Source organism: Camarhynchus parvulus, chromosome 4 (assembly GCF_901933205.1).
Source record: "Camarhynchus parvulus chromosome 4, STF_HiC, whole genome shotgun sequence".
Taxonomy (NCBI): Eukaryota; Metazoa; Chordata; class Aves; order Passeriformes; family Thraupidae; genus Camarhynchus; species Camarhynchus parvulus.
The window spans coordinates 42260870-42332958 of NC_044574.1; the positions used below are offsets into that span (position 1 = coordinate 42260870).

The 72089-nt window shown below is 38.5% G+C and overlaps 1 protein-coding gene across 1 annotated transcript; it reads left to right on the top strand.

Annotated features, from left to right (window-relative positions):
- The first annotated feature begins 19051 nt into the window (after positions 1-19051).
- On the top strand, positions 19052-46336 carry MAP9 (microtubule associated protein 9). The gene is given in 12 exon segments (XM_030948004.1): positions 19052-19078; positions 19080-19163; positions 31009-31114; positions 32372-32770; positions 34414-34610; positions 35500-35555; positions 36039-36204; positions 37300-37389; positions 38067-38228; positions 38677-38822; positions 39541-39673; positions 45499-46336. Coding segments are annotated over 12 exon segments (1689 nt in total). The 3' UTR covers positions 45622-46336.
- Positions 46337-72089: the final 25753 nt, after the last annotated feature.

Here is a 72089-nt window from a genome sequence, read left to right on the forward strand (position 1 = left end):
TTTTATTGTGGTCATATCTTCTGCCTCCTAATTTCTATATAAAATACTCATTATTAATTGGGGTTTGAACCTATGAACCTTTTCTTTTCTTTCCACAACAAAATGGGATAGTCCTCTAGGAATATAAAGTGTGATTCAGCCCCATCACCACACATCTTGTTCTCATGGTCCTTTTTTCTCTCCCACTGTATCAGTGCTTCTTACTGACCACCTACAGCATTCTGAACAGTAAAAACTTTCTCTGAACGCTGCTCTGACAACTGTGAAATTATTATCTATGTAAAAAAATGTTAGGATACTGTTAGGATAAAAAAAAGTTAGGATAATGTATTATCTATGTAAAATAATGGAGGATAATCCACATCATGTCATGGTATACCCCTGCAGGGATTAGGAAAGATTTCTTTAACATTCCTCTCCTTTTCTAACTTGGCTGCAAAATTGATTTCTTCTGTGTGGTGGCAGGGGTAGAATTGTAACACTGCCCATGAGGAGCAAATAAAACTGGGACAATTTCAACATATTGTTCCATCTACTTTAAACTTGAATTTTTAACACAGCCACAAGCAAGTAACTTAACCAAAGGAAACTCACCTGCATTGATTCTTGCAGATTTTTGAGGGGCTTTATTTATATATTTCAAGAGATGAGAAAACATTAATGTTCAAAAAAATCAACAAGAATTTCATAGTTGTATGAAAGTCCTAAGGGGTTTAAAACTTTAGGTAAAGCCTCACTCATGTTATGTATGATACAAAGTTGGACACAAAAATTCTATGTCTAAACCAGACTAATTCAACACTGTAAGACCTCAACAGTAAAATTTCTTAAATTTTCCATCAATACATATTCCTGGTTTTAATTGCCATTTTAGTTTTCATTTGAATTCTCTTTTTCTAAGCACTTCAAAAAGATATTAAAAAGAGCATTTCTGCAAAGCAGAAGTAAAAGAAATAAATCAGTCTAACAGGATATAGCAAGCCATAAACTTCAGAATTCCACATTCAATTTCATTTCCAGTTTATTGAAATAGAAATTAATAATTCTTAAATAAATGTAGGGCTTGTGAATTTCCCCTTGCTTAGATACTTTGAAAGTTCCTTTATGCACTTTAACTCAGAAAGGCTTTTAAAAACAACTTCATCGTTGAAAATAAAAAAGATGGCAAGAATTTGTACTTTTACCACCTTTTGCTGTATTTATTTGACTGCGTGTGTAGTAGCCTACAGATTATATCTAGTGCTTTTTATCCCCAGGGAAAGAACTACAAATTGTTAATTCACACACATTTCTTTTCAAGTTTTGCATACTTTTCTGACACATGATTATTCTGTGATAGAGAAAAATGTAAGTCCCTCCTCTATCACTTTTCTATAATTTAAATAATTATCTGAATAAAGCATTAAAATTATGACTTTCACCTCTCTCAGTTCAATCATGCTAATTTAGCTACTGGCAGAGAATTTCAAACAAAATTAGTGTCTCGTTCTGAGACATGATGTTAATAAAAGATATTAATTACTTCTTAGAAGGCATATTTTTTCTCCACACCATGAATTTGCCAGGAGAAAATCTCTGCTGTAATTTTCCCTTTTCTCCCCAGCACATAATTTCTCTCACAGCCATAAAAAACACAAAACCACCACCACCAACAACAACATAAAAACCCAAACAAAAAACCAAACCAAACTAAACAAAAGAACAAACAAAAAACTTCAAATCACCTCTTTTTTCTCCTCCTCATTGAAAACCTTTCCATCCATTTCTTCTGTATCCTCACTGGCTATCCAGCCATCTCTTCTTTTAGGACATACACTTACTCTGAAAATTCATCTTTCTAGCTTTGAAAATATACATCTCTGGTGTCTTAAAAAAGCAAATGCACAATACAGCCTATATTGTATACTATTGCCTTTCTATAAGAAAGGAAATCCTTTCTTATTCATTTCCACGTACTATACCCTGGTCACAAACCAGGCAATTTTGACTAAAATTATAACAGAAAAAGTGCATGCAACAAAAATTAATGAGCAAAAGTGCTGAATGCATGTCAAAGGTTTTGCACAGCATGAACTGTTCACCATTTAGGAAGAAAGCCTCTCCAGATGTATCTACCTGTCAGTATGTCCTGGAAACAGAATTATTGAGTCCCTAATCTCCATCCCATGGATAAAGATCGTTCTTCTCTTCTATCCTACCACTTGGAAAAAACCAAAACCTGTAAGCTTTCAAGGCATTACCAATGTTCTACTCTAGAATAATGTTTTATAATGGAGACAAAAACATCTTGTTTAGATTGATATTGAAATAATTGGCAGTGGAAGACACAAGGCTAACATTTCTTTTAACCTCTGCATTCAGTGGAACATAGACAATAGACTATTTGACTGCAGATACTGCAGCAATGCAAGAGAATTTATCATGGACTGGTTCTGTCACAATAAACCACAATAACAGAGAAAAGTAATGTACCATTTAAAATAGTTTGACTAAGAGATTCAAACTAAAAATTAAAAATAAATAAACAGTGTTTTCTGATGCTAGAGAAAGTTTTAAGAAAATCCAAATAGAACACAGAAGTACCAGATGCTAAAAACAGAAGAATCTCTCATGTTCCCTTCACTGTTCCCCAACATTAAGGAATGATCAGTGGCCCTCCTGTTTGCTTGGGCACCATTTAATCTCTGCATATCACTTATTTATACTCCTTCTAAGCAAAACAGGCACTGGGCTATATAGAAGCTTCTATTTATGCTGTCTTTACTTCTGTCAGTTTTAATCATTGTCCATTGCTGTACCTCTGTCCAAAAGCAACAAAAGCTGATGGTTTTCCTCCTTTACCTTTGCCCTTTTAAAAGTGTTTCACATAATATTCTGTACTAAGAGTATGAATTCAAAGTGCAAGTGATAAATGTGCTAGTATTCCATCAGGTTTATGTATTAATTCTAGACATAACTTGGACTTCTCTTGGAGTGAGAACTAACTGCCCTCTGGCTGTGCCAGGACACTACAATTGCTGGTGCACAATCCTTGCAATGGAGCTTGGTGCAGGTGCCAGCAGCATCACTTCTTATGGAGCATCCACAGCTTCTCTGGGCAAACTAGTCCAGTGCCTCACCACCCTCACAGCAAAGGATTTCTTCCTTAAATCTGATCTACACCTACCATCCTTCAGTTCAAACCCATTACTCCCTGGTCTGTCATTATATGTCTTGTAATCCCATGGTTTGTGTCTGTTACCGAGTTCCTTCAAAACTGATTATTGTCTTGTCTTCTGCCCTTCAGAACAATCTTAATTTCTCTGTTTCTTCTTGTTTTTTCCAGACTAGGAACATTAAGTCCTGAAACTAATGCTGGGCCTTCCTGCACCTCAAAGTAAAACAAGAGTTAAAAGGAATAGGGAGAAGTCATACCATTGTACTTTATCCTGACAGCAACAACACTGAGGCAAAATAAAGCATGAAGAGTCCTTCTCCAGTTCAAGTGATAGTTATTTGCTCTTCATGTTCATTTTAATTTAAATTCTCTATGTTAATTGTAATTTTAATTCCTTTTAACTTCCTAAGTCACTTGTAAAAAAGAAAGAATGCCCTGCATGTTTAATCACTACACAGAGATAAAGGCTCGGGCATGTGTCTGCATACGAAAAGACAAATTCAGACACTGAGAGGAAGGCAGAAGCAAACTTCACTGTTAACAGTTTGGCAGAAAGTTAAGATTAGATTTTATTAAGTTCAACTCAAATATTTATTGTAGAGGGAACATAATACAAAGATTAAACTTATATGATAAGTGAGAAATAATTTTTAAGTGGCTGAATTTTTGCCAGGATTTTTTTTATTTACAGGGCACCTCAGATGCATGTATATGAGCACTCAACATGGAAAATATGAGGGAGCTATCTAGTGAAAGAACATCAGCCATTAATTAACACAAGCATCACAAAACTGGGAGAGGCACAGAGAAGGAATTCAGCAGCCTTAGGTAACCTCTGGGGAGAAGTGGAGCCAACACCTTACACTTACTGGGGAAAACAATACTTTAAAGTAAGCAATTACTTCCAATGATGAGTGAACTATGTGTCAGATGTGTCACTGGTGAAAATACAAGCCTCTGAGATGAACACAAGATCTCATAGACCATAAAATGCAATGTTCTTTTAAAACAAATCAAATTCTCTTCTAGAGAGAACACTAAACAAAAGTGGGAGCTCCTAACTGAAAGTAACAAGTACATTTCAGAATTAGAAGATCTATTTTTAATCTTCTTTCTGACCACATTTTGCAAATATGCTAAAAGCTAGTGCAGAGGAATGGAAAAAAATTCCTAATTCTTTAGACCAACAGCAGTGATGTAATTAAAAACAACTATGAATTGCCCCAAGGAATAGGCTAGGAAATCTGCTAACTGTATCCTAATTTCTAAGCTGCTAGTGTCTCCAGCAGAACTGAGACCAAAATTTAAAAGTTTACTTTTAGATCTCTGGGCTTTCAGATCTTTTTGCCTTGAAAGCCCCTCTTTTTATCCATCTGCCAACACATGGTACTGTGTTCTGATTATTTCTTTTTGTTTTTCACTCCTATTCCTGTGTCTGGAGTCTCCATGTATTGCAAAACTCTCTGAAGTTTTTAATTTTTAATCCATGTTCAGAATATTGGTCTACATTTCCTACAGAAGGACCTTTCTTCTCTACACAGCAAATTTCAAATGGAGGCCATATGAGTATGAGTAACTTTTGGATGCTTTCTTGCTGCCACCACTCTCAGCTTTACCATGGAAGTTACACAACCAAAAAACTTAACCTTTCATCCCAGGTATTTAGAAATACCTAATTCAGGTGCTAAGGACCAAATCAGCAGAACCCTCACCCTGATCCCAGTTATAACATGTTAATATGGATTAACTCCATTATTATCTGGATTGTACAGATTTTCTCTATTAGCATATGTGAGACAGTATATTCACAAGAACATTTTCTTTTTGTATATTCATTTCCATTTCCATTCTCGGTCGGATGAAACGATAGCTCTGAAATCAGCCTGTCACTTATATAATTTGAAAAACCTACTTACTACTATAGAGTTTGAAACCATACTCCGCCTACACACACGCATTCCTAGTTGAATTAACCTTCAAGTCAATGAATATTTAATTTTTACATTATTTTCAGCATCTCATCTCCCCACAGTAAGTGTTTACTGAATAACAACAAAGTTGATATGGTACTAAATTCTTTGAGGCACAAGAGATGGAGTAAAAAGGGCTACATACCAACTAACTACTCCTGAATACAGAAAGCCCAAATCCAAAGATAAAAAGATTTTGTCAAGTGTTGAAATGTAGGCAAAAGGTAAGGACATTGAAACCCAGGAAAGATATAAAACATTCTTTCCTACCTTGACAACAGCCCTAAAAGTGGGCTATTAAGGAAATTAAAGCACTGGAGGCCACAATGATACATTATAAACAGATCAATAGCCCAAAATGCCACATGTATCTTCTTTTCAACATATTCAATAGCTAAACACTGACCTTTATCAAGAGGTACAAAGCTGTAAGAAATAATCTGATTCATTTTGTCTAATGCTATAAACCTAAGAGCAACAAAAACAAAAACTAAGCCAAGAGATACTACTTAGGTTTTAAATGAGATAAATACTTTCTTTAAAAGCAGACAAATGAAACAAAGCAAAATCAAACCCAACCCAACCCAACCGAAACCAACAAAAGAAAACACTGAACCTAGAAAATGTTGTGTTAAAATTCTTATTCCAGCAATCTCAAAGCATTTTATAGAAATGTATCAGTCAGACAAAAAATTCACTTGCACAGTGAATCCACTTCCTCACATCAAGGTTCAAATTTTGACAAGAGCATATTCTATTCCTTAGACTTAGTTCATGTTCCTATGAACTTCTATGAAGTTCAATTTATTTATTTATGTCAGGCAGAGGAGTGGTTCGATGCTGTGTCATTTCTCTGCTGACTGCCCTACTCATCTCTTCATTACATGGCTTTGGGGCTCTCCCCTCTTCCTCCATGGCCTCCAAATGGAGTTTGGCACAAAATTTTAAAAAATAAGATTTTTTCCATTATCAAATTGATATTTTCTGAATGATCTGACTGCAGCTGTAAGTTATAACCTTGAATACTAGATTAGATATAAACTGATGTTTCAACTAATTTGATGTAAAAATGTTTAAGGGAGAATAAAACTACCAATAACTATAACAGGGAGTAAGAGGATGTACCTGCATTGTTGGGATTAGTTGTGTCATGTTAATTTCCCTATTGAAAATATTCATTGTGTTTGTTTAAAATATTCATTGTGTATTCTTTAAAATATGACCTGCAGTATGCAAATAATAAGAAAAAAAGGAATATTTCTGTTTCCATCTGATACCAACAGTTGACTTACAAACTCATGAATCCCTAAGAAAAGCAAGTCTTGCAAATAACTGGTGTATTTAAAGGATTTCTAAAAGGATTTAGAAAAGAGATTTTATTTAGGCATATTTCAGCTAGGGTTTGTGTTTATTTTTATGTCTGCTTAGGGAGGAGAGTTATTTATACATTTTTTTGAATCTATTATTTATGTATTAGCTCTCTGTGACATGAATAGCATTTCAGGGAAGGGCTGATCCTGGTCTAAAGAAGATATGCAAAGCTAAATATCCATGTGTGCATAAATCTGATTGTTGGGATTTATAGGCAAAGCATCTTTCCTTACTAAATGTTTTCGGAGAGGCTGTAATTCCATGTTATTGCACAGGACAGCAAGAGAAACCCTTTGAAGTACAGAAATCAACATAGAGCAACCATGAAAAACAGCAGCAATTACACCAAAATTGGTGGTTGGATAAAGCCAGGCCATTTTTCTGTGCCTTCACATGTAATCCAAGACTGAAATTCAGATCAATTATTTCTAGGTTTACAGAAACAAAGCAGAAGGCATGTGTTTTTTAAAAAGACTACAATTTGCTTTCTATTGAATTATTTTCTTTTTTTCCAGAGACGTACACTGCCTACCCATGAGGCATTAGTATATGTTGGAGAGGCTATTCCCTGATGTTACAGCTTACATAAAAGGAAAATGTTCTCGCCTTCCATTCTCATTTTAGCTATCCAGGGCAGCCACATTTTGTATGGTACCAAGCAAGAATACTGAAAACTTGATAAAGGCAGTGGCTTCTGACTTTCAAGAGAAAATTATTCCAGTCAGGAAAACCAGCTCCCAGCACCACTCTAAAAGATTGTAGTAAGAAAGAGCAACTCAACATGACCTTAGGACACAATATGTTCCTTTCAGTGGGAAAATGAAAAGCTATCATTTTACATTGAATTCCCTAAATAACCTTGCTGATGGTATTTTTTCAGTTTTTTTTTTTTAAGTATTTCAGTTCTACATGCCAAAGGAGATGAGCGGCTGATTAAAGTTGTTTGATCATACACGAGCAGACTGAAGGCCTCCTACTGCCTGCTTAAACTGCTCCCTCACTTTCTCAAATGCATGTCTTCATTATTTTGACTTCATCTGTAGCTCTGTGTAATAAAAAACAAAGTCATTTGTCTGGTATGTATTTATATCACTCTGATACCAGTCCTCTGTTTTCATAAATGGGTTTTCAGTGTGTCATTTCCGTGTATGTTACCATACTGCACATACCCGAGTTACCCCAAAATAATTATGATGACATGCTCATCCTAATATAGAGCTGAAACTGCATTCCTAATGTGGAGCTGCTTTTCAATATTTCTGTGGAACAACCTTCTTTGAAAACAGTAATATAGCAAAGTATTTGGCTGGTACTTTATTAATACTACTTACAATGTCTGTCCACAAGAAAAATTCATGTCAGAATAATTAACAATATGTGTCGCGACTCATTAGAATCAGCACATGCAACTATTGCTACAGGCAACACAAGTGACACACACAAGTCAGCCAGTGGCAAAGACATGTCACTTCTTCTAATCACAGGAGGGAGGGACATGATATCTCTTCTGATCAAAAAGTACTTTCTCCATTTAAATTTAGTACTCATGTTGATTAAACAGTTTTCCACTTTAATCTGTTTTAATCAGATAAAAAGACTTTATACCATGTACATGAGGCAGTATCTATAACTGATGCTTAAGAGAATGCAGAATACAGGAAGAAATTATGTTTGAAAACCAGAAAGCTTTGTAATAAACTGCATAATGAAATAGTATCATACATTTATCATAAATAATAAAAGCAGCATGAACACGTGATACATTTTATTAAATGATCAAGGTGTTACTGAAGGCAGAGAAAAACTACCCCTTTCTTGAGGAGGAAAAGTAAGATAGAAATAAGAAGGTAAATGTAGCTTCCTCCTAAAATGTCATAATATTATGTGCAAGAAAGCATGATTATACCTTTTCTAAGTAGATTATGGTTTCTGTACATACACAGTTCTTGGGATTGTAGGAACAGTCAGATCACATCTAACTGGTTATTTAGTCTCACATGCCTGTACGGTTGCAGGAGAGATTTTTGCACGCATAGTTCTGTTGCACAAATATTAGCCTGTGTTTCTCGCTGTAAAGGACTGAGGTCATGTCTACAACAGAAAGTTCTTCTGGCAGAACTCTGAGCTGATTACAACTTGTACACATTGCACTGGAAGGACAGAGGCATACTTGCTGAACTGCCTTTGCCAGTGCCAAATATCCTCTATTTAAAGGTCCATTTTAGAAAAAAAAACATGAGGTATACACACTTTCTATTGACCCTAACCACTCTGCCAAGCCCAATTCCTCAGGGACATCCTGAAGCATGTTCTGAGATGTCAACAAGGAGTTCAGGTTCAAATTCTCGTTAAGTCCCTTTTTTCTAGCCCACCATGTTTTTCCCATTCTTTGACATTCACATTTCTGTTGTAGATTTCCATTATACCTTTTCATGTTTCTGTTCAGTTGCTCAGCCAGAAATAGGGCCCCAGAGACATAAATTGCATAGCAGAGCCTGCTCACATACAAAACCTCCCACAGGCTCTACTCCTAAGGTAGCCAGTGGAGCTGTGCTGGACACAGGGTGGAGCAGCTGATGATGGCAGTGCATGAAAAGGGCAAGATGTCCTAGACATTTGATGCTCAGCACAGTACAACAGAGCAGCAGGAAGCTAGTGCTAAAGAATGTGCCATGTTATTATACTGCACTACAAACCCAGGAAAATCACCAGTGATCCCAAATTTCACGAAGGTTGAAATGTCCTCTGGCACAGAGACACTGGTGACAGCAGATGGAGCTTGTTCATTTTGCAGAATGATGTTGATTCACTTGGGGCAAGAAAGGCCAGGAAGTGAATATAATCCTCCCACATCACTGTTACATGGGCTCAATCCGCTCTGGCATAGCACAGTATCCTCACAGACATATGGAGGCACAGCCTCCCTCTTCTTTCATACCCAAACTTTGGCTCTGTCTGTCCAAGACAGTTACCAAAGGCTGAGATGGGGTGGATAAGCCCAGCATGGGAACAGATTGTCAGTCAGGTGTGCCAGGACTGTGTCAGGAGGAACAACAGGGAGGCTTGAAATAATTTTGGAAGAGGCAAAAGTGTGTTGCACAACCCAGCCCAGCTCACCACATTGTGCCTCTGAGCACATAGGGACAGAAGAACAGTTATGCTGGCCCAGATAAAAACTCTAACTAGACTCAGACTTTGACAGTGGTCAGCAACAGATGCTGAGAGAAGAGTAAAAAAGGAGAGCAGGCAAGTGCTGGCACTCCTTCTGAACATCCTCCCAGCCTCAGGACTTCCTAAGTCAGAGGTTTTCACATTGTATTTCATTGTCTTTGATTAATTGCTTTTCCAGTAATTTGTGCTGTTGTTTTTGAAACCCTGTAAAATTTTACTATCCACAACAAGTTGTGGGAAGAATTTCTACAAATTTTTGGGAAGTTTCCAAGGAACTAAATTAATGAGTTTGCTTTGAAGAGTTAAATAATTCAATCTGATGCTCATTGTATTTCATACTGAAGGAAACAGCAAGAAATTGCTCAGTATTTCTTGTTTTGTAACCATATGGGACCTCATTGTCTTACAATCATAGAATCATCGAATTGTTTAGGTTGTAAAAGACCTCTAAGATCATCAAGGCCAACCATTAAACCAGGACCACAATATTCACTTGTTCCCAAGTGCCCCACCCACAGGCCTTTTGAACACTTCCAGATGATGATTCCACCACTTCCTTGGGCAGTTGTTTGCATAACTGGCTTGGCTTTGTATTTTTCATAACTCTCTGTTACGAACAGAGTAGAGAGGATAGTAAGAGCCTGTAAATATGTATAAACAGGAATGTCATACTCATTAGCTTGTTCATGATTTGAAAGTAATTGTGACAAACTATGTGCAAGCAGCAATACCCTTCAGACCGCATGAACTTGAATATCAATACTTCAGCTTATCACTAAAATGTGTGTGAAGTGTCTTCCGACACAGCCTCTATTTTGTCCCACAGGCCAGTGTATATTACTTCTAGTTATTTGTCTTACTCCTGAAAGGCCTGTTACACACTTCCTAGACCTCCTACCATTCCCTATTCTTCTAATATTTCTCTTGTACTTTCTGCTTTTTTTCAGCCATGTTGTGCATTAACCCTTTGTGGTTTTTCTTGGACACAAGAACTCTCAGACATCATTTCATGCACCCCCACTTCCTACTAATTACATTTGAGAAGCATGGGGGATGTAAGCTACCCTGCTTCTTCTGATTTTCTAATCAAGGTCTATTAGTAGGAGACTCTGACTTTGAAAAATGCAAATATGCACATTGAATAAAATATCAAGGGAGGAAAAATAAAATTATCTTGGTGAAAATTTGAAAAGGGTTATATTTGATTAGGGGCTGTTCCATAATTTGAGACATCACAAACATGAAGGCACTCGTGAGAGTCTCAGGAGAGGTGTTTGTGAGAAGAGGAAGGACTGTCAGAGCGGCACCAACTACTTAAAGGAAGTAGGTGGAGATGAGCACTGGCTGCTAAATGTTGTTAGCCTGCCCATGACTTGAATGTGGGTTCTTGCCATAGATTCTATGCACCAGCCCAGATATCTCTGATTTGAAGTCCTCCTGGTTATCTGAAGGGTCCTTTTCCCTCTCCTGAATAAATTCATCATTACTGGGTGCTGCCAGCATCCTTCTTTTCAGTCTGAAATGGTGTCCTCTCTCACTTTTGGCAGCGGCAATCCAAACAAGGCTGGAACTTTTTTGGTAGTCAGAACAGATATGTTTTGGAGAGAAGCACTAGATAATCCTTTGTTTTTCTTAATTTAACATCTTTGGCTGAAAGTGTTGTTTCTTGTCATTGTTGAATGAAGAATTTTGTCATTTGCAGGGGCAGTTTTCCTTTGGAGACAGAAAGCTGGTTTAATCAACAAGAACTTTGGACAAAAACTTTACAGTGCAAGCTAAGTTTGAGAAATTGCTATAAAAATTACTGAAAAAAATCAATGTCCAAATGTAAAAGCAGAAAAAAGAATTGTTTACTGTGCTGCAGTTCATGACTGATCCTCTAATGCTGTGTTTTGTATTGAAAAGACATTTTTGTTATGAAGACACGAATAATACAAATGTTTATTTTTTTTGAAAACTAGAAATAATAGAAAAACAATCACATCACACTGGTCTTCCACGCTTTAGAAACGATGCCATAAATACTCTAAACAATTAGGAAATCAACATGTTATTTGTTTTACATTATACTGCCCACAACAAAATGTGCCAGTTTGGGAACGTAGTTCAGAAAGTCACTTGAGGGAGGAACCCTGCCAATGATAGCTGTATCAACAAACATAAACAATAATATATATACTTGTATATAAATAGGATAATTTGCTTTATTTGTAAAACACTGTTTCATTTTTATTGATTAACAGACCGGGCAAACATCCGTTACACATAATTATTACTCAACCCTTATCAATCTGAATGTATCTCCTCAGTCTTTGCCAAATATGTACATGACTATCGCAACCTCATTGAAGGAACTGCTAAATTGAGCCTTTGATAATCTCAAAATAATGTTATTTTCAACTTCCCTTCTATAGCTCCTCCATTCCGTTTTCTGGTGAATTCCATCACCATCTTCCCTCTTTGTAAAGCAACTGTCCTCTGCTTGACCTTCTGCTTCTATTTTGCTTCCTGCTTGCTGGTGCAGTGATTCACCACCCGGTCTAATCTCGGATTTAGAAATGGGTTGATAGCCACAGTCAAGGAGATGAGGCAGTAAAAAGGACTGCCAGGGGAAATTAAATAAACTTGGAATTTATCCATCTTTAGAAAGTGGTGCAAAGCCCCTTTATCTCTATCACCCCGAAGAGTTTTTATGGCAATAGTTCCTCCTTCTATTTGCCCCTCCTACCTTTCTTTGGAAAAAAAAGAAATACAAACAAAATAATGAGGTCAACAAACTTATCAGAAGAAGGATACCCCCTGACATCAAGTAGAAATGGACATTCCAAGAAATAAGGGAAACTCATTAAACCCATTAAGGACTTTTGCAATTAAGAAGTGGTATTACACAGAAGGTGCCCCCACAATGTGATATTATGAGATGCAAAGAAAGGAGAGGTAGAGAGAGGGAGATGCATGTACATGAGATTTTAAAACAGATCCAAGGCAACTGGCAGACAGGAGAAAAATTATCAAACATTTCCATTAGTGTTCTGGGCCTGCTAAAGGTATTAGTGCAAATCAGTCATATTCCCTTGAATTTAATGGCTTATTATTGACAACAGCTTAGTGTGAGCCCATCTGCCCCTTTTGTGGTAATTGGATGGCTAAGAAAACAAGGAGTTGTTTACTGATAAAATTAAACAAGAACCATACTTTCTAGGAAAAATTTTATGGGAAATGCATGTGTCATTTCCCTGTGAGCCTTGTGTCCAATATTTGTTTGGCCAGCAAATGGCATCTCAGTCTTTGCTTCTGCCAGTGCTTGATGATGTCATGATATTTTACCACAGGAAAAAGAAAGGCAAATTAATGTCCTTTAGGAATTTCTGGTATGCACATACATGCAAGCCACTTTTGACAAAATGCTGTACAATCTGATTTTGGAACATATCTAGGATTTGCTAATAAGGCTTTGACTTCAAAGGTACCTGCACAGAATTCTCTTTCCTACCACGCACTTATGCTTTATATTTCCCTTCTTGTTAAGATGTGGCAAGAAGGTACAGTATCTACAAGAACTTTGTTTTATTCCTCCTCCTTCTGAAATTCATATTTGGAACTTTATTAAAAAGAGGGACTTGGTTTTACTTGTTAGCTATCTAATTTTGACTGACTGGGGTGACTTAATGATCCTGGGCACCTGTGTGCATCTCCTGTTACGCTTCAGTGCACTTCAGTGATAGAAGTGCACATTAAAACTCAGTTATTCTGAGTTCCTACGTCTTCCCTGAACACCAAATACTACCTGTATTTATGCTCTCCCCCCTCCCACAGGGAGATAAAGAGGCTTAATCTTCTCCTGGGCTCTGCATGATCTTCTTTTATCTCCTTAGCTGTGTTCCATATAATGAAAGTGACATCACTGGATGGCTTTTTGCCTCTTCCCAAATTACTTTCAAATTAATTAATGTCCTAAGTTTAGAATGTTTAGAAGGATTTTAATTTTTACTTGACAATTTTAGATTGCATACACACTTTTTTATCTTTTTCTTGGGATGTGTATTTTTAGATCCCTGACCTTTTGGATGTATGATTCATGCTGATTTAATTTTTTCCAGCTGGTCCATTTTCACTTAGATTGATACAGATGTTCTGAAAGACATACTTTTGCCATTAAACCAGTCATTGCACACCTGGGATCCCAATTTTTTATTGAAAATAAATTGATTTTCTTCTCTGTTATCTATATTTATTTTCCAAAATGTCTGTAGAAACCTTTCAGGACAAAAACCCAGTATAAAAAGAAGCCCAAGCACCTGTACACTAATGCCACCTGTCACAGATCAAGAAGCAATTCCAAATCAGACAATGCTATTTAATTTATCATACAACTTTTAAGAATCAAGCACATAGTCTATTCATTAATGCAAGTAACTAAGATTTAGTATTTTGTGCATACATCAGACTACAGTGAGCTCTGCCAAAAATGATTCTATGTTTCCTTGGGTTGTATTCTACACACATGGCTCTTAGATACACTCTCAAAAATATTAACAAGCATATCCATCAGAAGCTGAGCATTCAAAAAGTGAATATCACAGCATGTGATTTGTCCATTGAGGTGCTGATCTGAGCTTTTGTTAGGTTTCTTTCATATGTAGAGCTTGGAAGCAAAGAGCATTTCCATGCTTTTACTACTGAGCATTTATCCTTTCTGCACTCTTATTTTGTCATGAGAAAAAAGACCATCTCCAGCCCTGGTCCCCTCCCTGAACTTCTCCTCTTCCCCTCCAAAACCAACAAAAGCACATAGGCTCACTCACAGTCCATGAATTTGACTCACCCTTAACCTTAGGAGGAGCGATTCCATATTACTTCTGTACTCAGAGAGTCACCTGTTTACTCTTGTATTTTCTCCATTAAAAAGAGACTCATAAATAGTACCCTGGGGAAAAAAAGAAAAAGAAATAAAACTGTAGCAGGGCTTTGAACATAAAGACCTTGGAAAAAAAACCATGGGATCTCTCAGTTCAAGTACAAAGACAACATCAAACTCCCCAATCATATTACTTGCAAAATGTTAGGAGGAGACAAAAGCAGCTGAGGAAGTTTTTCAACTTTGACTCTCAGTGCCTTTTTAGTGTAATCTGTAGCAAGCAGCAAAATCTATAAAGAAGATTCAAATGAAATACCAGACATAAAAAGGCACGGGTAATGTTGATATAAACAGATCTTGGAAACTGGCACTTAAATGTGCTTTAAACATTTCTGTTTGCAATTCTATTAAAAGTATTCTATATACTAGATTTTTTTTCTTTTATGATGTTCTCTCAAGTGAGTGCAATGTTCTTAAAGGTTCTGTGTTTCTCATAAACTGTTCATGTCTGACATGCTTATATTTCTCTGTTACTTATTCTATGTGAACCATAAACCCAACAAGAAGATTAAAGTAGAGACACCCGTTGCAGTCATGACATAAATTGTGTATCTTTCTGAAGGACAATGGTATTAAATATTTTTACTGCAAAGAGCTGCAGATGTAGAGCTCATGGGGCTGAGCCTAAATATACCAAGAAATGTTGATAATATTTTCTAGAAAATACTTTTAAAGGATGTCTAAGGAACTGGCTAAATAGATCAAAAGTAACCAGTAACCTCAGTACAGAGAAAATAGAGATGCATTCCTCTGGGGAGCATATCTGCCCCCTCTTATTTGACTGACCACTCACTTGCTATAAACAGTGAGCATTCAATATGAATCTTTTGCTAACCACCTACAGTCTGATTTTTATGGATTAAAAGAAAATGAAATATTTTCAAATAATGGCCACACATGCAGAAAACCAAGTTGGCTTGTACATACTTATCCCCCAAAAAAAGAACAACTGCAAAAATCTGTCAGGCCACATTGTTGTGTCATCCTTGTTCATGTCAGTGTTCACTTCTTCCACAGATTTTCTCTTACATTCATGGGATAACCTTCAAAGTGAACAGATAATAGAAATGGCCCTATTTTTTAGCAGAATAAAAGATTTAGTGGAGCAAAAGGAGTAATCTTTTGTTGTAGCAATAATACTTGCTTCTGTCTTCAACTTTGAGCTCAGACTAGTCTGCATCACAAATAGGCTTAATGCAATTAATGCTATTGTATTCATGCAAAATCAAAATGGGTACTATAACGCAATAATTAAGATTAGAAGGGACTCCCAGAAGCTACATAGTCCAAACAGGTGCTCAAAAAAGGATCCAGCATCCAGGTTAGGCCAGGTTGATGTTAGATCAGATTGAAATAGAAAATAGACCACAATCATGACTATCCTTTGATAATTTAAAGTTATGTCAATTACTAAACAGTCTTCCAAATACCTTTTAAAGCACACAAGAGAGTTTACTTGAACGATTCTTTCAGGTAGCTTTTATCATCTTTGTTAAGATTGATTAACCATTGTCCCTTCTCACAGAGGAGAGATTATATTTAATATTAGTCCCCAAATGTTAACACTAAAAAACCCCAAAGTTTGACTGCTGAATGTGTTCAAGAGGGCTTCAGTATGGACAAGGCCAAGCAGCTTAACAAAAGCATTGACTGATATAAGACAAGGATTAAAAGCTTTGTGTAAATACAAGGGCAATGTCTAGGACTTTTAGCACTGAGCTTTCAGGCTCCTTTTCTTGAAAAATCCTAGAGATTGCCAGAATTTCAGGAGAAAAACGAAACTGAAATCTGGGAGTAGGATGAAAATAAAAACAAATGGAGATATTCCCTGTGCAAATGTAGCATCCTAATAGTCATAGTAGCCTGATACTAGTGTTAACTGGAGCTGTATTTCACGTATAGTTCATAAGAAAGATGGAATTCTAGAAAATAGGGAATTACAGTAAAACACATCAGCTAATAAAGAAGTGGTAATGGCATTAGCATAAATGACCCAGGATGATTGCTGGTGAAACAGCTAACATGAAAAACTTTCTAATACAGCATTTTAAAGATGATAATACAGAAACCACTTTATATTTGCAGTGATAGTCTCAGTTTATGTGTATTTTATTAACTGAGAGACTTGATGCTTTGTGAATCGTAAGAGAGATTATTCTGATTTCATCAATCAGAATCTTTGCCATAAAATTTTAGCTGGAGACTGAATTCTGCTGTGCCAGATCACTCCCAATTAATTAATCAGTAGCCCTACAATTCAGGATTCTAATTAACAGATTATGCCACAAAGGGATTCCTGCCTTATCAGCCATTTATGCAGTTGTTTGCTGCACATCCAGGAAAAGGGCTCTGCAGGTTTGCTGCAGGTCCCCAGCACAGATGGACAGGAAGAGGTGACACAGTTTGACACTGAGTGCATTTTCCTCCCTGCAGTGCCTCCGAGGTAGAGTGATAACTCCTGGGAGAATTCCAGTGCAGCAGGTGGGCTTTCCTGAAGCAGCTGGAAGGCAGCAATAGACTTCCCTAGCTGCTGTCAGTCTGGACAGCAACACCCTCCTGGTTTCTGTTGCTTAACTGCAAATTGATGAAAAGCAGCCTGGGTGGCTGGTGTTAAGTGATAGCATATAGCTCTTAGAAGAGGACTTAGGGTAGGATGACAAGCTTCTCCTTCACCTGAAGCTTCAAAGGTTGTTACGCCAGAATGAATGAGACAGCAAAGCTGAGTCATGCATCTTCATGCATCTTTAACTCTTTAGTGTTCAGAGTAGACAAAATGTTTGCTGTTGACAATGAGCAAAAAAAAACACCAACCAAACTAAAAAAAACCAAAACCACCAAAAAAAAAAACCAAAACAAACCCCACAAACTAAAAGTACAAGAGTTTCCAGTGGATGAAAATAAAATATCAGCATTTCTCACAAGTGCAGTTTAGTGATTTGCATCTGGGCAGGAATCAGAAATGCTCAGTTAAGGATCTCATTGCCATTATAGCTTTATCTCACTGCATTCCATGTGAGAAGGTTTAGATGCTATAATTCTTGGATTAAAGCAAAATGTGTAAGGATAGATCACAACAGAGGAAGATAAATATGGAATTGTCTATATTTGGAGTAAGTAGAGGAATTTATGTCTGGAAAAAAACTCATTTCTGTTTCTCATGCTCATTTATGTGTCTTTCATTTAATTTCTGTTTGTGGTCACATTGAAATAAAAACCCTTTATAGTAAAAATTTCAAAACCATTTGGAAAAGAAAGGTATTGATTTTTGTGTCCTGAGTTTTCAGTCCTATTTGGGATCTTTTCCTTCCATTTGCAACTACTTTGCTATATAGCTGCTGAAATTCAAGCAAGTATTTTTAACATTGAAATAGTAAAATGAACTTCCAGAGGTAGCAGAAAATTAATGGGAAATGTACTTAACTCACAGTATATTTAAAATTAATTTTAAGGGTTAAACTCTCCCTAGTTTTCTGTGGGTAGTCAGCAAGAAGTGTTTCTGTTTTCTTAAATTTCCACAGCTACTTGCTCCCTTCCTAGTGTAAGTGGACTCGGTGTATGGAGCAACATCCAAAAGATTGGTGTGGAGTTGCAGGCAAAGAGTCACTCCACACACAGATCAATAGCACAAGAATCCATTGAGGGCTATTAAATATAAATAGAAAGCTGTTACTCATAACTCAGGAACCTTCTCAGCAACACACAGCTACAGGGTGAGTACACTGTCCATAGAAATACCACTACAGGCTTGCCATGTTCTTTTGGTGCTGACATGTGATGTTGAAGTAGACAGACCTTTGATATAGAAATGGATAATCATAAAATTTTCTTACCTCAACTGTAATAAATGGCATGGACAATGGTGAAAAGTGTTCAACGAGTGAAATATTAAAATCACAGGAGTACATGGATCCCAATTTATGTCTGTAGTCCCTTGTTATCCACATAAATCCACAATAAAGATCAAAATGGAAAATCAGACCAAGATCCAATATTAAGTTTTGCAAGTATAAATAGAATGGAACTAAGCAAACCTTTTATTATTAAAGAGGTTGAATAAGGGAGATCACTAAACCAAGAAAGACAGTTGTTTTGCCTTTGAGGATGTTTTTAAAGAATAATGTATTCCTTCCTTCCAATCCCTGTGTGTATTTCTAAAGAAGGCCATTCTGCAAAGAAATACAGGTTATGAATATACTGCACAGCAATCTTGTGTGACACAAGATTGTGTCAGGAAGTCAATTAACAAAAATTCATCTTTAAGATTTGAGAAGCATTACTGTGAATGTGTGTGTGTGTGTGTTTCATTAATGAAAGAGTTGTAAAGTGTGTTGAGGGACTTGATTTTTAAAACAAAATACAAGTTAAAAACTTGTCATGAATTTGGAAAGGCAGCAGCATCTAATCAAATGGATCTGATTAATTCTACAAAGGCATGAGTTCTTTAATCTCTCTGAAGTTCATTTCATGGGAGAAAAGCCAAGCTTAATAAGAAAAAAAAGGAAGGACATTGCTGGTTGAAAGACCTAAAACCCTGCCTGGAAGAAGAGGGCAACAGTGGAAACACCTGTCTGTAATGGTAAGTGATCTGTCCTTAAGCTCACACAATTTCAGTAATATGCTCTGACGTCCTGTGGTAGGGGCAGATACCTAAATTTGCCAAAAGCCAGTAAGACTTTGGCAGATTTAGACTTTCTGGACCTTGCAGATTAGTAGAAACAGTGTTATTATTTAATACAGGTAAAGTTCTGGTGCATCAGCTGCACCTTGTCATTTGGAGGAAAAGCAGTTCTGGTCCATCATTTCAGTTCAGAACAAAAAACACTGAAGCAGTTTTAACTTGCATAAACTTGGTTTCTCTGTGGACCCAGGCCAATTACCACTAAAGTGATAGCAGCAAAAAATGTACTTGTCAGAATATTCCTTTAGTTACAGGTTATTTGAGAAATTGATTGAATAACTCCTCCATTTTGTTTTATGTGCTAACCAGCTCCAAAATGTTTGGTTTTATAAGAAAGTATTTCCTAAATCTCTCAGAAAAATTACTTAAGAAGCTTCCTCTAGTAACCAGGATCTCTGCTGTCTGGGGATAACTTGGGAGACATTCTGTTGTCACGGTTAATGAAGAAAGGAATGTTTGCACAGCCCCTGGCTATGTTTTTATAGCAATTGTGTAAACCTAAGTGGTCCCTTTCATGTGCAGGACCAAGATTTTACAATTTAGTTCCTTTCTCAATCTGATTACCATCTCTAACCTAGAAAAGTATTATATTTTGTTCAAAGACTTTATCCCATGTTCTGACAGAATGTTTATCTAGGCATTTACTAAAAAATTAAGGACAGCAGGGTCCACATAATTTAGATTTGATTATCCTCAGCCTAAGACAGCACTCATATCTGCCAAAACCTGCAGCCTTTGAACTACATGTATATTCCACCAGTTCTCCTTAACAGGCTGTACATTTCATCATCACCTCCTTATAACTTAGAGACCGTGAACATCACAAGAACCTTTAGCACATCATTGTTATCTTTTCCCACACCATGAAAAGACAGGAGAAAGAATCTGGGGATCTGAAACTTGGTTTCTAAATATACATCTCTACCCTTCAAAAATATATTCTACCTTGTCAAATCTTTCTAAGTGAGAGATGCTAAGTAATAAAGGATGTAGGAGAAAAATTAAATTAAAAGGGACTTAAGTACTAAATCTGACACACTTGGATGATTACCCAAGGAACATGTTATGGTTTTTTGTCCCATGTGAAAGGAAGCCAAAGTTAACTATAGAACATAGCACTGGGCAATCAAATAAATCAAGCTTTGCACTGCTGAATTCTCACATCTGCATATTAACAGCTATGGGTCTGTTAGTATAGACTGTTCTGTTACAACAAAATTATATAAAATGTAATAGTTGTTTATCTTAGGATAAGAAGATGTAATAAAAAAAAGTCCATTTCACAAGAATTCATAGCCAAGGGACTAAATCATCACCCACAGAAGTGTGTATTAGAATGCGAGCATTAGCTCAATATGTAATACTGCAAATACCCACTCACAGTATCTGCAAAACCAGTGCATACAGCATGATACAGCAGCATAGCAGTGCTGCAAGTGTCATTTCTGTTACAGACGCTGGTGTATGCATTGTATCCTGTATCTTATATCTGTAAATATAATGGGCATTTGGCAACCTACAGACATAGGAATCTCACAAAAAATAATACATAACTATACACATGATTATGTCTGTGTGTGTGTATGAGACAGTGAAATAAAGGCAGAGGGAAAATCATGCAAATAATCTTCTGAAGAGAAACTTCTCCAGAAGGTAACATTAAGATTTTCATGAACAAAAGCTATGACAAAAGCCTACAGACCCAATGCACACCTGTGGCATAGAAGTGGTTCGGTCACGTCCACATATGCAAGCCAGGCTGATTGAACATTCACTTTGAAAGATTAGTTTCAACAATCACAGTGATCAGTAGCTTGTATGGTTCATCCACTTGGAAAAATGGGTGGCACACCAAATTTTTTTCTCCTGGCCAGCAGTAAGCATGTGTAGGCAGAAACGAAAAAAAACCCACTACAACAACAAAGAAACATCCAATCTCTGTGGAGAGTGTTTCTGAGGCTAAGTACTGTACTAGACAGTTTATATTTAAATGTTCATCACAGGACTCTGGTGCAATTTTCATTTTCCCTTATTTAAAAGGCAGGTACTATATACTTTCTACTACTTAATTTGAGGGTTTGTAAAAATCGCTCATTAATGGCAACACTCTGAACAAGTGAAATCGTCTACAATGACACTGGCACTATTAGTATGGGGACAGAAAGGCACCATCTGACAATAAAATCGGGACCAGTTTTTCTTTCCTCCCTTTGAAGACTGGGAGCTCACATCTAATTTGCACTCTGTTTTGTTGTTTAGCTTTGTTTCTCTCTACTTGGCTATTATCTCTCCAGATCAAGTAGGGTGGCATCATAACTTTCAGGGAAGATTCTCATTACAAGGCATTGCAGGATTACTCCAGCTTTATTCAAACTAATGCATTTAGCCCAAGTTCAAAAACACAAAACACAACCACCCCATTCTCTCACTTGCAGTCGTACTCAGGAGCTTTATTCCATTGACTTTTTTCTGTATTTTTTTCTTTTTCATATGTGTTTCATTTGACTACAGCACAGAGTAGCCTTCTCTAGACAGCCAGCTTCGACTTTAGCAGAGGTCAGCTGTAATACATATGTAGTGTTATCAACAGGATTTGTACAACACGCAGGGAAGTCTCTGCAGCCCAGATTCCATCAGTGTTTTTACCCGTATTAGGTAAGATTAAAGCCAGCTACGATAGCACGCAGAGGAGGTGCTGAATTGTGCAAGGGCACCGCTTGACTCTTTGTGGAGGCTCACTTAGCACCTTTCTGTTTCACTTAACAGCTTTGCTGTGCTAAATCCAGACCCGGCTAAAGCCATTCATTACACAGCACTAAGGCACAGATAAAAGACAGCGGCTCAATGCCAGAAGAGTGTTCTCACTGAGATAATGCAGCAGTAAAGAATTAGAAAAACCCTCACCATTGCTCCTTCACAAATCATTACAGTCCTGCTGCTAATACGAGTGGCGCAGAATTAGGCTACCAGTGAACATCTCGAGTGAATACCACGCTGTGAATATCCACCGAATATCCTGAGTGCATGAATTAGCAAACAGGAAAGCCACTGCCTGCTTTGGCACTGACTCCAGTTTGCTTAAGCATGTATAATGGACACTGTATTGCTGGAGATTTTTCCCTTTTTTTTTTCCTTCTCCGATGAGCTGAACACTAACTGGATTGCATGAACAAGACTAAAAAAACCAGGACTTTATATAAGGGCATTCTTTCAGTACCAGGTCACACAAATTAGAACAAGAAGAATATAGACTGGTTTTGGTATATTCCCACTGATTTCCAAGGATCCCTTTGTGATTTTAAGGAGAAAATGAGAAACTTAGCTAAGAAGGTAATCCTAGAGAAAATCCCACTAGATCAATACTAGGTACTCCTGTGCAGTAAGCCATCAGCATCTGTCAGTGTGAACTGTGCTTCTTATTAGCAGTAGCTGAGCTGCATGCAGAAATCATCTGTTTCCCTAGATGATCTGGATATACAGTTGATATATTTAATGTGAATTATGAGGTAAATAGCTCTCTGTTTGAAAAAAAAACATGGAAGAGAAAAAGAGGCAACAATCACATCTAAGAAAAGCACTGCACAATCCATTTATCAATTTGCTGTAATGTAATTGGGTCTCACATCATTAGCAAAAAGAATTTTTATGAAACATTTCAACTTCGAAACACTGCATAAAAAGATCAGCATGTGATCACTCTCTTATCTGGTTTCCATTATTCATCTACACATTAAAAAAATGTTTTGATACAAGACAAAATGCAGTTCCCAGCTGTATTTTGTCATGAAATGGCTTTCATAGCTCACAGCTCTATTATCAGGAAAGGATTCTCAGCAGCTGGGTAAATACATTTTGCTTTGTTGATGCTGACTGTTAATTTTGCATCTAAAGCTCGTCAATGTTATAGAACTATAAAGCTTCAGAAAATGCCATTGATGGGAAGTGCAGTTGCTGTGCTATGGATAATTCATAGGCAATAGATGAAAAGGACCATGCTGGTTCCTCTCATGAAGTATTCCTGTTTTCAACATAGACAGTCAATGACCAAGAAGACAGGTAGGCCCTCAGGTGCTCAGGTAGATTTTGCAGTATAAACATGTGTGCACATATGCACGGGCTACTTGTGAAGCTGCAAGCAATTTTTAAACACCTTGATTTAAATAGTAAGTTTTAACTTCAGGAAAGGATTCCCTGGAGAAGATGTGGAACACCCCATGCCCAGAGGTGTTCAAGGCTGGGTGGGATGGCGCTTTGAGTTGCCTGGTCTAGTAGAAGATATCCTTGCCCACAGACAGGGTGTTGGAACAAGATGATCTCTCAGGTCCCTTCCAATCTAAACCATTCCAATATTATGTGATTTAGCATCAGCCACTGTTCCTTTGAAGTTTCAAGCATTGGTACTAAGAAAGAAATTAAATAGGTGATGAAAGTTCATGTTACAAATGATCTTCCAGAATCGATTTTAAAATAAAATTTTCAAGTATTAATCTTTTTCTGCAGTGCTTCAGTGGCTGGGTTTGTACCTAGAAATGTCTGCATGCATCTCAGACATTTAGAACATATCTTAATGGCACGAGGTATTGGTGGCAAGGGATACCAGCACTACAGCTGAGTTTAGTTCAGGAATGGAAACAGCACAGCTGTTAGTGTGATTCTACAGTCCTGAAGTGGAACAGCTCTCCTTCCCACGTCCCCAAACAGCCTGGCTGGACCTATGTAACTGAAAACACAATTTCACACTATGTGTGCACAAAATGTACTTAGAGGAGGCACCATTACTGAAGAGTACACAGTCAAAAATACTCTGACACAAAAGCTCAGTTATCCCTTTTCACTCCTCTGCCCTGTCTCCTCCTCACCGTGTCCAGCCCAGTGCTTTCTGCATTAGGATGATGTCTCTTTCTCTCTGACTCCCTCCTGCACTACACAAGAGTCCCTCTCGACACTCAGACCCTCTCCCACCCTTCACATGTTTCTAGCATGCCCAGTAGCTTTTGTTTAGGATTTTCCTCTGACAAAAGAGGCTGAAGAGCCCTGGCACAGAGAACCAGTCAGGGTAGCTTTAGATAATCGCCTAAACTGGCAACTAATCAATTCGAAAAGAAATAGGAAATGGAAAGAAAGATCACAGAAAGCCAGATTTGGGTTGATGACCTTTGCTGTTATACTGAAGCCAAGTCATCTCAGCAGCTGCAAAATTTCAAATCAGTTGCAGGGGCTATAAACTAAGTCACAAGATGGAAGGAAGGAAACATGGAGAACAAGAAAAGATGAACTGTTAAACTTCCTTTGCAAATACAGAGTTTGCTTTAGTGTTCCAGATTACTAACTTGGATTATTTGTTCCCAAGTGCTGGGATTAATCAACGCTTTCCATTTGCAAGTCTGAATGAAATGTTCTTTCCTTAGCCCTTGCAGAGATGACATAAGAGTACACAGAAACATTAATAATGTGAAAGTCAATATAGTCTTTAATCCACAATAAAAATATCCTAATGTATCATGGTCTCCATAGGAACTGCACAAAATCTGGAGCTTGTATTTTGCAGGTTTCTCTGGTGTTACCAGTGTGGAGCTCAGTCTGCAGCCCTGGCCCTGAGCAGTGGATGTGCTGGATGGCCCCAAAAGGGGGAAAGGGTATGTAAGTGTGCTCCCTTCCCACCACTCTCTTTAAAGGAGCAACTGAGTACAGTGAATCCGAAGCTAAGGAAACCAGGGCTCCAATCCATGAGATAATAGTGACCTACCTATTTATGAGCTAAAGAAAAAACAGAAAATACCCCACTAGATGCCATACTTGTCTATATATTTGTTCAGGTGTGATTGTGATGTTATAGCTTTTTCTGCTATGTTATCTTAGAATGTTGCCTTGTCTCTAGTGTAAGCTGAAAAGAAAATGCTCTCCAACAGTTCTTTTACTAAAAAAAGAGAACCACAAAGGGCAGCTGTTAGCAAATGCCCAAACCTTTTATCAAGCACTGAAATACCAATGGTGTTCTTGAGATTCTTCCTCGTCTTCTGCATCACTGCCTCTAATGTGTACAAGTCATCATGTGATGTCTGAATTTTCTTCATTGGTTAAGAGTATAAGTTATTGCAAAATAGGCATGATAGAAATCCTCCACAGTTACACCACCATAGAATTTTTGCATGCCTTTGTGTCACTAGCACAGCTTCTGAGTCTTCTCTCTACATATAAAAAATGGGAATAATAATTCTGTCTCAGCAGTCTAGCAGGGAAAGCTGATAACTCCTTTCAAGACTAGGAAGTGCTCAGATATGGAAAGTGTACTGATAGACAAATCAATACATTCCAAAGATATAAAAAGATAATATATGGTCAGTTATAAATCTAAAAAGATTACGTGATACATTCAGTGTGTTTCCAGTGGGCCTTTATTTTGCGACACTGGACTAAGGTAATCATTCATCTTTACTTGCTGAAGCTACTTGCACTGTAAAGCTCTATCTTCATTAGGATAATGGTAGAAAAATCAGACCTGGCAGCATTATTCTCCTTTAAATCTTCCTGTCATAGTGCAACTAGAATAGCACCAAAAATTAAAAGGAGACAAGGGAGGAATATAGATGTAAAGAGCAGAAGAAGCCATTTTTATTGTCAATGAGAATTAGCCAGCCAATCTTTCTAACCACAAAGCAATTTAACTTGGCCTTTTACTGCATCCATTTTCTCTGATTAATTTTTATGATGTCAGACTTCTCGTCCCTTGGGGCTGGAAGTTTGTAGGACATTATGCAAGTCTTTAACCCTCAAGGCCCTGTGTCTGGCATCCTGGTGATCCTTCAGGTGCCAGCAGCTTGGAGTCCTGACACTTCTCAAATGTGTAGGTGATAATCTGGCAAGCGTGGTTCCTCTCTCTGTGAAATGTGCCACAGCATTAAAGTGAGTTACTGCTCAGCACTTAACAGCTGTTGGCTTCTCCTGACAGCATTAATACAACATTGGACATAGAGATATTTCGAGAGTGAGAGATGTTTTTAAGCAATTGCAGGTCTGCGAGGTTTCTCTCAAAGGTGTTTATTTAACCAGAGCTCACAGCTGCAAGACTTAAAAAGAATGTATCCATATACAAGCAACAGCAGTAGCTTGAGTCATTTGCACACAAAATGACTCTACTTGACGTGAAAAGGTTTGCATTTTCTGACTCCCCTTACAGGAAGTCTAATCTGCTGCCACCAGCACAAACAAGGTTTGTCTGTTTGAAAAGTTCATTGCCTTGTTACTATGACCAAGCACAACACCGAGACAGCTGTTTCATTTCTCTGTGTTCCAATGCTTTTCCTTAAAATCACATCAAGTACTATTTACAAAAAAAGACAGCTTAAAAAAATAAAGCTGAAAATAACTTTAAAAAGTCAAGGATAAATTTTTTTTCTTTTGCAATATCTACCTCCATCTGCTACTTCTAAGTCTAATGCTCAGGAATAAATTAACCACTCCAGAACCCATGTATTCATAAACTGCCGTGTAAGTGATGTAGTTGTGAAATTATTCATCTTAGTTTATTCTTTTTTTTGCTCCACTTTTACAGTCTGTTCCTTCAATGTTTTCCTATGTTTTTGTATGTATCAATTTTATCCAATTCAGCTTTTCTGGCTGAATGCCTGAGAACAATCTACTAAGTCAAGGTTGCATACCTTCTTACCCTGACAGCATCTTCTCTATCTACTTACAAGTCAGGTCAAGATGTAAAAGTGAGAGGTTGAATTTGATGACAATGGGGATTTCCATCTGATGCTCAAAGTTCATTATACTTCTGGTTTTGTTTCAAGACAAGCATAAGAAGAACAGTATATTTTGGCAGGACAGGCATAGCCCAGCAAAACATGACACGTTGTAATAGACTATTTCATATGAACTGGGAAAAAAATGTGAGAATAATAATTTGTAATGTTTGTACTTAAGAAGGTCTGTGATGGTGACCCCTAGATAGAAGAGCTCTTTGTTGTTCAGAATTGAAGCTACTTGTTACTCTGCTAAAAAAATCCATGTGCAAGGGCCAAGAGCCAGATGTACTTGTAGATGACATCTAATTCCCACTGATGTCAAGAACAGGAATAGTCATTTATGAGCTGAGACCCTGGCAACCAACACAAAAATCACTTTCTACAGGAATGTACACCAACTCAGAGATTTTGTCATGGCATTACATTTCCTTTCAAGTGAAACTTTTGACTTTGGGAAGGAAAGCCTAAACAAGCAGAACAACATTTCCCTCCAGTAAGGGGTTTTATATATTTTGACTTGATCTTTGTGTCATCAGTTCAGAAGGAATCCCAAAACCTGTCTTACAAACTCTAGACATATTGATAAAATAAACCACTTAAGGAAGTTGTTTATATGCATATAAGTTAGCCATCCAAAAATCTCATCATACTTGACTGCTTTCTGAATATAACATCATTCCTGCAGATGGTAATCACACTGCATCGTGATGTTTGTTTTAAAAAGTGGTTTTTTTAAGGCTCTGGGCACGGCAGAGACTCTCACACATTTGGTCAGCAGAATAAAATGTTACCTCTAAGTTTATTTTATCCAAATTAATATAATTGCTGGGACCATTTACAGCCTTATTCTCAGTGCTCCATGTCTACTCAAGAGAAGAAGTCTTACAGTTTACATTTGTGATATATTAGTCAGTTACTAATTAAAAAGCAGATCTTAATGTTCATATTCATACCATGCAATCTTCTGGTTTTTGTCCTCAATAAACCTCCATGTTTGGGTTTTGGTTTTTCGGTTGGTCAGGGCTTGTGTTTTGTTTGTTTGTGGGTTTTTGTTGTTGTGAAGGGTTTTTTTTTAAGTAAGCCTCTTATACCCAAAGCTATACTAGATTCATATTTCGGCTTAGGGCCCATCCATCTCAGTGGGTCTCAATGGGATTTTTGCCTCAGGTAAGACTAGAAGATGCAGACCTGATGTTCATGTGTTTTGACAAAAACATCTTCACACATTTTGAGTTCTTCAGTGCTGACAGTATTGATATTTTTTTCTGCATCCAACCAACTCAGTGCCTTGAATATTTAATAATACAGGTGACACGAGGACTTGTTGTCTGACTCATGTAAATAACACAATAATTTAAGCCAAATCTTCCTTCTCTACAGTGTATGCACTGCTAAATGAATATAGTCTCTCTCAGAAAACCCCATAAACATTGTCAGTAATATAAAAGAAACTAGAATAAACTGGATATTTGGGAAAAAAAAGAACCAATTGTTCAATTTTAGAATATTTTGCTGCCACCTTTTGGAATTTAATAAAATGTGCATCTCAGTGGTTTGTAACAGGGATATATAATTTAGCCCTCAACAGCAATCACATTATTAGAGAAAGAATATGTGCATTTCTTCTTTCTTCCTTTTAAAATTCTTAACAAGTATGTTGAGTTTCACCTGTCACCTTCACAGAGAGATGGAACAGCACAGATTCAAATTTAAGGCTTTCACATATGAAGAAAATATAGCAAAAAATGGGTGCATCAAGCATAACTCTCAATAAAGGCCATGATTAGTCAGCAGATCAAGCATTATTTGGCCATAAATAAATATAGGTAAACAAAGAAAGCAGCTGCTTACAGATGATACTTAAATATCAATTAATCACTGGCAAATAACTGTTAGTTTAAATGCAAGGTTAAGAACTCAGGGCCTCTTTCCCCCCAGGTGCACTGTGGCCTTTGCATAACTGCATTGCTTTTAAAATCTAACTCTACATAAATAAACAAGAGGAAAACAAGTCCTAAGGCTCTGGGCTCTGTCCCACATATCCTCTCCCTGTTTCTGTCAGAGAGATTTTCTTCTGCACAACTTACAAAAATGCAATGCATTTTGGGGAACGTTAATCTAAATAAATATAACACCAGTATAGAGAACATGTCAGAAGTTCTTTGTTATCACTAAGACAACTGGAATACTAGTCTTATTTTAGAAAGGCAAGATCAGAAGCATTTAAACTGGAGGAAGAATAGAAATGTCTGTGCCTGTAAATGGTCCTGAAGTGAACAGCCTTCCTTTGATGCATGGGATTGGTGTTCCTGGAGCACCCTGGAATTCGAGTGCCTTCACTGTGGCCCACACAGGGGACAGATGACCTCTAGGACACCTCTAGGTCTCTCTGCAGGGACGTGTGCTGCTTGGCAAAGTGTCTGGTCACTGGGGGACTGATGCTCCCCTGGTGGATCGCACAACCACTCTTTGGGGAAATAAAAATTGGAGTATTAGGACGTGTAAGCACCAGGAGATTTACTTCTGTGCCACTGTAATTTCTCCATGCCTAAAATCTGATTTAAACTAACACACAGGGGCTATGAGATCTGTATTCCAGAAAGCACTAAAGTGAGTATGTTTCATACAGAAAGCGCTCACATCCCAAGTAGGAAAATTTTTGACAATTACCTGGCTGCAAGAGTGGGGCTGACGAACGTGGGTCAGCCCTGGTACGAGTGTCATGGATGTATGGATGCGCTCCTTGTGGAAACGGGGTTATTTTTAGGATAGGGACATCGATAATAAATCCCGGCAGAGCACAGACATCGATAATCCATCCTAGCAGCGCGGCTTTGGCCCACCTGAGGAAGTGGCGCTGCCGCGACGTGAGGCAATTCCCGGCTAATGAAGGCGAACGCCGGCGCGGCCGTTGCCGGGCGACCGAGCGGGACTGGCCGGGTCCGGCCCACGGCTCTTTCCCGGGGCTCCTTCCTGGGGCTCTTTTCCTTCCCGGGGCTCTCTCCTTCCCGGGGCTCTCCGCCCGGGATTTTTCCCGGGGCTCTCCGCCGGGGATTTTTCCCGAGGTTCTTTGCCAGGGCTCTCGGAGGACACGGCGGCGGCCGCGGGCACTGCGAGGCGGCAGCGAAACACCTCCGCCATGGCGGGGGGAGGCAGCGCCGGCTGCGGGCTGCAGGTGAGCGGCGGCGGCCGGGGCAGGGCAGGAGCAGGGGCAGGGGCGAGCCGACGCTGGGGAACGGGGCCTGCGAGCAGGTTTCTGCCATTGGGAATACGTTAATTCGCTGTTACAGGCAGCACACAAAAATCCGCGTTGCTTTGGAAATGGAAGCGGACAAGCAGGCTGCCCGCGGTGAACTGGGCACCGGGAGCTGCGGCCCGTGCCTGGGCTGGGAGCAGCCCCGCTGCCCCGTTCCTGACAGCTGGGCTGGAGGAGCAGTCGGAGGTCCGGAATCTGGAGATGCTGGTGCATTTCTTTATGGGTTTACAATCTGTGATTAAGGCCAGTGCCCTTCAGAATCATGTAAATGTATTGTGTAAATGTAAATGTAAATGTCATGTAAACGTCCGTGGTGTCCTGCAGCAGAGTCCAAAATATGTGGAGTTCTTCCATTGGTTTGGACCTGCCACCTGCTTCAGGCTCCTGTCGTGCAGCACCTGTTCTCATAGACCCTCCTCTTGTGCTCTTCCCGAACAAACCACACGAAAGAGGAGAAGTGTCACATGATGATGCCTCATAAGTGCCCAAAAATGAAAAAGGGATTTGCAAGATAGGTTTCTTATGCTGAAGAAATATAAATAAATACATGGAGATTCAGGGACTTTTTTTGATTCAGATATGCTAGGGGTATGGAGACAGAATGGATGCACTGTGCTTCAGCATAATTGTCAATTAAATAGGTTTATCTCAGTTTTGCTTACATATATGTGGGAGGGGAGAATTAGTGCTCTACTTGAACAAGTGAATCCTCCCTTTTTTGTAAAAGTTATTTGTGAAGCTGTTTCAGGATGAGCTACAGGAGACAATTTCTGATCATGCAACAAGCAAGGAAAAAGATGATTATCCAGATGACTTTGAAAGTGATGAAGATGGCGTGTTAAATGGTAAAACAAAATTAAATTTTTTTCCTTGTGTTTTTCCTTTCTTAACTCATTACTAGATTCTAGACAATCTTTATGTGTTGATATCATTTAGTGTTCCAAGATTTCATATTTTAACAACTTCTAAAGCACTGTCCTCCTCTGCCAAGTTACCAGCAGAATTCCCAATGAAATCAGCGGCTATGCCAGCCTGCTAGACCACACACAGCCTGTACTGGTCCCTGCCATTGTGGTCCCCAGTTCTCCTCCGTAGTCATCTTGTTTGCTTGACTCCTGGATCAGACAGTAGTGCATAGTACTGTAAATGAAAGTGGACATGGGCAGAGAGAAAGGCAGTGTTTTTTTCTTACTGGTTTCCCATTCTGGACAATCAGTGAATAAGGACTGCAGGACAGGCTTCCCTGGCAGACTACATAAACCAGAAATAAGTTTGATCTGGCTGTTTTTCTTGGAGCAGGATGCATTTGATGTTTGCTAATGTTTGTGCTTAGTCTAACAAGATAGGCCAAATGACTCTTCTTCCTGTTGGCGTGGCACTAAATATTAGGAAAGTAGGAATATTAAACACAATCATGTATTTTTAAAAGGACTTCCTCTGTGGCCTGTTTTTCATTCTCACCTGAAACATCTTTTAACAGTTTGTGCGATCCTTTGATTTCCCTTTGTGGACAAGAATGAGGAAAAAATCTCTCCAGCAGTAAATGCATTACTCCACTATCATGACATTTTTTTGTCACCTTGCTCAAGCATTTGAGCTCCAAAATTAGGTCAATTAGCAATAAAAGGCTAGAGGAAGATAAGTATTTTTGGTAAACATGTGAACCTTGGCCTTGTAGAAGACACTTCCTTTTGAGTATCTTTTAGTAGACTTTAAATGGGGCAGAGGTGAAGAGAAAGGAAGAGAGGATGTATTCCAATACCAAACGTGCCCAGCTTTGCTGTTGATGACTTGCTTCCACTTTCTATAGCATTGACATATTTTTTTTTCAGAAGGACTTTAAATTGCATGTCAGAAAATAATTAATGAGTGAATATTTTTCTTTGGATTGGGTTCATGAAAATAGATGACAGGAAAAGAAGTAGAATAAGTCTGTAGTTTGGTGGCTTTGCAGAGATTAGAGGCTCAGAAAGAGACATGCTCAGAAACTTAAGTCAGGAGGGTGTTACATGAAAAATAGTGTTAAGTTATAGAATATAAGGTTCTGTGTTGCATTTTTTTCCACTTGTATCAAATACAAGTTGCTAATGTGCTCTTTGCAGATATTGGGGAAGAACGTGCTGAAAGCCATTCAGGTTCTACAAGCACTGAGAGATCTCTTGCTGGGAGTCCTCTCTTGAATGATGATGCTTTACAAAAAGTAGTAGATTTGGAAAATGAAGCTGCTGATGACTTGAATTTATCCTTTCATGAAAAGAAGCTTCAGCAAATAATGGTTTTAGAAGGTGAGCCCATACAGAATGACAGAAAAGATGGGGAAGAAGGATGTTTGGAAGGTCAAAATGAGGATAATGACAGAAAAAATAATGAAGAAGTGCTGCGTGATAAGAGTGAAAGTGATGATTTGCCTATTAATGAACTACATGAAAAAAGAAATGAGGAGGAAAACCAACCAAAAGCAAAGCCTCAGATGCACAAAAAAGGAAATGCTTCTGCACCAGGTGAAAATAAAGTATTTTAATGTTGTTGCTGCTTAGCCATTTTACAGTGTTTTAAAGTGTTTTAATGCAAATTATTTTCTGTGTTAATAATCATCTGCTTTGGCTTGCAGCCAAAGTTTCTAAAGATGCACAAACTCTGTATGCCAGGGGGTAAACTGAACCAGTGTGGGCCAAAAGCAGGAGGTTCCTGTTTGCCTTGTCCTTTCAGAAGATGAAAAACAGCTGTTTAGATCCCTGAAGTCCAGCTCTCCATCCTTTAGGTCCTAAAGTCCAGTGAATGTGCATGGAAGGCGTGAGGGGGCTGCCGAGATGCTCCCTCAGTGTGTGCATGCCACAGAAAGCTGTATTCACATAGTGTCCACTGACACAGTTTGGATGTACAGTCAAACACATAAACCCCCCCCAAACTGGAATACTTCAGTATAAGAATAGCTAATTCATTTTTAATATGCAATGCAGGATTTGAAATTCTGCTAATCAACTATATGTGTCAAAAGACTATTTTTTATGGAATTCCTAATATGACAGGAATTTGTCCTTCTTGATGCTGAGATAAGTTTATGGCTGGTCATTAACTGTGATGGAAGATTGCAACTTAGAAATTGATAGAGCATGATTAAAGGTATCAGCTTCATTTTTCCTTTCCACATGATGGCACCAAAGTGCCATCAAAGGTATTTGAATGTGCAGACACCTCTCCTTCTTGGCTGGTGTGCCTGTGTAGTTTTAGACTGGCAGAAAAGAAGTTGAACTACTTCATTTCTTTATGTGAATCAAAGTAGTGCAGTGACACACTGCAATATTGGTTAAAATTCAGTAAATTCAGAATTCTTGTCGCCTTGAACATACCTTCATCACTGTAAATTTAGGGTAAATTTCTTCGATTATGGGCGTTGATGTTCCTTTCTTCAGGTAATTTGGAGTAAATTTGTCATCCAAAAAATCAATTTTTCTAAAGAATTCCGTCAGAAATTTGTAAACTATTTCTAATTTGATTTTACTTGAGCATTTTTTGGTTTCTGTCTGAATTGTTTTACAGATTAAGATCTCTGCATTACTGGAAGTTGAAATCTGATGAAAATGGTTTCTAAGTCTTACTAATAATGTGTTTTGTGAATAACAGCTTCACCATTTAGGCATATATTCAGATCAAGGTGATGTTTTCTTTAAATCCCCACTGTGGAATTTTTCAATTATTCCCTCATGTATCCCACACTACTGAAGAACACTACACAATGAAAGCAGTATTTGTTACCCTGAGTGTTAACTGGCATATTTCATGAGAAGTCTGCTAGATGACAGAAGAGCCCTTTCTTTGACTGCAATGGCTCTTGCTTTTGGTTTCTGCATTAGAGCCATGTAAGGCAGATGGAAAGTTTTCCCCTTGTCTTGCTCCTACATTCTCTAACATTCAAGCTTCAGTTGCAACTCCAGTTGCATGTAAATACAAGTGAATACTGGTCTTATTCATATATAGTTCTCAGAAGGAGGCATACAGAAAATACCTTAAACTATATAAAATTTCGTAACAGCTTTCATAGATGGGTGGTTTTTCTACAACTACATTTTGTACAGAAAAAACAATACTCAAAAACAATGAAGTTCTTGTTAATGTGTCCTCTCAATCTTTTTTCTCCCTTTAGAGAAAGATCAGAAGACTGCCAGCACCAGTGACTTGAAACTGGAGGACAATGGTACAAAATCCCTTTCTGTTGACAATTCAGATGGAATGATGAAAATAACAGAAGAGCAAAAAATAGCTGATGCAATGCAGGAGATGTCAGTGAATGATCAATCTGAGCATGGGGAGGCAAAAAACATGTCCAAGAACTCTGTCAAGGTATTGCTCATACACAGTTTGCCATTTGTTTGGAACAATGTCCTAGAAGCACAATGGAGAGTTTTGTAATGTTGCTGTTGGTATCTTAAGTGTGTAGGACACTGTGTGTAAAGCTGACAATTTATATCTGGTTTCTAGAGCCCAGGCTCTTGTAAATTCTGTATAGCTGTATGAAAGATGTAAGGAATACCTTTTCCACAAATTACTGAAGTCAGATAAAGGTATTGAAATGTGTTTTCCAGCCTTAAGAAAGTACCCTTTTCAAAGTGAAAATGTCAGATTTCTGTTGTGAGGATAGCTGAATAGCAGTGAGCAATGTGTGTTGGCAGAGAATGGAATCCATGTGTGACCTGAATAATGGATAGGATGCAAAGCACTCTATGCTTTATCCTAAAAAGAAAATACGTAGCTACATGTAATTATTGAAGCTAAGTATTCAGAAGACTTAAAAGAGTGTTTAGAGAATGAACCATCTGTGTTCTTTTAACTTTTTATTATTTCTAAACTATTGACTGTATTTCTACATAATACAAATGAACATTCCTAGCTGCCGTTCCAAAGTGATACAGGCATTCTGAATGATTGGTTGGTTGGTTGGTTGGTTGGTTGGTTGGTTGGTTGGTTGGTTGGTTTGGGGGCTTTCTTTGTTTTGTTTTTTGGGGTTTTTTCTCTCCTTACTCCCTTACTCTGTACTATACCCTCTCTTTATTAGGGTGTCTTTCTTGCCTGTTTTTATAACATCATGATAGCATGGAATATCTTGACTTGGAAGAGACTCATAAGGGCTGAGTCCAATTCTCAGTGCCCTAGTTATCTTTTAAAAACCTGTTTCATCCTGATCTGTTGCTTAAGAGACTCTATAACTTTACTTTTCCTCTGTATTTCTTAGAAACTAAGTGAAACAAAGGAGAGAGTTCTACAAAACCCAAAGGCTTTATCTGACAGGTAAGAGGAGAATACCAAACATTGTTCTGAGCCATTTAAGATGCCTGTAAGTGCCCTGACAATGCTGCTCCTCTCTCATTTTCTATCAGCATTATCTTTGCTGCTGACAACCTCTGACCATCTGTGGAAAACAGTTGAGTGAATATGGCATGTTGTTATAACCCTTGCTCAGGTTTATGTCAGATCAGACTCCCAGATCTTTTGCCAGTGTCTGTGATGAGTGTGTTACTGGAGTCTTTACAGCTCTAAGCTGTTTCTTAGATGAAAGTGTAAGTAATTTGTAAATTTACAAGAGGTAAATTCTTTCTCCTTTTCCTTTCCCCAGTCTCCAGTCCCCAGTCAAGTGCATATAAAAAAAAAACACACTAACTTTTGGTATGCACTGAAATAAGAGGAACACTACTCATAGCCAGATCATACTACTGTATGAGCTACAGTAAAAGGAAAGGTCACTAATGTGTTTGTGTCCTGGTATTTTCCTAGGTCTACAACTTTTGTGCATTTAAAGAGAAAGGGGAAAGCTGTTCCATCAACTTCACCTGTTTCATCTCAGTATCTGGGATCATTGAAGATGTTGGAGGATAAATGCATGCAGAAGAATAGTCCAGAATTCAACAAAGTAGATAATTTAAGGGCAGCTGTTTATCAGGTAGATTTTAAAAATGAACAAACCGACAAACAAAATTGTGCATATAAGGGTCCTGATACAGGGCTCAAGACCTCATATTTCTTGAAATCAATATTTTTTACTATATTCCTTTGCTTGGCTTACAGGTATAGTAATCCTTTCATTCTATTGGCTATGCCTTTTCCTCATATTATGAACAAAAAGCTCAATGACAGGGACATAATGTTTTTAGGTGGTTTATACTTTATTGTTTCAGACTATTTTCAGGTACATATTTTCCATTATTTCTACTTCATCCTTCACATATGTGTCTACTTAGAGTTCTTTGGTTTTTTTCCCAGATATGTTCTATTCAAATGGCATTGAGGAAAAGTGATAACAAATCCTGTACTCTTTCCAGAAGAATAATATATGTAAATTCCTTATAGAATTTCACAACAATTATTTCCTGGGTTTAAACAAAATTTTGCTATTCTGTTTGAGAGCAGCTCTCAATAACAGGCACCATTTATATTGGTATGTGTTTTTAATACTTGTTACAGTCCTAAAACAAATTTTAGACCCTCAAATCCATATTTATATTGTCTCCACAGTTTTTGAGAGTAGAATAGTCTTCATTTAGGACACTATTATCTTTGAGCTGCGTACCAAATACAGTTAATTCTTGTGAAAATTTCAGCCTGATTCTGCAGATGGCTCATAACCTTTTATGGCTGCCTGATGTCTCACTTTTCCCAGCAAGATTTTATTCTCTTTTATTGTATGTATTTTCAAGAGAGACAACAACTGTAACTAATATTCCTATATACCAAATAATAAAAACGTTTATTACATTCTTCTATTTTATTTTTATTAATGCTGACATTTTTGTTGGTGTTTCTAGGAAGATGCTTTTTTAAAGACCTTTGAGCTTTTTTAGATTTTGTAGCTGTTATTTTAGAACCTTACCTTTTTTTGATCACAATGTTCATGTGATGACATCTTAGTTTTCCATATGGGATGCTTATTTAACTAGCATGTGGAAAAACTGAGAGTAATTTTGGTGGTCATTATATTGGTGCTGTTCTTTACTTATACCTTAAAAGGACTTTAAAAATATTTTAATGATTCTGACAGAACTGGTTGGAAAGGAAAAAGCTTCTTCTGCTGGAATTAAAGAGAAGTGAAAGAGAAAAAGCTGAAATTCTAAGGAACAATACTGAAAAGGTTTGTTCACGTTGTTGTTTAAAAAGAAGTTGACGAACTATGATTCTTTGAAGTGTTCTTCCTGCCTGAGTGCATCCCTCTGCTGTTGTGAGGTATCTAGTTTTCTCCAAATAGCATGAGGTGATGTGAAACAATAAATGGCAAGTCCTGCTTGTTAGGGTTGTGGTAAGCAGTGTCTGTCCAGTGCTTCCCTTCACATTTACATAAGGCGTGTTAGAAATGTGCTTCCCAGATTAATTTTCGAGTTAGTTTACAAAGACCTTGGGATGCTCAACTCTTAAGGGGCCAAGTTTAGTTTTGTGCATGAGAACATGCATTCACTCCCTGTCTCAAGAGATGCTTATATAGAAAGGGCTCTGGCTTGAATAGTATCCTGCACATTCTTTGATTTGGCTTTTAACTATTTAATATGTTTCATTTCTAAGCACTTAACATGCATTTCATATTCTTCTACACATATTTTGTGGGAGCAGTTAGTCTCAGTCAAGTAAATTAAAAATGGGCACAGAAAATAAGCCTATATATGCTTAAAATTTAATTGTAATACTTGCAATGTTGTCAGCAAATCAATGTCTGTTTCTTTATTGCTCCATTTAGCAATAAGTTTACAGCTTACTATTTCACTTAGAATTTCATACTGAAATTGATTTAAATGTAGACTTTTATTTCCAATCTAGAAAGAAGCACTTAAAAGAGAAGAATCAATTGCATGTTATGAAGCCTGGAAAAAAAAGAAAGAGAAAGAAGCAAGGAAGTTAAGTGAAAGAAAAAAGCGTGAGGAACTTGAGGAAAAGGAACCAACAGAACAGAATAAGGAAAAAACAGAAGCAGCACAAGCGGTGATGTGAAATATATACCTAAGTGTGTATTTGAATGTGGTTCAGGAGATGGTAAAAATAATTTTGATTAATCCAGAATGAGATGGAAATGAACTAGAATCTTAAAATCTAGACATGCTTAGTTTTTGAAGGAAGCTTGTATTAGGTTTTGTTCTGTAAGAAATGTGTAAGGTTTACGCTTGCCGACAGACAGGTTTCTATATTTGGAGTCTATTAACTGAGCATAAAATAAACTTCATACAAATACATTACCAATTAACTATTACCTACTGGAAAAATAAGATTCTTTTTAGATATAGTGATACCCACTTCTGAGCAATTCTGCAAGTGAATATTCTAAAATTAGAATGTGTAGAAATTACAAAAATTAATAATGCAGATTAGACTTGTGGAGTATTGACAGAAAGGTGAGAGGTAAGATTTTTTATGCATCTGTGGTTGTCTCTAGGCATTCAAAAAATGGAAAGAAAGAAAAGTGGAATATTTAAGAGAACAAAACAGGAAGGAAAAACAGTCTGAAAGAATGAGGAAGAAGATAGAAGAGGACCTAGTTGCAGAGAAGAGGAGAGTCAGTGTATCAGCAGTTGAAAAATGGTACTTCTCCACTGTGTTTGCTATATCATAGCTTCCAAAATCCTTGCTTATAAATGTAATAGGTCTTCTGTGAATGTTTGATGTGCTTGTTATTGGAAGACAATGGATTGCTTGGGATCAGACTCTTCATTCCCAATGGAGACAAAGTCTAACAGTGCAAACCAGCTTTGCAGCTCCCTTCGGTTTATTAATTTAGTTGCTTTCCTCCCCAAGAGGATATTAACAAAGCCCAGGCAGAGATGCTGCAAATGATAAAATTCATTGTGTAGTAGCATTGTGTTACATGGTTATTTTCATGCTTCATTACTAAGCCATAGGAAGGAAGGTAAATCTTTAAAGTTTCATGGAATACAGTATAGGAATGCAGATGTAGGAAGAAGAAAATGAGATGTATCTGCTGGAGATATTCTTTATTAGTTTTACAAGCCAAGAGTTTTCACAAAAGATGCACAACTTACAGTTACCTACAGAAGTTCAGAATGTTTTGTTTTTTATGATACTAAATAAGGGAGAACAAAGTACAGAAAAGGTGATGCCATAATAGGTAGAGTAGTAGATTCATTTATATCTTGGTGATGTATAAAAATGGACATGGAAAATTTTAAATACATATTCTCAATCTTTTATTTAAAGTGTATAATACATATTTTGACTCAATGTACCTAATTGGTCACAGATGCAGCTTTTGGTCTGCTTGCTCTTCCCTCTCACTACGCAGGAATGAAAAGAAGAAAGAATATATAAAAAAGAAAAAAGTAGAGAAGTTCCTGGAGAAAAAAAAGCGAGAAATGCAGCAGGCAAAGAGGGAAGAAAAAAGTGAAAAGGCTATGGAGGAATATGAAAGATGGCTGGTATGTTTGGTTGGGTTTGGGGTTTTTTTTGCCTTTTGTCAAAGCCAAAACATTTGATGTAGCGTGAGCACTTGAATATTGTAATACTCGTGCGGTGTTGTGCTGTTACGAGAGAAGCCAGACGATGGCAACGTTACATTGCTTGTCCCTCTTGAATGTGTGAGCAAAATGCTGCTAAAGTACAGTGCACTTGATATCTGGCATACATGGAAAATATATTCTCCCTACCTACATGTCATAGAGTTTTCAATTTCCATCCGGCTTAATTTTTTGCCATTCCATATCAGAAGCAACTATCCCTGAAGGGCCAGTTAGACAGAGCACAAAACCTGCAATGTCAAACAGCATTGCCAGCTGCAACAGTCAGTGCATGTGCTTTCAAGGAAGCATTGAAAATGGAGACTTGGAGACCTCACAATTGATAAAAGCAGTTGTAATGGGGTTCAAGATGATTTCCATTTGTGAGTGGGGGTGCAACTCTGATGCTCGCAATTATATTTTTCTCACAGCAATGTCCCTATTGTAAAGCAGTAAATTAATCCAGTGCTGCAGTCCCAGCAATAAGGCAGGTTATTTTTCCTTGCTGCAGAATGACAAACTAGAAGAGAGATCACCAATATTCTTAGCATGTTGATTTCTTAAAGGTATGTGACTTGCCAGTTAAAAAAGCACCTGTTTTAATTCCCCACCCTGTGACACAGTCTTCCTTCATACTGACTGTCAAGGTTATTTTAGTTAGAAAATGTTTCTTCTGTTCTTCCATGTGATTTCTGGCATGCCTTGTACATATGGTCTCTGTTGCCGTTTTTAAGAATGAGATCTTGCAACCCAGCTGGATTATGGTCCTTACAGGAATTCTTCTTTAGTGTCAATAGCTTAATTATTTTTTCTGGTTTTTTTAGGAGGGAGAGGCAGATAGATGAAAACTGAATCAGGCAGCCATACAGGTGTGGGACAGGTTTAGAGAGGACAATCATTCTTTACTTGGCTAACTCAGAAATACACAGTTGCACAAAACAGCAAGAGCCTGCGTGTTTTTCCCCTCTCTCTGTTTCCAAACTTTTTTAATCTTAGGTTTATATCTTTTAAGATGTTTGACCTGGTGCCCTGTTGAAATACCGCTCATTTCTGTAATCACTGATAAGGTTTTTTTCTGGTCCCCATTGTCAAGAGATTTTCAGCTCAGTTTAGCAAATGATTAATGTCTGATCTTAGGTGATTTCTTGCTGGGTCAATATTCCTGATTGCCAAGGTAGGGAATACTATGCTTTGAGCATTAACTAATGCACTGCCCTGCTATGTTTTGGTCACTGAGACTATCCTAATCAACTTAGTTGTACCAAAGCAAGAATGTTATTTCTCATTATACTTTTCACTTCCTTCCTGTCCTGGACTCTGTATGAAGGTAAAAAAATTATCCCTTTTTTTTTGGATGTGAAAGATGCTGCCTAGCACAGGCTTTCCCATTCAAATTGTGTGAACTCCTGAGGTGATCACTTCAGTGGGATTATTAATGAAAATGTTAGTAGTTGGAGGAATGACCAGATCTAACTAGATATACATGTGAAATAACCAAGTATAGGATGGGATAAGTACTGAACTGGTTGGCAGAGCTGCCTCTAAAATGATCCCATTTTCAGTGTCTATGTGCAAATGTTGACTGATGTGTCTCATGCCCAGTCTTATATTTTTTACTTTCAGAATTTGTGCTGTCTTTTTGCAACTTACACATCTTTATTTGAGAAAGCATATTGGGAAATGTCTCTGTCATCATTTTAGGCCAGAATATTGCCTCACTTTGTACAGTTGCAGAAAAAAATACAGACCATTAGCAAACTGCCCAAGAGAAACACTGTAAAGTTGTCATTGCATTACCAAGGGAGCTCAGGTGACATCTGCCTGCAGGTGGATATGCATCAGATCTGAGGGCAGAATTTGAAAGCCTTTTAAAAGTATTCTTTCAACTAAAATTATTTTTAAATGGAAATAAAATAGTAGTAATATAGTGGGAAGTATTCAAATATGTTTTCATTAGCATTCAGCAGAAAGAAATGTGTACATTCATCTTCAGCTTTCCTGAAGCAGGTGTTGACCATAATGTGTGGATAAAACAGACATAAAAATCTCATTGTAATTCTTCTAAAATAGAAGAAACATTCTGCTTTTATGTTAATGGCAATTCTGTTACTTCTGCTTTTAGAGGTCATTGTGTGAATGTTTGATAGCATAAGAGCACAGAGAAGATTACTTTTTAAGCCTGGAAATAAATGCCCTGGAAATAAAGGCTATTAACACTTGTAAAATACTGGCATAAATAGGATTATCTTGAGATGAGATGCTTTAGAAGCTGGAAATTCAAGCTTCTGATTATTTTGTTTCTTCCTATCATTTGCTTCTTGCTACTCACCAAGAACTGTTCAAGCCAATCTATCTTGATAAATGATCATTTTTTACTTACTGCATAATGCCAGTGTCTGACACTTGGCATTGTTATGCACCTGTTCTGAGGAATGGAATGTGGACAAGAATCACGTAGAAAGTTGATAATGACCCATCACTTTAGTTTCCATTATTTCTGAGATACTAATCTTGATATTTGTTTACTGTGGATAGAAGTATCATCTCTAGATAAGTTAATGTTGTCCATTTTCTGTAAAAGCATCAACCTGCCATGAGTTTCTGAGAAGTAAGGCTGCTCTCAAATAGTTATCAAAGACCAGCACAGTAATGTTGAAAGTCTTAGAAGAAGTTTGACATTTTACCTTGTATTTGAGCATTTGCAATAGCTATTTTTGGCATTCTAAACCTGTTTAAAAACATCAAGAAAGGATATACTGGATAAGTCCCATGGATTTCTTGCTTTTCAGGGTTAGAAATAGCTGAAGTGGATTGTTAATTTCATGTATTCATTAATGTTATATGATCTCTCAAAATTCTTTCTAAATTGCAATTTTCATGGCCTGTCATTGCAGTAGGTTGGAAATAAGACTGCTATTGTTACTCCTCTCAAATGTTGTCAGTCTTCTGTAATATCTAAAAATCAATTTCTATGTGGCAGTCATACTGCTAAAGAATGTGCTCTTCCCAGAATTTCATAAGTGAAAAATATATTCATCTTACTAGGCTATTGAGTAGGAAACTTCCACAGAAATCAAGCCATACAGTTGACTTGATCTAGTGCAAGACAAGCTGCAGTTAGCGATTTAACCTTTCACTGTTTCTGTCAATTAGTGCAAATAACATCTTGTTTATTGTTCTACATTTATATCAGTTATGTCTTGTAAGAATTTGCACTGTAGTTACAAGAACATAAAAACTTTGTGTGTGTTGAAAACAGGGAGGAGGCCAGTAGATCTTCACTTTGAATTTAATCTTTTAAAAACACTTAAATTAACTTAAGACTCTTTCCTTGCCACTCGGATTCATTAATGCAAACTGGATCTCAGACCCAAACATTCAAAACTGAAGCACAGAAAAAAAACCAAAGCAACTTTTGTTCCTTTCCTGGGTGGGTTTATGCTTTATTTTTGGTTGTGGTTTTTCGTACATGAGTATGTTGTGTAACATCTAGTCAGTAGAGTGCTCAATAAACATAAAATATGCACATTTCTTTGTAGCATGCAATTTCTCTAATGCTTGCAATACTGCTGCAATAAGTTACTTTGAATGAGTTTTCATTTACCTGTCCTGATGGTATACATATCTTTGTACAATATAATTCTATCTACAAGCATCTATCATATATGTATTCCTTTAGAGCATGTTCTTCCCAAGCTCATCTGTACTGCTTCACATATCTTCTTTTGAAAAATATCACTTATTTTCAAAATAAAAAAATAGTGAAAAAAAAGTGAAAAATATCACTTAGTCTTCATTATGACTACTTTTCTCTTAGGGTACTAAACAGTTCCCTTGAACAATTTTAGAATATCTTGAATTTGTTCTAAAGACTCAAAGCCACTACTGTGTTCATCTGACAGAATCTCTTTGGAGGGAGAAAGAAGGCAAAAGTGAGGGATGAGAAGAGTCATAATGTCACAATGCTGCAAGCCTAGTTTGTCTCAATTACTCCATGTGATCAGGATACAATTTTTACAGAGAGATAATATTTTTTATTAGACTGCGATGAGCTTTTGTATTGCTTATTTTAGGAAAGGGCATTCTTTTTCTGTGCAAACCTTGCCCTACTTTTAATCAGCCTTATTAGTAATCACATGAAATTATTGCGTGTTTGTTTAGCCAGACCAGATGTTCCTAACTGAATTGGATCTTCAGGTTTATGTTGACAAAGAGCTGAAGGGCACAGATTAAAATCATATTGATAGGGTTGATATTTCAGTGTGTTGCCTTGCTTTTTCCAATTTTTGGACACGTATGTGTGTAAAACAGGTGAAAACTTCACTCAAGCTCCCTTTTTTATAGTAATGCTTCCACACCCATTTTTCAGTTTACTCCTTCAGCCACAGTTACTTCACTATTTCCCTGCTCACATATGAGTAACAGACAAACACTGCCAGCATTTTGGGAATTTGTAGATATATGGCATCCATCAGAGGAAGAGGATCATGGGTTATATGAGAGTACCAGTTATCTTACAGCTGTCCTCAAAGAGCAGTACTTCCACTGCAGTGCAGTGCATACATGTGAAAATACAAAACTTCTATGGATGCTTCAAAATGCTAGCTGATGGGCTGCAAATGATGACAGAACCAGGGTTGGATGTGGCACAGCTGATGGTGTTTTTAAGTGGGCATATCCACATCCATCTTTACTACCAGGGATATGTTTGCCAGTTGTTGGTCTTGGGAATAAATGTACTGTTCATGTGTAAGAAAGGCAGCTGCTCAAGGACCTCTTACCCACCCATCACAGGGGGCACTGTAAATTGTGCTCTGGTCTATATGGCCAACCTTGGTTCCACCAAGAAAAAAATTACTTTTAAGTGAGTAAGAAGTGTGCACCCATATGCACCACAAACCTGCCAGGAAAACTTGCACACATAGAAAGCTCGCCAACGCACTAGACTGCTAACACAGATGCACATTTAGATTCTGGTTCTCTTGAGGGTGAAATGGCAGTCATCTTTGCAAAGAAGAATGCTTATGTAGAATAGAAGTGATTAGAAATTCAAAAATTATTATAAATAATTGCAACTTAATTTTTGAATGACAGGTCTCTTGAAAGTCATTAGTTAATGAGACACAAAAGAGCGTAGCAAGTATCTTGCAATCCCCATCATCCTAATTGCCCCATTGCTGTTTGAAACAACAGAAAATAGAATTAGAACCTTGCAGTGCTTATAACATAAATTAGATAGATCTTTTTTTAAAATGAAATTGTTTAATTACCAGTTTGTTCTAATAGTGGCAAGTGTGATTTAATAAGTGCAGAAAGTTACAATAATGCATCAGTGTTCTCATTATATGAGAACATATTTTGCATTGTGATTTAGGTATCCTCCTAAAGACAAGAAGTAATTGATATAAGACTAATTACATACAAGACCAATACCTAATCCAGTAGGCTTTCTGTTGGGCTTTTTGTTTAGACAGTGCATCCAGCCCATCCTTGAGACAGTCACCCTAATTGTAAGTGACAGCCAATGTGCAGTCTCTTTTGTTGGTTGCATTGTGCAAAGTCTGTGACTGAACCTCTAAAAGGGATGTGCTGAGCTTCAAAAGGCAAATTCCCATTGCATGTTTTCTTTTTATTTTACACAAGAAAGGCATAACAATAATGTAACTTTTCTGTTAGTAGACTTGTTGTTGAGGGGAGGTGGGTTGGTTTTGGTTTGGGCTTTTTTTCACATATCTTTTTATTCTCAGGAAAACAAAATGAGGAGAGAGCAGCTTGAGAAGAACCAAAAGAAGTTGCAGGCTGTCCATGGGAATGAAATGACTCCTCCCTGGAGACCACCTGGCAAAGTCACATATTCTAGTAATTACTAAGCAGTTTATTGCCTTCGCAAAGAACAGATAGTTTACAAAGTTGTGTCTTTAGGCAGTAGCTCTTTTATTATCAGATGATTTTCACTGAATCCATGATAGGTGTTAAATGATTTCTTTTTAGTTTATTTGATATCAGCAGTTTAAATAAACCTGTTACTCATTTGCATAGCTTTAGAAAATGTAATAATTTTTCTAATTCCACATTTAAATTACTTTTGCTAAATGCCATGTTATGTCATACCTTTTTGGTGAAAATTTATATCCAGGGTACATAAAGCTGGACTCAGGCTTTTTTTTTCACCCAATAAGCAGCAGAATGGTTATTTTTCAGTTACTAGACCACACTCTTAAGGAGTTAATTCTTGAAGAAATTATATGAGGAGGCTGTGGGGTAAGGATGATGGTAAGAAGATGTTGGCTCTCTTGTGGTGGTAGATGACAAAACACTAGGAGTATGGAAGCAGAATGTCATTTTCATACAGTAATATACAAGATACAGAGAAAATATATATTGCAGATAGGAGGATAGAGGGCTTTCATAAGTTCCGGGTCTGGCTCTAGCTGTTCCCTCATGGCAGGCCAGGCATTTTTTCCAGCGGTAGTGGAGAAAAGAGAAAGAATCTACTGCCAGCAAAAACTTTCAAGTAGCTGAGAAGATGCCCAGCCAGAGCAGCTTCAGTGACCCATGTAAGAGGCAGAGTAAAATTACAGACAGCAGCACGAGAGATGAGGAACTGCAGCCCTGGCAGAATGCAAAAGAATTGCCAATTCAAAAGAGGCACACCTGGATTTTATGAGAAAATTCTAAGTTACTTCAGGCCTTCAGAGTGGGTGGTGATGTCCATCATTGATGCTCTGGGCTTTTAGCACTTGGAGTCTTGAATTTGGGTTTAGTCTGTTAAGAAACTCCAACTGTAGTATCACGGGAGGATGAAATTTGTAGCAGGCACCAGAGTTTATTGTACAACAGACCTCAAGAGTCTGAGACAAGGCAGCCTGTGAGAAAGGGATCATCTGGATCTTTATTTTTGCAGTGTCTAGCTAGAGGAAGCAAGGAAGGTCCTTATGCTGACTTGAGGGATGGAAATGAAAAGCGTGGTAGGATTAGTGGCAGAGATAAAGAGAGTTTGTCAGGTGCCTGTTCCTGAGCTGAATACTGCATCCTCACTGACTTTTAAGCCTTTCTATAACTGGGTAGAAGGTTTTGACAGAAGACAGAAGTGAGAAGATGTGGGTGACATCTTTCAGAGGAATGAGGAGAAGCTCACAAATTGACAACTTCTCAATTAGGAAAAGATGCTGAAGTCTGTAGACAAGGGAAAACAGTTGATATGTTTAACTTCTACTATAAAATTTGAGGAGCTTCATTTAATGTTATATTGTAAAAATTTGTACATGTTACAGCATAACACAAATGTCATAGGAGAATTAGAGCTGAGAAATATAAAAATATGTACATTAATGTATAAGAATATACATATATCTGTATAGATCCTATCTATATGTTTATTGATGACAGAAAATATTTTGTATTAATAAAGTATATTTTAGTACAATAGCCTCAATGTTTTCATTGGATTTTAGAATAAAAATCTTTATTTAAAGCTTTAATATATGGAAATTAACTAGGCAGTGTCTCTAAGCACAAGATATCATTGTTAACCTGACAAGTAGATAGGGAACTGAATCCCTCTGAAGGCAAGCTTCTGCAGCATTCCAGCTGTCTCCTCCAGCTCCCTGACATTTGCTGACACGCCAATGCCAACATTCATTTAAGGAACGTAGTTTCTAAATAGTAACTTAGAAGATGGTTAGTATCTCTAATTTTTTCCAAAGTATTTAATTTAGTCTTTAAGTTGCTCCATTGGTGCTAAAGGCACAGGCTGATGATAAATTACTTTCTGTTTCAAGTCTCTCATTCTGGGTAAGAAAAAATTGTATGCTGTTTTCCATTGTATCTTTTTTTTTCTTTTTTATTCACAAAATATGAGATCATCTTACGTGGTCTGTATATCATGGACTGCTGTGTTTCACTTGGTTAACTGTGTGTTTAACTGAGTTACTTTACTGAGTTACTTGACTCAGACTAACAGGAATAAACTTTTCTGGGCTATGAGCACTGATGGCAGCCTTGGCTGCACATCAAGATCTGGACTTGCTCCAGTTGTCCGTATCTTTCCTGCACTGGGGAGCCCAAAACTGAACATGATGCTCCAGATGCTGTCTCGCTCCCAGCTGCAGCGTCACACATGCCAAACAGAGGGGAGCAATCCCTTCCATCAACCTGCTGAGCACACTCTTACTAATACAGCCCACAATGTCGTTGGCATTCCCTGCTGTGAGAGCCCATGGCTGGCTTATGCTCTGCTGCTTTTCCTCTGGCACCCCTGGTATTTTCCTGCAAAGCTGCTTTTTGACTACTGGGACTCAGGCTGTACTGTTGGCATGAGGTAACTTCACCCCAGATGCAGGACTTATTTGGTCTTTGTTGACCTTAAAGGTTCCCACCATCCCCTTCTCCCACTTCTTGGGAAACACCCTGCTTGGCTTCATGGATTTAGCTGTGTCCAAATAACTGAAGTGCTCCCCTGTTCTTTTTCTTCAGTGCTTCAGTGTCTGAGGCTAGAACTCATACATTTAAAAAAAATGGCTAAAAAGGACATTAAGCATCTCAGCTTTTTCCATGTCCGGTGTCATTGTCACCTGACCCCTGAGGAGCAGGATCCCATTTTTCTTTCTACCTGTGTACTTCCAGAAGCACCTTTGAGTTCCATATGAGCTTTACCTCTTCCTCAGCTCTGGCTTTAGTAAATGCTTCCATGTTTTAGTCAATTTAGAGTAATGTCTCTGTTTTGCTCCATGGTGCAAGTACTCTGCTTGCCTACTCTCTGAACTGCAGCAGGAGAGCCTTTTTCCTGCACGCTGGCTGACTACACACATGGCAGAATGGACTTTTCTTGTTCTTTGATGGGGATGTCAGTGAAGCTCAACTAGCATTCCTGGGTCCCTTTGCCTCCCAGTGTAGCCTCCTGTGAGATCCTGCCAAACAGATTCATCCCTAAATAAGCCATCATCTTCCCTCCTCAAGCCAAGGTTGTGGTTCTATTTCCTTTACTGCTTCTTACATGATTAGAAGTTTCGCAATCTCAGGCTTAGGGCAGTCAGGAGATCATCAGCTTTCCCAACCCAGACTAGTTCATCCCTGTAACCATCCATTAGCTAAGGTCAAGTCCCAAGCTCCTCTTAGAGCATCAGCACTTCCACCTTCAGATCTCTACTGACCTGTTGGCTTTTAAAGAGCAATTTCTGAGATTTTATTAACATTTATTAGTTAGATTTTCCCCTAATGGGTAATAAAGTAATTGCAAAACTCTTACCTGATTATTTCAACCTGAGGCATGGGGAAGTCTGCTCTTATAAGCAGATTGTATTCAGGCAGTTGAGCTGTTTTCAACATAGAACATTAATTTAGCACCTACACTCAGAGGAAAAGTTCTAAGAAAAGTCTTTAGTACTTCAAGGTATGTTTCTCTTTTACTACTATTTCCTAAATTTATGAATTCTCTTTCTCTAGGTTGCTTTTATTTCTGGATAGGTTCAGACTAGAACAATTGAAGGTTCTTTCATATAATTTTTCGTTTAAGGAAGCAGCAAGTACTCCCATTATATGTTAATATAATGATTAGGAATACATAATTAATATATATTCATGTTCATTAATTATAAACTGGCTTGGCTGGTCCTTGATGACAGTAAATGATAGAAGGATAACATCAGTAACTTTCAGCATTTAACTGTTGTAATGCCCAGGTGGAGTATCATATTAACAATACCCTGGTTAACTTTTATTTTCCTTTGCACCTTTTAACATGCTGTAATACACTGAGCACCCATTCCCATATGCTGATTTCTAACCAAACTATTCCCATATGCTGATTTCTAACCAAACCATGTTTTTCCATGAGGGAAAAACAACAGGAAAAATAATATAGACAAAGGGGAAATATTTTAGCTGTCCTCTATCTATTTCCTCTATCTATTTCTTGAAGAAGCATCTGGAGAATCATTGCAAATAAATGATGCTTTGTGAAAAAACTTTCTTAGCTACCCTGAATTTCACTATGCTTCTTAGCACTTCTAATACTGAAGTATAATGAGGATCTGCAGAGGTGATTTAGCACTAAGCCTAACTGCTGGACTATGTTCTTTCTTGAAATGGGAGCCAGAAAGATTTTTTGCAAGAGATCAGCAAGCAAAATGAATAGCAATGAGAAAATAAAGGCAAACAGTACTGTCATTATTCAGTTTATCATTTGTAGAAGCATTAGTGGTTATGAACATGATGCTGGATGCTGCACAAGCAAAATGTAATGATTTGCAACAGAAGGCTCCCCATCCCAGAAAACATGCAAAGAGATTTAGTCAAAAGCACAAGGAGAGTGAGGAAAGCAGCATCCCTTGCTGCACAGCAGCTGTTGTACAATTGTAACAGCTCCTGGCACTTTGGTTTCACAGTCCACCAGCTACTGTCCTTGCTTGCTATCCTGCCTTCAGCAGGAAAGCCAATGTGCTGATTTTCCCTTTGACTCTTCTGCTGACTATGTGGTTAAGCAGCCTCTCTCAGGCTACCTTTCTTCTCATGTACCAAGTTTCCTGTCTTTTCTGCTTAAGAGTTCAAATAATTCTGTCCATTCTTGCTGTTATACAGCGTCTCCAAAAGAGATCAATCCGCTCAAAGGATGAATCTGCCATCAGTATTGCTGTACAATTTCAAGAATTATTATAGCATTAAACCCTAACATCAGCTTGATTCTTATTTTCCCTTAAACAGATGGTAGTGCATCAAGCTGTTAAATTTCACTGCAACAAAATTGACATTCTGCTTCAAGTTTCTATTCCTCACTTGAATCAATAAAGTGTAGGAATGCTGCATTGGAGGAAAATTCTTTGCAAATGGCTATGCATTTGAAACCTATCCAAAGCAAGGGCTCTTGATAATGACCCCCAATTTTCAAGGGTTTGGATCATGAAGTATCACTAGAAAGAGAGTGTGCAAATAAGTCAGGACAATTAGAGGAGGAAACAAACAGGATTAATTAACAGCAAGTGCACATTAAGTGTTTCACAAAGACTTTCTACTGATTTGCAACTTAAATATCCTTTACACTCTCCTCTTTGTGATTCACTTTCACAATATCTCACACAGATATTTTTAAAATAATCCTGTGCACCATTTAGAACACTCATAAGAGAAAGAGTGGGGAGATTTTTTGCCTATATAAAATTCTTGCTGCCAGTCAGAGGTTCATGTAGAAGTACAATTATGAAATGGGAATGGATGTAAAACATAAGTTGCTTAATAAAATTGAACCAGCAAGACTCTACCACTCAAAAGTACTGCCATGAAGGAAGGAAATGAAGTCTGCTAGCCTGCAGTCCAGTCTCAGAGCCCCTGCACTGGATGCCACTGGGCCTGGTTCCCAGTGCTCATTTTCTGCACATCTTTGCCATCAGGTTTGTGCCAAAAACCCAGCAGGTTTGTGGGGCCCTGCCACAGGGCTGCAATGACATCCCAAGCTCTTGCGCTATCTCTCCACTGATGGGTAAAACAGAGCAAAGACAAGACTGGCCAGTGGGGTTTTGTACAGATTTCAGTCTTTCATAGAGGCTGAATGTCCCTGTTCTGACCTGACAGTATTTGGGAAGGTGCCCTGAACAAGCTTCTGCCCACACATGCCAGAGCAGGATTTACTGTGAGTAGAATGTATTATAGTCATAGCTGGCAAGGCTTTGTTTTCATCAGTTTAAATATATAATTCATTTTAAAAATGAATGAGCTGTTGCCACAATAAAATACTCAATGGGCAATAAGTGAGTCTTACTCATCTTTAGCAAATTCGGCAGCTAAGAATAAGCACACACATATTTGTGGCTTTTGTATGAGGCCTAGATTGTACTGGAATACAGAGAAGAATATTTAAGGGGAAAAGCAAGGGTTGCTGTTTTGCCCTCATATAAAATCTTCGTAGCTGAAGGACAGATCGTTTTTGCCACGTGAATACTGAACTCTAGCTCTGTACAACAAAGGAAGATTTTCAGGTGCTAAGCATCTGAACTTCCCAGAGATTTTGCTTATGTTTAGGTCCAGCCATACCTGGAATAAATTAGAGCACACAGCTAGTGTGGCAGGGTAATCATCAAAGAGATGCTCCCAATGTCCCATGGGAAGAGGTAAGACTTGTGTTAGAAAAATGTGGCTTGTCAACCCCAAGTCACGACCAAATCAGGGGTCAGAACACACACTTCCTTAACTCCCAGATCTGTATTGTTCCCTGAAGATGCTGCTGCTTTTCCTACAAAGTTTTAGCTGTGCAAAGGTCCTCATAAAGGCTTCAGCTTCTGCCACTTTAGACTGGGTCCCCCCCCCCGCCCCCCTCCATGCATCACACATACTCTTTGGTTGTTGAGGAGAATGGGGACTTATATTTTCAATAATTATAGTGCAATACGTTGAAGAGCTACAAATAGGCATTGAATAAAGCTCAGCAACCTTCCAAATGTGCCTTGAAAGATGCTCCAAGCCCCAAATTCTGGTAGTGTTGCCAGTAGCCTCTATCACTCATATTTAGGAGAAAATTCAGTGCCTGAACATTAGCACTCAGTGTGTTGCAGATCCACCAGGCTAGCTGAAGGTGACACAGTGTCGTGCTCTACTACAGCTCACAACACCAGCTCATGGGAGTTTTCAGGGAAAAGAAGTGTGGAGACAAACCTCAAACAGGGCAAGTACAGAAACCCCAAAAGTGTTCATTCCAATGGACTGTTGCCAGTGTGACTGGCTAGATAGACCCACTCCGAGATTTGAGGGAAAAGTTGAGAAATAGAAAGTACCTGGACATGAGTAGAGGAGACTGTTGAGCCACCATGAATAAATTCTGTGTTGAAGTAAAGTATGTATTAAAGTGTTTGAGGGGAAGAGGCAACAAGCTGTAGCCATGAAGTCATAGTCTGAAGTTCCCCTCCACCTAATCACATGAGAACATACAGCCTTTTACAGACAGTGCTTCATGAAGCCAGCAAGCACAATCCCTTACCACAGCTGTAGGATGGACATCAGGTTGGCTCCTGTGATCAGCGCCTGACCTGCCCCTAGTGCTGCACATGGGCAAATACTTTAGCAAAAGCCATTGCCTCTTCACCTTTTCTATAGCCTTTAAGCTCCAGGTGGAGTAGGAACTTTCGTCTGCTGCTTGTGGAGTTCAGGCTGCTGGATGCCCTGCTACAGCTGTGCCACCAGCTGTGTTCCTGGCCCTGCTCCTACATCTCCCCACTGCCACTCTCCATAGCCCTTTTGTCTCTCCCACAGCCTACCAGCCACCTAAGATCACAGCATGGACTCACAAGCTGCACACCTGCTGGGGAGCCTTAAAAGCATTCATTACACATTTATAACTCTGCCTGGCTGCAGCTGCTGGTGTGGCTGTATCTCTGGGATGGATGGGGATAGAGCAAACAATACTGCAGCAGGGAGAGGTGGCACGGGGCTTCATGGAGCCTGCTGCCAACAGAGAGGCTTTTGCTGATAAGCATTACTTCTGCTCAGTTACTTTTTTTTATGACTCCCTTCAGACATATTCAAGTATTTCTTGTGGCCACTGACCCCAGCAAACCAGGTTTTTTGTCTGGCTCCAAAATTTTTGAATGCAATTGATAAACAGAAGCCCCAACAAACTACACTACATGTTATTTCGCTTCTGCTGTGGTATTCAGGCCTTCAGTCCCTCCTGGGAGCCAAGCCTCTTGTAAATATGATTATGATAAATATTTCAGTTGTATGGCATGCAGTCCATTACACAAAACCTTGCGTGACCAGGGACCAGGGCTGCCAGGGCAGATAGGGCCAGCAGCTCTCCCAGGCGGCTGCTCAGACAGGGCTAAGTGCTGCTGCTGGCTGCTGCTCACACAGCGAGGAACAAAGCACTTTGGGCAGCTCAGCAAACCCAAATCCCGTGTTCAATTATGGGTAGAGAATGTCTGTTTTGACTGAAACTCTCAAAATAGCTTAGTTTACTTTTCTAAGTGAGAAAGCTTTGGAAATGTGTTATTTTTGTTGCCTTACAACCGGGATAAATGCTGCTCTCCTCCCTTCACTGCCCTTGGGAAGCTGATTTTCAGCTGAGATTCACTTTGCCAGCTAATGAAGGAGGCTGCATTAAATGGCAGTAGCAACAACAGGACACAGATGGTGCATTACCACACCCCTGGAGAGCAGCCAGGAGGGATCCCACTCAGCCTCATCTGCACCCAGCGAGCAGAGAATCGCTCTTTGCCCCAAGGGTCTCCTTTTACCAGCCTGATCCCACAGGGACACCCTGCTCACTTATATTCAGCTCTCTTCTTGACAGCAGTAACACGCAGAGAAGTTGGCATGAATGTTTTACCAAAGGAGGTTTGGCATGGGTAGATCTTGGAAACCTAATGTCCCTTGAGCAAAAGTGGACACATATATTTGTCACTGAGTTTGTGTAGGGCATCAGGAACTCCTTATATTTCTTCATTCATGCTTTATATTGATTTGTTGAAAATATAGGTGCTGCTGTAGTCTTACAGCAAAGAAACTTGCTGAAAACAGTAGGGAAACTAGAGACAGATCTTTTATTACTGCATTGAAAATATTCTAGATGGGTCCAAAATGGATTCTAGTGGGTCCAAAATGCTGGATCCTGCACCTAACTGGCTTGTGGTGTAGTATAACTCATCTCTTGTATTCATGTGCCCTGTATCCTTGCTAAAATGCTAGCGAGCAACAAGCTGGTTGACAGTGCTTGTCTAAGAGGGAGGGAGGGGTTGTCAGGCAGGCCCATGTGTGATTTAGAGCCGCAGCACTTGGGAGGTCTGGAGCTGCCTTCAGGGTGCTGCTGACAGGGCCTGGTGGAGCAGTGGGCACGCTGATGCTCAGCATCACCCCGGCGCATCCCTCACACCAAGCCCCCACGTGCTCTGCCTGCTGCCTCTCCCGTGGGACCCTCACAGCCTGGCAGCAGCACAGGCAGGGGAGGTCACCCAGATGTGCCTTATGGGGTCAAATTTGGCTGGAGGATTCACATATGTAAAGGAGGAGCAGGAACTTGGGAAGGAGGTCGTCTCTAGAAAGGAAATTCAGAAGGTGGGGAACTGTGGCAGCTTCCTGACCAATATCCCAGCTGTGGGAACTGTGGAATAACAGGAGCTTTTCAAGTGTATTTTCAGATGCACTCTAACCCTGAGTTCCACTCCTCATGCTTGGAGTTTTGTGGTGCAGATCCTGATCACTCCTAACTTGCCTCTGGGATGTTGCCTGATGTGGGAGGCACTGGGAGAGGAGGAAATCAGAAAGGACAACGCCCAGGGAAGTGTGGGTGATGCCATCCTGCGCACAGGGAATGAGAAATGGAGGCCAACAGGAGAGGCTGCTAAGGAGTGGGATAGGCAGCATGAGTGGAAAGAGTGGAGTGGCAGTCACAAGTCCTTTCTATCCCCTCCCATCTGTATTCTTTTCTCCTGGACACTTTTGCCAGGATTAGGGCTGTGTATTTGGCCATTGTGATTAGCAACAGCCTTGTATTCCTACATAGCTTTCCCTGATGGGAAGTGATTGTTTATATGTTATTGCAGAAAGGCAGTGAGACTCAGATTCCCCCTGAATAAATATAATCATTATTATTACTGTTGTTGTTTTTAGTTTTTATTATATATTCAATGCACTTTCAGTGTAATTCCTATATTTCAAAAAAGGAAGCACAGAGATGGGAAAGGGACAAACAATCCATGGTAAATACCTGGCAAGTGCTGGGAAAGAAATATGGTGCAGTAAGCCTTGCCAGAGGGAGTACTTGCCATGAAAATACAAAAGTTAGAAACAAATGTGTAGCAACAAAGGAAGATTTAATTAAATGAAAATACAGAGCAAGTAAGAGAAAATCTGAATTCTGGCACCTAAACAAAAGCATGAAGAAAAATTTAAGATAAAAACATTACTGTAATTAAAAGGTGACAGAAAATGGACTAAACACAGCTAAGAAAAGGTTGGTTGGAGTTATCCACTCAAGAAAAAAAGTCTTGGGAAAAATTTGGCTTGCTTATGCTTTCTGGAGGAGCTGAAGATAGTGGCTCTGAATGTTTACGTCTGCTTTCCAGAAACAGTATTATTGTAAGATTATTTTGCTAATTGTATGACATTCCATAATCTGTTTTTGTTAGACATGGTGCAGCAACTGTGATGATATCAGGCAGTCATGATTTGATTGTGATGTTTAAATGTTCTCAAAAGCATGGCTCTTCAATTGTGTAACAGCAAACTCAGAGCATCTGTGCTGAAAGAATCTAGTGGAAAATGCAGTTCAAACTGCTAAAAGCATGCTTTAAAATTCAAGCTAGTACTTGGCACTGTTAAATTACAACATGACACCCTAGAAACTGGCACTGCCACTTGAAAATAGATTCTCACTCACTGAAGTGTTGTTTAATAGAAATCTTTAATATCAAAAAGGTTAAAGAATTTTCTCAGTCACAGAAGTTGTGTGCATCTGTGTGAAGTATGTAAAACATGGCCCAGGAGACATTTTCCTCTTTTGAAGTGTTTTGTTTTTTTTTTTTTACTCCAGTGGGTACCCTACAAAACAGGGATATCCTGTGAGGAAATGGTAAGCCTCAAGATCTTCACTGGAGATGTGTCCTGGACCTCAGTTCTAAAATGGACCTTCATACTGAGGGGTAAATTCTGGCTACCTCAGTGAAGAGGCCTCAGCAGAACCCTGTGGAAACAAGCATCTCTGCTCTCCTTTTTCCTTCAGCTCTTCAAAGCAACTTGGAAGCTGCACACTGATCTTTAAATGTGTAGTCCCATCAGTCATAATTGCATGGGCATCTCCGGCTGCGTGGCTCCTGTGTGTAAGCACACTTTGGTATGGAAGCAGGATTAGAAATGATGCTGTGTAGGCGCGGGGATGCAAACTGAGAATCTGCGCTTTTCAAAGTGCTCCTCTCCCTCCTGCCCTATATCTTCTTGGAGTAATTCAGTGCAGGATGAGCAGGATGATTTTCAGGTGGGAATTGCTAAGGCTCAGTGCACCTAAGCACATTCCTTTCTGACGTTAAAGGTGTCAATTTAATGCTTTTCATTTAGAGCAGTTCAAGTAAATTTTCTGCCAGTCTCTGCCAGCATCTTCAGTCAGCTATATTCGTGTTGTTCTTGACTTTGTTATCATCTTCCCTGCCCATCACCCTCCTGCTGAGCACAGTACAGGCTGGTAAGGTCACTGGTCCTGATGCTTAGCATGAAATAACATGTACCTCTTTGAATATTGCTGCACAACAACTTCTTGGTGCTTGTGTTTTCTGTGTTAAAGCAGCAGGAAGCGAAAATAATGCAAGTGTCAGTTCTCAGTGCAGCACGGGTGGGTAAGTGATGTCACCTTCCAAGGGCACCAAGGCATGTTCCTCACACCTTCCTGCTTGTTACACTGCTTGTTTGAGATTAAAGGCACCAGGAGTGTGCAAGCAAAATACTAAAAGAATTTTCAATCTAGGTGAACTGGAAGCAATGCCAAGGGATGCCCCATCCCTAGAAATGTTCAAGATCAGACTGGATGGGGCCCTGAGCAACCTAGTCTAGTGGTTGGCATCCCGGGTAAGGGTCTGGGGGGTAGAACTAGATGATCTTCTTTAAGGTCCCTTCCAATGCAATTGCAAGCAATTCGGTCATTCTGTGATTTTAAAAATGCAAGAGGTGTAATTGTGTCCAGTTCCCTGATAGAAAAGATATTGCCCAAGTATTTCTATACAGTGTAGCCAAATAATTGTATTCCTGCCTCAATTTAATGATTAAATGGTCCAGAATAGGAATTTTGTCCAAACATGTTTCTTCCCCTCAGTTCTCTTTTAGGGAGGCTTAGATATAGCTGACTGACTGTCTGGAAGTTATTTATAAACCAGTAGGTTCATATTTGGGAGTTTGAGAGTAACTTGCCTTCTGTCAGCTGAAGAAGAAAAGTACTTCCTTTGTAGCTCATGCTCTATTTGTTTCTAATCAGTCAAAAAAAGACAAGATTAAAGGCTTGGAGTACAGTCATTAATCTTATGGAAAGCTGTTCAAACTGCAGTAGTAGAAGTTATAAAGAATGTGAGTCTAGACAAAGGAGAAAGCATGTGAAAAAATGGGGAAGCTCTTTCTACAGGGCAACTTTAAATTTTTTTACTCCTGAAAATAGTATCTGTATTATTAGGGTGATTTGAAGAGGAGAAGAATAAATCAGAAACTGAGATGCTTAAAAGTATGTTTTGTTCAAATGCAAATGCCATTGCACCACAAAGCTGTCTATTTCTGCAGGGTGTTTAAGGCTACCCAGGATCTTCTGACTGATAGAAGGCTACAGTGAGCTTGTGCTTAGTGCAAGGAATATTCCCTAATTCCTCTGCCTTGATGTTTCTTACTAGTGAATGTCTGAAGTTGGAGAGATTCTTGAATTCCCTTTTAAGTCAGCAGGGAATTGGGGTCTTTAAATTTATCTGCAGATTAGAGCCCATTGCTCTTAGGTTCAGGTCATTTGATATCCCTGGCACATGCAGATAAGCACTCAGCAGTGCTGATCAGCACTGACAAGCAATCCATAGAGCAGGCAGTGTCTCAGAGCTTCCACAGGCTTTGCACATGGCACAGAATGATGGAGCTATGCAGATATTCAGGCTGCCCTCACAGTTGTTGGTTGGGAAAGGCCACAATGGCTTCTGTCCTGGTTTTGGTGCTCCCATTTTAATTTTTATTCATCTTCATTGTCTTGTTTCCAAATACTTTTTTATTGTCAGGAGTTCATATTTCACCAGTTTTGTGGGGTTTTTTTCAGTTATCAGCCACTAAAATTCCAGGAATCTGAATGGTTAAAGCTTACATTCATGTTTATCTTAGGCTTCAGAATTTTTTTTTTTTTACTAAGCAAGGAAAATTTTAACTGCAGTCATTTTTCAAAATTTGTAGGAAAGTAGAGATATAGTAAGTTATACCCTATCTACGTCTATAATTCTGACTTTAGAAAGACTTGCATTTACACTAGTGTGTGTTAAGCAGGTCATAAATGTTTCCTGGCAGATGGGAAGATTTAAAACATGTTCCAAGCCAAAGAATCTTTGTCTGTGACAGCCTTTTAGAACACCATAGCTCTGAATTTGGCTGCTGAATGGACTGCAATCGTTATTATTGCATCTTTTAGCTATAGAGAGAGACACAATAAGTGAGTCATGGCATTAGAATCAAAGCCTACCAGTTACACAAAGGAAGCCTTTGGGCAGACCTTGCCCTCTGTAAGGTGTCAGCTGTAGCAGAGTCTGATTTTCTCCTGCAGCCCATGCTGGGCCATGCCACCTCTCCCCTCCTGCCTTCTCTGTCTGGCAGGGAGCTTCCTGTGTTCCCTGGGGCTCTGCAGAGCTGTAGCAGGGAAGTGAGAGGAGAAGAAGGAGGTGGCAGAGGCACAGGATCTCAGGGGTTTCCCTGGGGCTGTGGTGCTGCTCCCTGGCTGTGCTACCCTTACTGGAGTGACTGGATGCCCTGTGTCAGTGGGCCCTGAGTCTGGGGCTGCTCCCCAGCACAGTGAGAACACAGCTCTCCTTCCTGCATGGCATACCTGCATGGAGGGGCAAGGCAAAGAGCTCCACCTCACTTCTCTCCTTCATATGGAAACATCTCTGTCCTTGCCATTCTAAATTGTCTGGAGTAAAATGCTGAAAATTAGATTCTCTTTATATACAAGGTAATTGCATGAATCTTCCTGAATGTCCAAAATTTAATGTGGGTTGTTTTCATTTCTCATGTTTAGGGGGAGGCACATTATGTACATTTCAATAAAATGTAGCCATACAAAAGTAATCAAATTCTGAGTGTCAGAATAAGTAAAAAATATTCTTATTCACAGTCTTAGGATAATTGCATAAAATGATGTTTGGTACTAGATTAAATATGAAAGAAAATACTAGATCACAAACTCTTTAAATGAGAATTTATTCTTTCTATGGAAAAAAAAAAAAGCAGCCCATTATCAGAAAAATAATAAAACCTGATGCAAGTCTGAAAATTACTATGTACTGCTTTACTGTATGTAAAACTGACAGAGGAGCAATTTCTAAGCCTCTGATGAATAATCCTTTCTGACCTTCTGAAATGTTTCTCTTCTGAATAAACATTAGGAACTGTAGATAATTTATGAGAATTAGGATATATTGCCCAAGGTGCACTCATGAGTGATTAAATGATCTCGGTAAACTGATTTGCCATGCATCTGACTTGTGTGTGGGAGTAAGTAAATGGCTCGGTGCACTGATAATGGGACTACATTTTTATTACAAATTCTGCTGAAATTGAAACAGGCTGCATTCAGCCAGATACCAAAGGACTTTAAACAAATTCCAGACAGAAACCAGGTCTTACCCTAGTACGTGTCCCAACTACTAAGCATCAACATTTTTCTGCTATGCTGCCTAAAACTTTCTTTCTAGTTAATGAGTGTTTTGGCTCCTTTGGGTAGTTAAATTCTGTACTAAAGGCAGGCAGCTCCAGAAGAACCTCACAGGTCTAAGTGAGAGAATTAAAAAAAAAGGCACACAGTCATCAACATAGATTACTCTGTTAAAGTGAAGTGCCTCTAGAGAAAAATATCTGTGCCTGTGGGATGCTGAGCTCAAAACTGGCACTTGCAACTCCAGGAGGTGACGCTGAAGTTGCTGGTTCTGTGGAGCCATGGGCAGTGAAGTGCCCTCAGAGTGCTGGGTGTTGGGAATATGGTGGGAGTAGGTTAAATACTGGCCAGGTTTTCCCTGTCAGCATCCCATACTTCAGCTGTGTTTACTTACTGTTAAACAAGCAGACACAACCTTCTAGCACTGTTGTTGAACATTAGGATACACAAGAACAGTTGCAAGATCTGTATTTCCTATAACCTGTAGATTCCCTTGTATGCAGGTGACAATTTGCTCAGCATGATGTCTGTATGAAATCCCTGGGAGAGACATCGGCCTGCCATCATGTGTTGACCTAGGCTTCTAGTGCAGCTTGCAAACCCCACTGTATTAATTGTGATCCTGAGCATTAGATGTTGTAGTGACTGACTCCTAGGTGCCCCTATTCTTTCTGGCTATATTTCTTTACATTGGCAACATTCACTGGTATATATATAGGCAAGATCAGTTTTGTTTTCCTCAGTCTTGTGTCTTGCAGAGAGGTTTCCACATGGAAACTTTATTGGGGTGTTTATTGTGATGGCTGGATGGTTTTACTGAGTTTTTGGTAAAAGCCTGAAACCCTGACTGTGTACAGAGACTAAACTTTTCCCATCCAGACAAATTCTCTTCTGTACTACATGTTGGACATGAGTTTCTAAAATTCTGTGTTCACATAAAATGTAATGCTTCTGGGGTATAGATTGGAGTGAACAGGAGAAGTGGTTTAAAATATATATTCCTCTGTGTTTTCTGTAGCAATGTGAACAATCAGTTTGTCATATGCCATGTTTGGCATATTTCACAGTCACAAATATAAAAAGATTGAACTATCCATTAATAAAAAATCAAATTCTTTGAAGTTTTTAGATAGAAATCTGGAAAGATAACATTTATTCCCAACAAATTAGGATTGAAAACATATGCATCATTTAAAGCTGCTGTCAAGTGATTTCTTGCTTAATTGGCTGTAAAACGTTAACTGAGCATTCCACATTCAGCCTTCAGTAACAAAGCAGAACATGCATGGTCTATATTATGCATAATATGTCATAAATAGTTATGTATGATCTATATTATGTATAATTCATTATGCATAACATGCATAATCTATATTAAGACAATCCATTATAACTGCATATCCAGATTATAGATACATCTTCTTTCATTCAATAGAAAACAGTTTTGTATACTTAACCATATCTTCTTATTTCAGCAGCAGAGCAACACATTCCTTAGGTTTACAGGAGGATTGAAAAATATCAACATGTCTAAATCTGTGTATATTTCATATCAGTTCCAAGAAATATCTATCCTCATTTATCCAGATTTGCAGAACATTAGGTACTTAGGCAACACTCCCATTCTGGTTAGGGCTTTATCTGATGAATCATAAAATTATGGAATATCCTGAGTGAGAAGGGACCCACAAGGATCATCAGGTCCACCTTTTGGCCTTGCACAGGACAGCGTCAAGAATCACACTGTGTGCTGACTTTGACCAATGGCTGTGTTGTCTTCCAGGTGTTTTTCAATACCTCCCAATCTCCTCCATGATTTTACAAGCCACTGAAGTGAGACTGACATGCTGCAGTTACCAGGCTCAACTTTCTTGCCCTTCTTGAAAATTGTGACAGTGTTTGCCAGCTTCTAGTCAACAAGTACCTTCCCAGATTCCAAAAAATGTTCAAAAGTCATTAGGAGAGATCTTGCAATGACTCAGACAGGTCTTTGAGTAGCCTGGGATGCAACTGATCAGGCCCCATAAACCCACAGAGATCCAGCTGGAGCATCTAATCCCACAAGTTCAGGGCTGACTGTGTGTTTATCTTTCTTGCAGTCATGGTCCTGCTGCTTGAGGACCCTCTGAGCCTGTCATCAGTGTTGACAACTTAGGCAGAGAAAGAATTTGATATCTCTGCTCTGTGTCCCTGTTTGTGAGATGCACATCCTCATCAAGTAAAAGGCCAATGGTTTTTCTGGTCTTCCCTTTGCCATTAATATATTCTTTCAAGATGGAAAACAGAGCTTTCTTATGCCTTGATACTTAATAGTTTATAAACACATAATTACCTTAATGTAAGGAAAATAATCTCCTTCAAATGGTTCAGTTGGCACTCAACCATCAATCCATTTTTTGTTTACACTAATTCTTTATACTTGCCTGACACCTTTGTTTTATTTAAATACAAATCTAGCACCACACTTCCTAAATGCAGAAAGGATGATGCAGGGGAGGCATCACTAGCTCTTGGTAAGCATATGTTCTGTGACAAGAATGCAGTTGTACTATGTGGTTGCTTGGATCTATTGTGAGGGATAATCCTAAACAAAGGATCTTTCATGGTACATTGAGTCTAAGGACCTGTACTGCACTTGCCCTGGTGGCTAGTACCTGGTGTGACGCAGAAAGATGAAAGGGGACAGATTATGGCAGATAAATGAAGTGTACCTTCCAATTATTATTTGTTTGATTTCTAATAGCAATCAGGTTTATTGCAGCCTGAAACATGATCTGAAAAAAGTTCCAGAGGGGTCTTACTAGAGAGGAATTTTAGGATTAAATAGAACACAAGTCTACTGTCAGATGTAGCTTTTTCACCTTTTAAAAAAATGTTAATCAGAACTTTGTCATGTGTTTTTGTCATGTGTTCTCTTTTCTGACGCTATGCAGAGCTGCACTCTGTTTCTGTAATATCCAACATATGTAGCAAGTTGAATCATTAACATTTATTACTGCTGAGTTGTAATGTGGTGGAGTGTTTTCATTGCTTGAGAAGTTATTTTAGTGGTATCATATCACACAGCTGTGTGATCATAGGAGGTATTAAATTAAATAGGATATATTCCTTAATTTATCCAGCAGAGGTTTTAAAGCTTTGATGGAGCAGATGACATAATGTTATCTTTTGATGTCTGGAATAACATTTAAAATTGCCAATTTTACATTCATTTCTAGAGACATACAGTGACTGTTGCTCCATCAAATGGAGATTCAGCATGACTGTCAGATGTTTGGAACAGTCCAGATTTGTTTTTTGACACTCAACCACAGTTAGGAAAGTAAGTCAGAGATGATATACATTTCTGCCTCATTCCCATATTACAAAACACACTAATAAAAATGCAAATAGCATGACAAGATCTCTGCAGCCTATAAGTAAGATTGAACTTAGCATGAAGTAAGATATTTTGTTGGTTTTGAGACCAGTTGCTTCAAGCAGAAGGGTAACAACAAGATTTTTTTAGTAAATAATAAAGTGAAATTGATTCCATCTTTGCAGACTTGGAAAGACTGCAAGGTGTTATTTGATTTGGAGTTTCAAAAGACTTGCTAAAGAAATAAAGTTGGAAGAGTCAGTGAAAGACGAGGTTTGTTATCTGTCAAGTTTGTCTGTGCATCTGTGATAGAATCCTCTGCTGCAGCATTTCTAAGCTAAATTCTTACGTTTTTCCTTTGCAGGCAAAATGTAGGTAAATCAGTTGTTGGCAACATTAATAAATATGAATAGGGTAAATGTGGCTTCTAGGAAAGCAATAGTAAATCTGTCTAAGAAGATGTTTGTGGTTACCTGCTTACTAATTGCTTTCTTACCACAGAAGTTTATCTGCCTCAGAGAAAGGTGAAATAGAGAATTGATTATTTTCTTCAGATCTACTCCTTAATCACACCTTAATTGTTGCAATGCTGAATTCTGTAAGTCTGAGAACCTTTCTGCTGGCTTTCATGAAGGGGGATGAAATGTGAAAAGTTCTGCCCTCAAGACCAGGGCCAACATCCATCAGGATCACTGTTTTGGAGGTGAGCTTTGCCAGAGCTGAGCTGTGCCTCACTGTGTCCAGTCCCTGGTTCCTTCCCCTCACCTCTGCCAAGAGCCTCTCCCCTCAGCCCCGTTTTAGAGACACCATTCCCTCACACACCTGCCTGCCCTGTGACCTTCCTCACGTCCACGTGGGTCTGTGGTGACTCAGGGAGTCCAGGGCAGTGATGGCCAGCACTGCTGTGGTGGTGCCTGTGCTGAGACAGCAAAACATAACAGCCAAAGAATTACGCAGATGTCATCTCAACTTAGAGCCTGGAAAAAGGACCAGAATATACTCAAAAAAGCAATTTATAGGCACCTAGAAAATGATAAGGAGATGAGTAAGAACCAGCATGGATGTATAAGGAACAAGTCATGTCAAACTGATTTAATTTTTTTCTCTGACAGAGTGAATAAGGGAGAAGCAATAGAAGTGAAATAATTTGACTTTTATGGATTTTTATGCTCCTTCACTGTATCTAAGAACTAGGAAAATATGTAGTAGGTGAGACTATCAGGAAATGCAGAATTGGTAAGAAAAAATCTACTCTAGAATAGAAAATAAGTGCTTTAATATCAAATCAAAAGGCAAAAATATATGTCAAGCATGATTCAAAGACCTTTCTCAAGTGTAGCACTATTTGTTACTTTCATCAGTGATTTCAATGAAGGAATAATGTTTTACCTATGAGAAGGTATTTATTCAAAAGGCTGTAAACACATTGGAAGACATGATCAGGTTATCAGACTCTTGAGGAATTATCTAACAGTTCATTTGAAATGAGTGACGACTTTAGAGGGGCAAGACTGCCTGAACAGCAGAATTGCAGGAAAGGATTTAAGCATTATAGAGGATTGCAAACTAAATATGACTCAATATGTCATGCTGCTGGATTGACACATACCAGAGTGGATGCATCATCAAAAACAGAGTCTTGAAATAGGAGTATCCAACCCTATTTAGCACAGAATTCTGCAGACCAGAAGGGATGTACATCAAATGTCAGGATCCAGAGTGGTGAGGAAACAGTAACTTCAAATTTAGTGATGAGAATACTGAGGAGATCAAAGTTTTTACTTACATCAAACAGTGTCATAAACAGAATTAAATTCCCTGCCATGTGCTGTAGTTAGGGCAAGTAGAAATTGACTTAAATGATAGCAAGCAGACTTAAGCAAGTCATTAGAAAAAGTAGGAGAAGCGCTCTAACACTGATATTGGATGGGCAATGGTGAGATTAGGGCAATTCAGTTTGTTTAAAAACAGACTCAAGGAATAGGCACATAGTGTGATTCTTGGGGCTCCCCTGTGCAGGGCCAAGAGGATGCCAATGGATCCCTTCCAACTTAGAATATTTTGTGAGTCTATGACTAATTTTAGGGATGACAATTCTCCTTCTGGGCCAGAAGATAGGTTAACTAATATTGTGGTGTCCATTTCTGCCATTACAATTTCTGTGAAGATTTTTACATAGTAAAATATGTTAAAATGTTATCTAATTATGTGGACAAGTTGTGTGCTAGATCCATTTATTTTTTCCCTAGGAAAATGGAAACAAACCTGAAGCAAATTGAAAACAATGGGCCTAAATATAGGTAAAATACTTTAAGAACCAGTACAAAAAGGGAGTTAGTGCTGGAAAGGGATATAATTGTGGCACAATATTTCTGACAAGGTATGCTTGAAAGCTTAAATTCCAACAGTTATACATGAATCACTTTAAATATTTAAGCAAATTTTTTCTCCTTTCAAAATATACACATATTGTATCAAGATCAAACGCTTTGCTTAAGGTGATTGTGTTGCTCAGTCCTCACTAATACTAAATCTGTATGCTCTACTTTTGTAGAAAAACTGGGTCATTGTGAAAACTTTAAGAAATCTCTGTAGATTTCTAAATACCTTCTCATCCAGAGGTGCTACATTCCTGCATCTTACCCTGTGTCCAATGACTAATGTAGTTAAATAATAACTCACTCTTTAACTAATAAATAGTTTTCCACAACATAGATTCTGCTGTTTTGGAAAGAGAGGGTCAGGGAGCTGGTGACTTACTAACATTTTTTCTGCAGTTATCATTGTCTGTATCTAATACTAAGCCTTTCATTTTGGGGGAACTGAAAAAAATTTCTAAGGGATGCAAGGAAGGCCTGAAACAGGCAGCCCAAAATGATAGGAAGATTTCTACTGAGTGAGGAGTGGCACCAGTAATACAATGTCATACATTCAAGTTCTATAGCATCAATAACTGACTCGTGTCAAAAAGGGTTAATAAAGTAGCTTGTCCAGTAGAATATTAGGAATATTATCTCTGAACCATATCAATATCACCAGCTGCTTAAATTGCTCTTTTCTCTTAACATAATATGAGGAATGGAAAGAAACATACTCTTGCTCAGATTTATCTGATTAAGTCTTTTGGATGTATATATTTGTTAAGTGTATTTTTTTTTTACCTACGAACACAGACATGCAGTAGCCGTAAAGGCCAAGCCAGAGCAATCATCCTAGCCTGAGATTTCCATAGGTGAGTGAATAGAACAAAATTGTGAGGAATGTCTTTTGCAGCAATCTGCAGTGTACTTGTTCTCAGGGAGTCTGAGAGTAACCACCAGTTTAAGGGGCATACACAGAAACATATATGCAGCTATTTTAACCTTTTGGCTTGTTGATCACTCTCTTTGTATTCTTACTGTGTTTATGTGGGCTCTAAGAGTCAGTGGTCTTTCTGATCCTGCTCTTCGAATGCTGGGCTTTGGCTACCCAGTGCCATTTGTCATCCTTTGCCATCTATTTGTACTGAATTGCTCCTGTAAAAGAGCAGAAAGCAAACCTTTGTTTTGTCATGAGCAAGTTTAGATAGAAATGAGGCTTCCATAGAGAATGCTGATGAAAATATTTTCAGCAATGTACCAAAATGGTAGACAGACTGGGAAAACTATTTCTGAGGAATTTGTTTTTTTGAGGAAATCATCAGCAGTGAGTGATAGCAGAACTCTTATTGCAAAGCCAGCACTGGCTCATCAGATTCCTTTCCTTTTTAAGACTAGCACACACCAAATGTTGACCTTTAATGAAGGCCCAATCACTATGGCATAACAATTCTAACTAGAAGTGTAGGTATTGACTAAAGCTGGTTAGATTCCCAGCTGATGTAACCAAGCGCAACACTTTGCTGGACTTCATCTGAACAGGTGATTCAAACATTTTTAATGGTACCACAGCTGGAAAATTTGGCCACAGACTGCTTTTAAGAAACGTTATAGAATTACATTTTGATTATAGAATCAAAATGCACAGGCGTTGAGCTATTGGCAAAGTGGCAGGTGAGCAGTTGTTTAAATAACTGTGGAATCACTGTGCTATCTTCCCGAACCACTAAGAGTGTGTAAGTAGCTGCTCTGAATTTAAATATCTTCATGGATTGCATTACACTTGAAAGGTTCATTGATTGTGCTTTGAAAATTAACAGAAGAATTTTTTTGCTTCCCAGTAGAGGTGCATCTATAAAAACGCCCAGATACCTGGTGGTACTAATGAGTTACTCTAATATTAGGGTAATATTTCTAATATTAGTAAAATACATAATCACAAACACTATTGCAACCTCTGAAGCTTTCAAAGGGGAAAGTTACACAGCTTTCTCCTGTGCTCTTCTACAATGTTTAACAAGAGCAATTAGAAGTTCCAAAAGTGAAGCTTTTTCTAGTGGGGTAATGAATATTTCTAGTTGTTTTTTGGGGGCTTTATTAACAATGTTTTTCTTAAATGTTCTCTGGGAAATGTCTGAGTGATTATGAAGCAACTGAATCAGTGTTCTATCATAATCACATTATTTCTCCATGCTTCATTTCTAAGTTCATGTGGGGTAAAGTATTTTACTTAGAGAAGTTTCTTGCTTGCAAGTAGTGACTTCTGTGATTTTCATTATTCCTTCTACAGCCAGGATTTATGTTTGAGAAGAGAAACCAGGGTCACCTGCTATTAGGTATTGCAGTAATTAATTACTTGAAGTTAATATAAATCTTGTCTTTTGAAGAGAGTAACTGGTCAAAACCTGGGATTAATGACTCAAGAAAGTGAACTGTGCTTTTCCTCTCTTTAGAGAATATAATGTTTAATGTTGCAAGTATGGACATAAATTGGTGGATAAGGTGCATGAATACAACAGTAGCAGAGTAGTAAAATATGTTTCTTAAAATGGATGTAAGACAGCCCTTTTTACCATTGGAACACATTTTCATAAAAGAGTAGTGACATTAGTGAATTCACATATAATAATTTAATTTTACTTTTCTTAAAAAACAGGATGAAGGCTGGGAGATTCAAAACAGCAAATTCTCATGGGTCTTACCCTCTATGATGTCATGCTATAGAAATACCTCTAGTATTTTTTAGGTTTTAGTTAAAAACTCAAGAACTGGTTCTCCTTGCCCTTTCATTTTAAAGGTAATTATTTGAATGCTGTATTTTTACTTCCTGTGGTTCTAAGTATTAATAGTTTTATTTAAATGGAAAATATTAAAACCCTTTATTGCAGGGAAATCTGCTCAGACCTATTGATAATTTATCTGTCAGAGCTGACAGTGAGATTTTTATTAGATGAGCAAGTGTGGGTTGCTGTGTTACTGAGAAAAAGCTTGTGGTTTCCAACAACAGCTACTTGGCTGCCTTTACTCCCACAGGTACTGGGCATCTTTCCTGGTATATTGCCAAGGAACAAAGTGGCATAATACAGATTTCAAGAGAAATTAATATGGAATGGGAACAAGTTTTCACCTAAATTATTTGTGAGCTGAATTTAGGCTGGATTGGTGCACCAACAGTTCATTGCTACCAGAAAGCTACTTTTTAAACCCATGAGCAAGTCAAAGTGGGCTAGCAAGGTGGCAGTGGAGTAAGAGAGCTCTGGGTCTGAAGTCAGAGCAAGCTGCTTTGTGGCATGCAGGGAGTGGAGCTAGAAATGCAGGCAGTGGCGGAGCACAGAGGGGTTTCTGGCCGCCCAGAGGGGAGTGAGCAGCCTGTGAAAAGCCGTTGTTCTGACTGGTCATGTCAGGAGAACCCCCTGAATCAGGAGAACTTCCAAAATGAGAGCAATGTGCTCTGCCTGGAGCCATGTGGTTTCTGTGGTAAGTGCTTCTGGAGACTTTTGTGTGACGAAGTGAAGTTGGGCATTTTGTTGAGGGTTTTCTGGTTGTCCAAAGGCTCTTACAGGCAAGCTTGCAGCCTGAGGAGCCCTATTCAGCCATGGTTTAAAGTGGAGTGAAGTTCCTTAGTGGACGTCTAGTGAGTAACAGCTGTCATGTTTTAACCTCACTCCTGTAGCAAATTTTCATGAGTTCCACCAGTTCAGCCTTCAGGACTAGAGCATGACCAAGTTAATGTGACTGCAGGCTACTTGCTATCATGTCCTTAAATGGGGTTGGAGGCAAATAAAAAGAGAGCAGGAGCTATACGCAGAGCCTAAGCTGTGTTGGCTGAAACTTTATCATAATGATTGTGCATCTGTACAAGCTCATCTTTTCCAGCGTGAAGAATCTGACTGTAGAGAAAGTATTGTCAAGCATACTGAGTAAATAAGCTGAAAAAAGAAACACTCTCTCTGATCACTTTCCCTCTCAATCATCTTGGATTTCATTTGTAACAATAGCAGATAAAGCTCTTATGGTTTTATATCTTAGGGTTTGATATAATGCTTTAAATAATACAGAACCTGCGTCAACTCTATTAACATCACAGGCTGGGTCAAACATGTTTGGCACCCTGTTTATAGCATTTGAACTTGTGTGTATTTATTTCTGTCATCTGGTCAAACATTTAGCAGTGGTAATATTTCCGAAGCACGTAATCCTTACTCAGCTTTTATATTTTTTTGTTCTAATAGGCAAGAGAGCAGGAAAGTATTTGTGTGGGAATGACAGGATAACAGAGTTCTTGATCTTCAGTGAGATGCTTTTAGTCTTTCCAAAAAATGCCTTGTATTGAGACTAAAATCAGACACTGTAGCAGTGCTGAGGCAGTTTTCTGCTCAGTACATGTGCGTAGCTAAACTGCTGTGTGCTCTACTTCTGCCTAGGCAGACACACACCTTGCACAAAAGTAGGTCCAATGCTGCTGCCAGTGCTCTGTCAGTACAATCTGCTTTGTACTTTCAGGCAAAGTCAGCGGCACAATGGTCTCAGGCACAAATTTGTGACTAGAATGACAAGGTACTTATTGTGAGCTAACCCATCTGGGGCTGTTTGAGAATAAGTTCACTAAGTTTTAGTAGTTTGTGAACACCCATGTACATCTTTTGAGAAATGTGAACTTCTACTTAGTGTTAACAGCTGACTCTGATATCTTGTTCTGCAGAGTACTGATGGGCAGTAGATCAGTAGATCTGTAGATCATAATGAATTTTACTTTGGCCTTTATCAAGGCAAGTCAAAGAAATAATCCCAGAAATGTTAAGGTCAAGGAAGGTGAGATCAATCATTGAAGTGATTCTGGAAAATAAAAATTAAGTGCATTGTTTCAGTTACTCACAGATACTCAATAGTACCAACAGACTCATTGGAGTGCTTACAGATCACATGTGTTCTGTGAAAGAAATGTGCTACAATGACTGTCAAGAAAACATGAAGATAAAGGTCTTGCTACATAGCAAGACACCTACAATCTATATAAGTGCAGCCAAGTTTCAGTCACAGCTACAATTTTCATACCGCTTCCTCTCACATGGTTTCCATTCTAAAAATACAAAGGAAACCAACATTTCAGGGTCTTGACAATAAATTACAGTGAAAAAAAGCCATATTCCTCCATTTCAACAGTTTAAAATACAGACATGGTATGTGATCTCTGTATTTTACATCATTTGTAAAATACAAATGCTCTTTTGTGCCTACAGATTTGAAAGGGACACAGGAAGAAGTCTGAAATAATCTGTGGTCCTGTGGATATAAAGTCATTCTTCAGCACACACTGGTGTGGAATTGGTGAGGCTGTTGGCACCCTCAGGGATGCATCCTGTGCATCATGGTCACGTGTGGAATGGTCAGTGCAAGGCTCTAGTGACAATAGGGAGCACGGAGATGAGAATCTGCCAATGTGTGCACATAGGCACTCTGCACATCAGTGATCTGTTTTTCACATCTGGAGATGTATTCCTTAGTAACTGAAAAATAAATGTTTTCTTCTGCCCAATAAGTACTGAAGATGTAATCAGCTCAGTGCTTAGAGACAGCCAAACTGCAAGTATCTTTAAATGGGATTTAACTGGAGCTGCATATTTACACAAGACCATTTTTTTGTTATATACAGACATTCTGGTCTCTTCTATGGCTTGACATTTTATCTAGGGAGAAGAAGTTTCTCCAGCTTGTTACCTTCAGCTAGAAATACTTCTTCTTGTCTGGAAGAGTTTTCCTGCATGGCTCTACATGGCTTATAAAACCAGGCTCATTCTATTCTTTATTTTTCCAGGAGAAATGTTGCTAAGAAATTTGCAGTTTTGAGTGATGAGAAGATATGTAGGTCACTGAAGGTGAGATGAAAATGAAATGGTTCTGATATTTAAAATAGACCATGAAACTGAAAATTTGCATTCCTCTGTAGACACTTCAGAGGTGTCTAAACTTTTACTGAATTGCACTTAATCTGTGTTTTTTCAGAGCAGGGAGACGCTCCACTGCTCTCAGCATGCCAGCTAACCTAGTGCTAGGGAGCACAGTGTCATGGGAGAGAGTGGGAGCTTCAGACAGAGTTTATTAGAGAAGCCCTCCCTCTGAGTCACAAGGTGCAGAAAGGACCCCCTTGCTTTCTAAACTCCTTCTCAGAGAGGAGCCTAGGAGGGGCTGGATCCAATCTTAACTTCAAACTGTCAACAGTTCAAGTCTAAGAAATGACAGATTGTCATTGAACCTTTGCGCAGCTTCAGG